This window comes from Pteronotus mesoamericanus, unplaced genomic scaffold (genome assembly GCF_021234165.1).
Source record: "Pteronotus mesoamericanus isolate MK-2021 breed Mesoamerican mustached bat unplaced genomic scaffold, CSHL_Meso_final contig_163, whole genome shotgun sequence".
Taxonomy (NCBI): domain Eukaryota; kingdom Metazoa; phylum Chordata; class Mammalia; order Chiroptera; family Mormoopidae; genus Pteronotus; species Pteronotus mesoamericanus.
This window is the reverse complement of record NW_026555064.1, coordinates 176,148-248,236: the sequence shown is the minus strand read 5'-3', so window position 1 is coordinate 248,236 and position 72,089 is coordinate 176,148.

The following is a 72,089-nucleotide window of genomic DNA, read 5'->3' as shown; positions in this document are numbered from 1 at the left end:
ATCAACAAACAGAATGCATGATCTGAGTAAAAAGGAAATAGAGAGAATAGAGAGAATTTTAAAATATTCTTAATGGTACACTCAGGGATACAAAAGAATGTTTAATCCATTCAAAAAGAAAAGTTTTCTAACAAAAGGAAGACAAGTTCTTGGAAATTAAATATATGATTATTAAAATTTACAAATCTAGTACATGAACTAAATGCTAGAATAGTTGTATCTGTAGAATAGACTAATAACTGGAAGATTATTCCAGAAAATTTTCTGAAACATACAATAAAAGACAAATAATTTGAAGAACTAAAGAACATGGAACACTAATTAATATAAATTCAACACCTATTTAAAGATATTTCAGAAATATAGAACCAAGACAATAAAATAAGGAATAATAAAGAAAATTTCTCTAAGTTGAATAAAGGCAGAGACTCAGACTGAAAGGGCTCATCAAAGGCTGAACAGTAAAATAAATTCTGGTAATGGGAGAAATGAAGGAATAACCTTCAGGTCCACTGGAAGAAATCCAAAAATCTACTGTGCAGCTATAATAAAGCAAATAATGGTGAAAAGCACAAAAGTAGTCCTATTATATAGGAAATCCCACTATCTGAAAGTACTGATTATCTTGAAATTGTTCTACAATTCAATACATTCCAATAAAAAAACCCTAGTAGAAATATGTGCTAAACTTCAAAGGATAGTGATAACATTCATGTGGAAGAATAAAAGACAAAGAATAACTAATTATTAAAGAATTATTAAAGAATAACTCTATATTTATGTATGTTTATAACATTCCGTGAGAAGTTTAGTTATCAAGACAAAAAGACACTGAACTTATTAAAGTGAGTAATGTGTTTTCCAATAGCAAACAAGTCAATTTCTCTAGCACCTGGAAATGTCTCAGCAGGAAATGTCTAATAGTAATTGCTCACACAAATGCTTTAATATGCTCTGAACAAGAATATAGTCTCCTATGATGATTATGAGTAAGCACTTTATATTCCCAGGACCTCCAGGGAGGAAATTCAAGTGGAAAGCCCCATCCAACTGTCCACTCCCAGTTCTCTGAGACTATCTGCTATGCTGAGCAGTAGTGAGTAGAAGAGTAATTCACACACTCTCAGAAAGGATTTAGACATCTTTGGCCCTGTATTTCAATTAATTAATGGAACTATCTATTTAAAAAAATACTCTTCCAGGGACCAGAGGTACGTGTGAAAAAGTAGGAATGGCAGAGGGCAGTGTTTTTCTTTAAACCTTGCTATATATCTCTTCCAATAATAGTAAATGTAATGGAGTCATTATCATCCATAGACATGGAGATACTGAGAACACACAACTGAGGTCCCAAATAATGGTTGAACACCATGGATGGCCTCTGAGACCCCCTAAAGCCAAAGACATCCTAGGATTAGACCTTTAAATGCGCTGCACAGCTCCCATGGGAAAGGAACCCCTTCATTAGCCATCTTTAGAACAGCTCTGCTTTTGCCAGTCAATGAAGGATCACACTGAGTCCCGGAGAAAGCAAAGCATGGAACTCACAAATACACATCTATGGAAGGACATTTGCTGCTGTTCTTTTATGTCAGCTTGGATTTGAAATAATGCTCTGTTCTCTGTATTTGTGCATCCCCCAGTGGGGGTGCTGTGGGGACACGTCACAAAGGCTGGAGAAGGGCAGGAATGGGGTAAAGTGCAGAAAGAGAATTTTCAGAGGCTGGGAGGCACCCCAGGGACGTTCCTGGGCTTCATTCCGGTCAAGATCTCAGCCACCACCATTCCTTTCTAATACTCATCCCAGAAAAGGGCTTGTTTTCCCGTCCACAATCAAGTGTTGCTCCAAAACTTAACTCGGGAATTATTCCTGAGTTAATTATTCATTCACTACAGAAGGAAAGGGTCTCACAACTTTCCCCCAATTCTCTACTAAAAGCAGCGCACAAGCAGCTTTGTTGAGATTTTCCAGCTGTTTTACAATGAAAGAGAGAGAGAAGACTTAGGTATCCCAGTTTCTTTTTCTCCTGTGGTGATCCTATTGAGCAGTAAGTAATTCCTGGTGGTGCAGAACTGACTGGCTACTCCCAATCTCTGAGGGGCTTGCTCAAGTAAGGGTGGATGCCCCCTACCACAAGGGATTCTGATTTGGTAGGTGTGAAGTGGGACCCTGGAATCTAAATTTTTTTTAAAGTGCCACAGGTAATTCTCAGGAAGAGGTACTCTGGGGAACCAACATAGAAAGAAAAGATCAGATCACTGTGAATGCTTAAGGTAGAAGTTTAAGGTACACATAGTACTGAAGATTCACCTATGGTTCAAATAAGTTTATTATAAAATTTTGTCAAGGTCTTCCAAATGAAGGGACTTGAAAAATGATATAGTCTTCACACATTTTTATTTTGACAATCAATATTATATTATAAGCATTGTGTTGGAGCTGGCTTGTACAGCTTTGTGAGGGCCAGTTGTTAAGTTTTCAGGAATTTTGCCATTGAGTTGTTACACTACTGGTAGCTTTAAATCAGCTATGGGGGAAATATTTACACTATGGAAGTCAGGAAATGCTACAAATCAGGGCGTTTGCTCCCCAGGGTACTTGTCACAAATTATCATCCACCCTGCTGATTATAAAGGATGTAAGAAATAGTATGCTATAAATATAAACATTTTATAGGGTTCTATTTTATCACTTTTAAATATAATCAACAAAATCTAACACCAAGAACATTTGATATCCACTAACCATTATTCACTTGAAAAAACACAGAACAATCTCTTATTTAATCCAGCAAAACTTTACATTATCCCATTTTCTTCTTAAATTCACACTTTCTTTCCACATCCAGCAGACAATTTTATTCAAAGATAATATATTTTAAGCTTGAAAGTCTATTTTTGTTCATCGTATCACATTGCTTCATAATAGAATATGTACAGAAATTGAAATCAGAGATTTTTCAATGATCATAAGGCTCTCAGTTTTAAATGATTTTTTTCGGGATTGAGTTATTAGTACTATTATTAGTATTGATACTAGACAGTTGTGTTCAAGAATGAATATTTTCTACTGTCAGAATGAGACGCGCTCCAGCCTATGCTTTATTACTTTTTCTTTATTTAATGGAAACACTGGGGGATTAAAAAAAAACTTGTTACAAATTAGATGGAAATAAAATTAATTCAGTAGTGTTTCTTGATTCTCTTAAGTCCTGCCTCACTTACCGGCCAAAATTACATGGTGATCTAGCTATCAAAAATAATTCTCTCGTGTAACGGAATAATTTGATTAGGTTCTCTTTCAGTTGGTTTGAAAGCAAATACTTGGGAAACTATTAAATTTCAAAGCATTTGCCCATTTCATCGATCATCTTCTTTTTCTCACTACCAACTTCAATATTTCTGTTTTTTTTTCCTTCTGGAGGTTTCTCACTCTGGGGCAATGCAGCATGGTAAGATTATGAATGATCGATGAGATCATTGAATGAGAACTATGACCTCTTTTCCTTTCAGTAGCATGGAAAGGGTGACTTTGAGAAGAGAGGCAAGAAAGAAGACCCTGCTTACGAGGTGAATTCTCAGGACCCATTAGGAATGATCAAATCTGGGAGCGGAAGACTTGGAAATTGATTTCCATGGAAGCATGGATGCTCTCCTGCTCCAGACACAGTCTCCAGGTATGTCCTGGAGTAAATAAATGCGCTCTACCTTGAGGTCTGCCACTCTGCATTTAATCATGCAGCTCCAATTGGCCCAATCTCAGCCACCATGGATGGGCCTGAGACATCCACCTCCCAGATCTCTCTTCAGAGGCATCAAATATTCTCATTTCTCCTTTGACAACTTTGACACTTTTACAGTTAAGTGTTAACAGCTAACCCAGATCTGACTCTATATAAGCCATGGAACTCACTTTCCAATGAACAGATAATTATACACAAGTTTAACTTTATTGTTCACAGGGATAGAGCTTGATTTCCTGTTTAAATTGGGTGATTCCAATATCTAGTGTAATCTTTTACCTTTTTCCATTGTTTTACCAGTTAGTCTTTCCTCCTTTCTCAAATCTCCCTCCTTTGTAATAGAATAAGGAATAGAAAAATGTTGCTATAAGTTCTATGAAGTAGTGGAAAGAGCTCCCTTTATTTTTAAGCAGTAAAACTTTCCAACTATTTAGAGCAATGATACTTAAACTTTTTTCCCTAAAGAATATGATGAAAGAAACATTGGACATTGGACCCCATAAAAATGCATTTTGAAAATACACATAAAGTCAACCTTCAACTGCAGAGAGTGTCATTGATTACACGAAGCCCATCTACATTCTCCAGTAAAGAAATGCTTTTTTTTTTGCAATACATTAGGAATATTAGAGATAGATTATCTTTTAGAGCATATAGTGTACAACATTTTAAATAAGTAAAATAGATAAGCAATGTTTTCACACACAAAAAAAAGTTTTGGTAATTAGTCAAAAATCTGGGGTAGGATTTCTTAAAATGGTCAGTTTCTCTGGCAGGTTTGTAGTATTTCCATGCATAGTGGCCACATGCCGTAGAAGCACAGAACCTGGAGTCAAACACACTGAGGTCCTGAATTTAGTGCCTCATTTGATTGCCTTTACAGCCTTGAACCACTTCTGTAGTTTCTGAGCCTCTCACATTACTTACTTGCTAACCGTAAATAATATCCTCATCTCCTAGGGCTGCTATGGAGGATGAAGTGAAGAAAACGAAAGTCCTAATGCTGTGTCTTGAATGTCAGAGTGCTCAGTAAAGAGTAGCACTCACTTTTTCTCTTTAAATTAACGGTTTCTGGCGCTTTTCCATTTCATGAAGTGAGATGTACAAGCAGGCTAGTCTTATCAAAAGCCTTAGGGACATGCAAGATGTAGGTGATGGAAAGAGGAGGATTTTTGGAATCTTCAAAGAGACCCAGAATTTCCTTGGGAAATGTTTGGCATGCAGGTTGCTTATTTTGGATCTGATGTTCTCCTCATGGAACGTACGCCATTCTGGTGACCTTGGTGAAATGAACGCACCAGGATTTATCCTTACACTCATGCAGCAGGGTGCTTCTGCCAAATTCCTAGAGTCCTTAATGGGAAATAACAATATAAATCTCTTTTCAGATCAATGAGAATAGTAGGCCTCCTGAAAGACGTGGTCCTTAGGCAATAGGGAATAGATCTGTTGTCAATTTAGGGTTATGCAGTCAAGATTATAAACAAGGATTACATTTTAAAATGCTTACACAGCACAATGCAGAGTGGCTTTGTATAAATTTTTAACAAAACTGACCTCCAGATCATTATTCATTCCCTTCACGTGACACAATGACAACATGTTTACAAACTTGATAATCTGAGTCACACAGAAAAGAAATATGAAGTCTAAGTAAATCTTCTTTCTTTTTCCCCCTGAAACTGGTAAAGCTTTATTCACCAAGCCACATTCCTAAAACTTTTGATTTAGATTTTAATAATAAAAGCCAAACATCTCTGATGATGAATTTTAAGCCAGTGAAACATTGAAAAGATCAAACTTCAAAACTCTCAGCAAGAAAGTTTTGAAAGGAAATGCTACCAGACCCACCTCTGGGTGCTTCTACGATAAACAGATGAACCCTCCCAAATGTGCCTTCATTCCAGTTACACCCATTGGCCAGAGCCATTATTGGCCAAATTCTGAGGCAGCAAATGCTAGGCACTGATGAGAAAGGTGCCAGAAATAATAAGCTGGAAGCTTAGGCAAAACCCAAGAGGAAATACTTGATGTCAGATATGAGCTTGCCATTGTTTTGAGGGAACATAGATGGAGGAAAGAGTAAATGCCTGTGTGTTTGAGACTTGATGTATATATGCTGACTCTCAGAAAGAATCTTATTTTCCCTGGCTACTCACAACTGCCATGGGATCATCTTTTTCTGATATTTACTTTAATGGTGACATTCATTTCCAGGCTGCTATCCAGTTATTCTACTGTTAAGAATGTTTTTTAAAATCACAATTATATGAAATAATAAAACATTAGACAGATGTTTATAAACATTAGCCAAGCTCACTTCATATAATTGTGACACTATATCCACTCATGGGGAATGCATTTTGCCAGGGGGGACAAATAACCTCATATGCCTCCCATGCTCCACTCAGTTTTGCCATCCCTGGTGGGTGGTAGGGAGGCAGCAAGGAAAAAATCACAAAATACATGCACACCCATTCTCCATATATGTCCCATGGCTGTTCTGATCAAGGTGTCTCCGAAAAACCATAGCTGAATCCTACAAAGAAGAATAAGATTAGTAGTCCGTTTCAACAACCAAGAGCCATGTAGACTTTGGAAAGCCAGTATATGTTAAACTGACCAAGAATCATGTAGTCTCTGGACTTGGGTTTTCCTATTTATCAAGCCAAAAGACAATTTAATTCACCATTTGTAAGACTTTGTACAGTGGTGCCAACTCCATCTGAACTGTATCATACTATTTACATCCCCATAGTACCAATGGCAACCACAGAACTTTAGAGCCAAGAGGGACCCAAGAAATGGTAAGGGTGGATAGATAGAATTTATTTAATAAGTATTCAAAAGTTATTATTGTATATCTATTATGTGCCTGACCCTGGAACTATAGAAATAAATGTCATTGTTCCCACCCTTAGGGAGCTCACAGCCTAGCGGAAAGATAGATTCATACAGAACAAAATTATACTACATTATGACCATGCTCACCAACAGAGGTACAGGCATAGGAATATGAAGGAGGTAACAATTAACTTTCTAAAGTTAATTACAGTTTTCCAGAGAAGGTAGATTTTTGTCCAGTTGGGAAAAATAAGTTATATGTCATCTAGCAGAAAGATAAAGGAGAAATATACACGGAAAAGACCAGAGGGAAAAGGTATTTAAAGAATAAGAAATAGTAAAAACAAAACAAAGAAAGACGCACTGAGGTATTAATGTACATGTTGCATTTACATAACATGAATAAAATCTGGAGTACATGAAGCATAAGACGGGCAGTAGAGACTGCTGCTTAACTGCTTTACTAAGAAGACAAACTTGATCCCAAGAACCAGAGATGGTTTTTAGCAAAGGAACAGCATACTTATATGTGGGCTTTAAAACATTCACTCTGATGGTAGCATAAAAGATGGTTGAAAAGGGAAAGGTACAGAAGGATCTCTAAATATAACCAAGGAGAATGCAAACTACACAAAAACTACCAATCAGTTCTAAATTGCAGAGTGACTGAAATTAATGAGTGGCAAATGGGATCTTAAGTTCCTTCCATCTTGATCCCATGGTTCTTGTTTTCTCTCCGGTTCAACATACTGATAAAATGTAAGGTGAGAAGTTCCACAGGGTCCAATAAAAGTGCAGTACCATGTTGAAGAGCATAGTTCCCTCATTTTTATCCTGGCACCCCCGTCATCTGCAATGTTTGTGTTCAAACCCTGTGATCAATAGCTATGTGGGGATTTGGAGAAAAGACCATCATTGAAAACCATAGGAAGGTGACACTCAGCAGCTTATGAAAGACTGTTCTCAGCAGAACTGTGCTACTGTGAAAAGTTTGAATAGGAATGCAGTCCTATGAATTTCTGGCCTTAAACAATTCGTTAAATACCCAACGGCCAGCTTGGCTGCTGGACTGAATTGGACTGTGGCTGCCAGGGTTACTTCTGCCCAGCTCTTGCACTTTCTTCTTCCACTTGTACATCCCAACCAGAAATTTTCTTCATGGACTCCAAAGGTTGCTTCATGATTTAGAGACTCTGGGGTGATGGCCTTGTACTTACTCTCTGATGGTTTTGCTCAGACGCCTGCTTTCCTGCCTAACTCCTATATATTCCCGGGATCCTAACCTGACCACACCTAGTCAAGATCCCTGCCTTACCCACATCTGGCTCTCTCGTTTGTAACTTCTTATCTCAGACTTCAAACCTAGAGTTGTTCGTGCTTCTGGTACAAAAATGAAAATGGTTCAGATATATATACACACACATGCACACATAGTGATTTTTTAATGGTATGGCTTGAACTAAAAACCCTTAAAGGTACAAATATACTGGTTTTTAATTGTTTATTCAAGAGTCATACTTAGAATGTTTCCAGCTGTTCTGAAATGTTTTGATAAATATTCACTGTCTCTATTATAAATGATATCAGTCTAGATTTTTCTTTTTTTAGCTTCATAAAATAAATGAAGTAGATTTGTCTGAAGTAAATAACAAATATATGAGTATTAAATAACCTAATAGAATCTTAGAATTGGAAGAGAAGAGCCCATCAAGTATGACCTTTCTCCCAACATATAAATTTCTCCTATGAAGTCACTAACAGACACCTTCTCAGTTTCCACTTGGACACTATTACTGATAACAGTTTACTTCTACTTAAAGAATCCCTTTCCATTTATTACCTCTGATGGGTAGAGGGGCCCAGCTATATAGAGCTTAAACATCTGCCTTTCAACCACTGGTCCTTTTCTACCTGTTAGAGCCAAATAGAATCAGTGGCTCTAACATGTATAGAGAGAAAAGATGTTGGTATAAGAATAGACACAGACATAGACATAGATATAGGTGTAGTATAAATATGCATTTTAAGAAAGTAACAATGATCACCTAAATCTATATTTTTCTGAGTTCAGTATGTCTTATTCCATCACCCATTCTTCATAAACTAAGGCTTGTAAGTTCCCCACCCGCATGGTCACCCCTCCTGTGGAAACATCATTTTGTCAATGTCATTTTTAATATTTCCAGAGTATTGTGAGAACATCTGGAGATGATACTTCTGTTAATGCTATGTCAGATTTATTTTTTTCAACATCTGTGTCACACTACTGACTCATTTTAAGCTTGTGGCCAAATGAAACCCTTGGGTCAATTATTTACCAAACTATCTGCTCTTAAACCATATGCTAAGTATTTCTTCTAATAACAAACTAATGAGAAAGGGGGTGTAAGGACTGGGAAGGAATTAGTCAAGGCAAGACTCAGCAAATTTCAGAGAAATATATTTCCATTTGCAATTTTCTATTTTTAAGGCAATTTACCTTTCTTCCATTTGGCAACATCATAAAGTTGAGTAAGATGGTATTATATAGAGCAGTATGAGTTCTGACTGACATTACAGTGTGCCTCATAAATATAGAACCAATAAAGCCAAAAATCTTTGTTTTGAAAGATCTTTATCAGAAAAGTTAATTGAAAATGGTTACACAAATATTTACTGGATAAAACTGAAACATGTGTGACACATTCTTCCATTCACCAAAATACTGTTTATTTTGTTTAATTCGACATTGTCATTAACAGGACCAGGGCCAAGGCTGGGTGATTTGTTGAATGAATCTGAATATACTTTCTGTCCACTGTGTGTTAAAACCCCCATAGCACATTCTAATTACCATTCACATCTCACCATGCTGGGAGTGTGCTCTTTGTGGGAAAAAAAACACACTTTACTTTAGCTCTGTTCTTTAAATGCCAACGCGCTAACAATATGAATGGGAGAAGAAACTTGTTTCTGTAATTGGGCCAAAATAATCATCTTCTCTACTTTCCATAATCCAAAGAGATTGCATATTACACTTAAAAACCTAAAAGGCAGAAATGAATTCTTCAAGATAGTGCCAGAAAAATGTCAGTTTCCCAATTTAATTTTCTAAAATTGTATTGAGTTCATTATGCATGAGAGAGTTGTAGCTACTGAGTGCTGTGATTTCCGTTATGACAAAGTATCCCATGGTGAAGGACAGCTATTTTCACATACCTGATTCCCATAGCATCTGCTTTTAAAAGATCCGTTAATTAAAGTATTGAAAAAAACCTAAGATTTACTATTTGGCCGCACAATCTTAAGTACTTCGTGAGAACATTTAGCCCATGTTTGAAACAAGGTTTTGCTGAAAAATCGACTTACTTCCTCCAGGAAATTTTTTTTAAAAATCCCTCCCAATATTACTTTCCCTTTTTTAAAAAAAAAAAATTATTTCCTTTGAGAACATGGAATCTCTGATGCTCTCATGCCCCTGGTAAATTCCCTGTCCAATAACCTATCATCGCCCAGCTGTGGTTCACACCCTGAATTTAGATTTAGTGACTAAAAAAATTCACATCCAGAACAGTTCAAATGAAACAGGTCAAAGGGACAGAGCACGGATAATTCTGAGCACACAGATGTTCAACTGAGACAGTTCAGAAATCAGCATGGATATATCATTGCATGTGTAATCTCAGTGCACTGTGGCCATTTACAACAGAGAAGCCATTAAACAAAGCATGTTCACCTGTTTGTTCTGGCCAGCAACATTTATGTTCATGTGTGGTTGTTTTTTTAATTACACTAGAGTTTTACCAAGTCATAACTACTACAGATTGCTTTTTAGACCCTAAAGAATCGGTTTGGAAAGGAATTAGCTGAAGATTTAATAAAAAGAATGTAATAGGGTTTCCTTTCATGGGTCCTAGCGGTCACTACTAGTTTACTGTAACGCTTTATAAAAATATAAATTTAAAAAGAACAGCTCTTTCATCAAAAGTAATTTGTTTGAGAAGTCGAGGTCTCATCACAGTGCTGTGAGTTTTCGAAGAGGAAAATGAACAAAGCAAAAATGGCAAGAGGAGGAAATAGAACAAAGCAGAGGAAATATTCAAACTGGTTACAAAGGAAGGCCGTGTCAAATGAGTGTGAAGTCAGAGTTCACCAGAGCCACTTGTGAACAGAAATCAAAGGCAACCTTTCCAGATTGAGGTCACCCATCGTATCCAAGCTCTGGCCACACAGTGGAGACTCTGGGAGACCAGCAATGGATGGTCACCTTCAGATTGTTAGCCTCCGCAGGAAGACAGAGATTTCATACATCCAGCCATTGAGCGATATGGATTGTGTAACTCACTATGCTAAGTGTTCTGACAGATGCAAAGATCACCCAGGCTTCTGTTCTGCATCCTACACTCAAAGTGTCTAAAAGAGGAGATAAAACAGGTGCATAAATAACAGTAATACTGGGTAGAATCTGAAAGGAACTATGAAAAAGACATCATTTGTTGCAGAAATTGAGAAAAAGAAAAGGACCAATGAAGCAGAGGCAAGAGGGAAAAACATGAGAAGGGTCAGGGATGGCGTCATGGGGAGATGGCATTTTTCACATTTGGCAGTTCACGAGCTGGCCTATTCATAAATATCTTATCCTTCTCCACGTTGTTCTGGAGGTCTCTTCATGGAAAGATGGACAAAAACAGAATATGGATTTCATCAACATGGTGCAATGTTTGCTAGCAGAGTGACCACTTCTTGAAAGAAGTGTGATTAAACAACTAGAAAACACAGAAGTCCTTGCTAATCATCTAGCTGTTCTGTCCTTTATGGTAGCCAACAGTCACAGGTGGCTATTCATATTCAAATTAATTAATATTAAATTAAATTTAATATTCAGTTCTTAAGCACATTTGCTAAATTTCAAGTGCTTAATAGCCTTATATGGCCAATGGCTACCATACTGGACAGGACAGATACAGAACATTTCTGTTTAGCAGGAAATTATACTGAACAGCACTGAAGGAAGACTACCAACAATCCAAAAGTCTGTACTTTTGCCACTGTAATTTTCAGGTGCCTCTGCATGAACAATTATGAAATTTTATAAAATTATATTAAAATTAGTTATAGATACCATTAGGAAGATCATGGAGGCCTAGAAAAATAATTAAAGTCACACTGGATACATTACTTAATATATTTTTAAATGATAAACAAATGAAATCCTTTGAATTTTCAAAAACTTCCATTTACTTTTGATAACATTTTGAGGGAGGAAAATAAATATATCAGTACCCAAGAAGTGAGAAGGACACAGGATAGGGATCAGACATGCGTGGCGGGGAAGCAACGAAAGAAAAAGCAAAATGGGTAAACTGGGTAAGATGAATTAGCAAATAGAAGAAAAGACGCAATAAGAAACACCCTTTCAGAAGTGATTTTTTTTTTTTAACTGGAAATGATCGAAACAGAGAAATACTCTGGGGGGTAGAGAAGAAATATACTGAGCCAATTATCCACATTATCTAATTCTCTGGATAATTTAAATCATCTCCAGGAAGGCTGCTTCCCCTACAAAATTTCTCTTGTACAAAGTACTTGTTATAAACTTGTCTGCTTATTTTTTAATTAACAGAATACCCATATGTAATTTTAATGCTCTATTGAAATGAGTTTCTTAACCTCAGCATTATAAATTACAGTTGCAAAACACCATGGGATTAAAATACTATGTCACAGATCAGTGGAAATTTTCTTAATGATTCATATCAAAATACAATCACCTGAAACTAACCAGAAGTGTTCTTTTGGGAATTCAATAAAAGCATAATAGTTTGCTTTATTTATATCTCTTTCTTAATTAAAACAAACTTCGAAGAACAGTCTGGGATTAATATATATATTTTAAAAAAGCAATATTTCTACTCTATACTCCCGACATTTGTGGAGATGAAGAATGTGTATTTAAGTTTCTTTAGGAAATCAGTGAATTATCTTTCTAAAAGAATGAACTAACTATCCCTCTTACTGAGAATTTAGGTCAAGGAAGAATTATGTGCATTTGGAAAAGGAAAACCAGGGCACAAAAGCTCTAATGACATGCTCCATGCTTTTTAATTAATAAAAGTGAGACTTGTTTAAAACAAGGAGGTCACAATTCTAAGCTGCTTAAATAAGTAAAAACATATTTTGATGTAAGGGTTCATAAGTAATACAGAAAGTTCATGGTTTTAAATATGATTTAAGGTCATTTATTACTTCTTAATGTATGTTCTCTTGTAACAGGATGTTTTCACATTTAAAAGTAACACCATATGAATAATCAATTACAGAAATAGTGTCTTGTGAAAATTGGAGGGTGAAAGACCAAATATTACAACTATTACGTACTTTGTATTAAGCAGGTCTTCCAAGTTTTCAAAGTTTTTAAAAATATATTATTGCTTGCATTTAATCTTTACCACAATAATAATCTGGAAATCATTATTATATCCTTTCTGCAGATGGAGAAACTGGCCTTAAAGAACCATGTAGATTGTGAGTGTTAAGATATCCCTCCCCAAATCAAAGCCAAGGTTTCTGAGTGCAAAGCCCAGTGGACTGAGCTGCCAAGTGGAAAAATTGGGATTCTGCCTCAGGGTTCCAGGTTTTCTTCCCATAGCTCTACTGTGGTGGGTTTCCAGCTTATTTCCTTCAGGACCATGGAAGGTCTGCAAGTCACAGGGCCCTGTACTTTGTTTGACCAATGATACAGGAGCAGAAGGGACATCACATCTTGGCAAAAGCATTTGTTTGCCAAGGCGAGACTCCCCAGCCCTCTTTTCCCCTCCACATGTGGATATACACGTGCCACACTGTCCCGTGGAGGACAGTTGTCCTAGACCCCAAGCAGGAACTAACCTTTCATGGTGCTGAGTCTCTCAGATATCTGAATTGTGTATTACCATAGCCTAACATAGCCCGCTTGGCTGAAGCATTTTTGTGCTATTTAAACCTAACTGGGTTCCAATTCTTTCACACATATAACATCCAGCCTTTTCGTTCAAGTACTATTGAAAATGTTTAATGGATGCTTTGGTTCATTCAAAGCACATATTGAAACCCTAATTCTTTATATTCTTTCTACTTTTTTGTAGAAACTCCATTTACCCCTGTTCAATTTGAAGAGACTTTCTTTGCACCAAACTGCAAGCAGCCATGTTGTCCTTTTCTCCTGGTAGACAATGAATATTTCTGGGTTTTTATTTCTTCCCCCTTAGTATCTCTTCCTTCTTCTCTTTGCTAGAACATAGACTTAGCTGTTCTGCAGCTACCAGCCCCTAACATGGAAAACAAACAAAATATTCTGCCATTAAATTATCTTATAGTGGGAATTTTTCAAATGAAGCAAAACTGCAGTTGAGACCATATGGGTACTTTATTAATTAGGACTCCAACTCAAACTATTGCAGTCTAGGCAAAGGGAGGGATCTCACTAGATCACTGAGATCAAGAAAGAGCTGAAGAATGAAGAGGTGGCGTGGAGCCAGGCATAACATCCTGGCAGCTTCCCCTCCTTCCACCTTATTTCTACTTCTTTCTCAGTTCCAGCTTCATTCTCTATCACTATAGACAATCGTTTTCACAAGACAGTGACAGATCCCAATTTTACGTCTTATACATTTCTCCTCCTGGAAGACACTGATTCGGAAAAGTCCTACAAAACATCACAGGTTGGGGTCGTACATCTGTACCACCCGACTGTGACAGAAAGGAGGGCATCACCTCGTACATGCTTCAGGTCTCCCTCTAGTCATGCGAAGGACATTCGGGGCAGCCCCAGAAGTGGGGGGACAGCGAGCTGCGTAGATAATATCATAGATGCCCACTATAGACCTTCCTTCCTTTTTAAAAACCTTCCTTTTTGTGAATAGCTTAATTTGATTCGAGTCTACATAATTAATAAGTTATAACTTCTTAATTACATAGTACAGCTTAATTACAAGTTAGATTACAATGGGTTAGATTACAATGGGCCGCAGACAGCTACACTTCCACCATAACTGGAAAGCTACCCTTATATGAAGGTACCTATATACATATATACTATATACTGGGTCACAATTGCCATATCTACTTTTAAACTAAAAATAATGCTTCTATTCTATATGGATGAGAAATGTATAGAAAATAATTCAATTGTCCTGCTTTTATACAAAAATAACTTTTTAAAACCTTCCCATGAAACTAATGTATAAAGAATAAAACATAAGTGTAAGAACACAGGAGCTTCTTTGTTATGTTAACTTATGTTATTAATTAGCTCCTAGAACCATGGAAGTTGCTGGGCGAGTTTCTCTGGGGGACGAGAGATGCATCTCAATCGGTGGGAGAAGTTTCAAAAAGCTTACTGCCATGCCTTCTGAAATCCTAACCTATTTTCTGTGTAGTGCTATTTTAAGATATTGCGTCCACCTAAAAATCAGAAGGTACCTATATACGTAAAAATAGGATGACTGTAGCATTTATCATCTATACTTGCATACTTCTGACACTCAAGTGGACACTATTAATAATTATGCCAAGGCAGCACAGTAACCTGAGAAAGTCCTGCCCAAACCAACTCTTAAAACCACCTTAACTAAAAATAACGACTGATAAATTTGCATTTCTATTATGATCTTATTTCTACTGATATTTCAAATGGAAAAAAAAATTCCATCTTGCCTTTTTGCAAAATGGGAAATGCTACAACTGACTTATTTTTTGTGAAACAATCCCATGTAACTGCCACATTTGTAAAGAGAGTCTGATTATTTTTACAGTCTTAAATCATAGAGACACCATTTAAAATCCATACTTAGTTTCTTAACCCAGCTAGGGTTAGTATAGTAAGGTCCTAACTGTTAACATTTGGATTTGGTCAAAAGCAAAACAAGCCGTGGAGCTGCCCAAGGGCACTGAACCGCAACCTCTCCTCTCTCCCACAGCTCATGAGATTTCCGATGGGCAGAGCCGAAGCCGTAAGTCAAACTTTCCTTGGAATCATAGTGAGAGGACTGGGACTGTTAATGGCCTACTTTTATTCTTAACAAAGAGCTTTCTATCCTGAGTAGTTGAGAGACAATAGCTTCAGATTAAAACAGAAAGAAACACATCATCTGAGTGCTACGTGCACTTACTGTGAAAAAAGAGAAGCAAAATCATTTTGAAGTAATCATGTTTGCCAGAATTACTTGTGCTTTGAACCTCCATTTCAACTCACTTTCAGTTTCTCACTCTAGGCTGACTTTACCCAGTTATGATATCAAACAATATAGATATCTATACGTGGTATTAATGGCAACGCAGATTCTGAGTGCTGTGTTTTTGCTCATTAATTCTTGCACTTCCTTTATCCTCAAAAAAAAAATGTGAAGATCAAATATCTCTTAGTATTGATTGTTATTTAAACCCTTTATAGATGTGGGAAAAACTATCCTCTTTACCAGTGAACTTTGCCACATGAATCTCTAAGATTTTCCCATTATCTATTAATATAAATACACATTTCACTTACACAACACACAGCACATTTTTAATGAACTTTGTGGCCTGCAGCTCATAATCCTGAAGCATTCAAATAGAGATGTTTGACTATAGATGCATTTGATTCTCTCCCTGAATAGAAGATAAAAAGAATCAGGTAACATTTTAGAACCATAATTTTTTTAAAAGTCTCTGGATGGTAACTGAATATGAAAATATTGGGTTGGCCAAAAAGTTTGCTTTTTTCCCCCGTAAGATGGTTCTAGTAGCACTTAGTTATCTTTAATTTCATTTGAAAAAATTTTGTTAGATTGTATTGTTACAGTTGTCATATCAGCATGCATTAAAAAAATCTTATCAAAATTGGTGAATTTTTGTGTAGCCATTTTAATATTAAAGATGGAAGAGAACATGCAACATTTTTAGCATATTATGCTTTATTATTTCAAGAAAGGAAAAAGCACAACTGAACTGCAAAAACTATTTGTGCAGTGTATGGTGAAGGTGCTGTGACAATCGAATGTGTCAAAAGTGGCCTGAGAAGTTTCATGCTGGAGATTTCTCATTGGATAATGCTCCACAGTCAGGTAGACCAGCTGAAGTTGATAGCAATCAAATTGAGACATTAATTGAAAACAATCAATGCTATACCACACAGGAGAGAGCAGACATACTTAAAATATCCAAATCAATAAAGTTATTGGGAAAAGGAAAAATGTGTCTTTTATTTTATGGAAAAAACCATATGGGCTTTTTGGCCAACCCAATAGTAAGGTCAATGATGCGATTTCACACTCTTTAAACTCTATGAGTGAATACGGATTAGTTCCTTCTTCTACAGTCACCACAGTGCTAGATGAAGCCACTTAGAAGTAAGCTATGTCACCTTGTGAAGATCAACTTTCCAAGTACTCTCAGTGTCTTTCACAGTGTGATATATTACCTCCAATAACATTTAAATATAGCATGAAGTCATCTAATCATTTTTTCAAGCAAGTTTGTCAGGAAGGTATAAATCATAGCTCAGAGAGGGAGAGGGAAGCCCATCATATCCTGCTCTGTGTCTATTCAGGGTGTGAATCAATCGATCATGCTCAGAATGCATTGAACAGTTATGTGCCCCACACTATTAAAAATAACTTCAGTGGGTGAACCATGTAATTTTCTCACTAGTGTACAATAGCCTTTTTTAAGTTTGTGAGTTATGTTAAATGTTAAAAAGTGACGTGGGCAGACACCTTCATATACATGTGTATATGTTTATATATATATGAGATATATATACATATGTGTGCATATTTGTGTATATGCATATAAGTATGTTTATGTATATAGGTATATAGAGATATATGGAATGAATTTATATAGATATATGGAGTCAATAGATATAGATACAGAAAGAGAATCAATGTATAGAGGTAAATGAATAAATTAATCACAGACAACTACAAAAGGTGTTCAGGGCAAAAACAATTATTTACCAGTGAATTATATGATGTAGTGTTTAGTGGATGAGAACTAAGTAAATGTGCCTTTCTCTCCCAAGGTGTGGATCTCTGCAGTGCTATGTATATGAGCTCAGTTTTCCACAACCGTAAAGACTAAATAGGAGGTGCCCCATTAATCATCATGAGCTCTTAACTTTATGAAATGTAAGGGACTCATAGACACCAGAGATATGCAACCTAAGTCAACTCTTCAACGATGAGTCACTCAGTCTTCATTTTAGTTTTAAAGCCTTAGGATTTTTATGTGTTTAGAAAAACTGTCCAAATGATAATAAAACTGAGAGCAGAGCTGCTTTTCACAGTTTAGATTTCCTTTAAGCATCATGACTGACTGCGTCTAACCTCCCAAATTAATTTAATTTCTCAAAATACAGAACAGAATCATTTTCTTAAAGATGAGCCAGAGTCATATACTCACTGTTCCTGAATGCTGTGAATGCACCTGGGGACATTTAACATTCCATAGTTCAACAGCCCTGGCAAGTGTTTATTCCTGGGGACTAGTAAACTCTCACTTTCTTTCTCAGAATATTTTATATCTGAATACAGTGTATGCCTCAGTTTTTACTTTTTTATCTTACTAACAACTCACTATTAAATAGAAATAGAGAAAAGGGACTTGAGTTTATCATAATAAAAAGGAAAGACAGAGAAACAGATACCAAAAAGGCCTCTTTTCTTATTTTTCCATTTTAAGTACTATGGGTTTTTTCATTCTCATAATACCTTTGCAGAATTTGGCTTGTTGTCTAGATATTCAAAAATGGAAGAGAATTTATGTTCTAAAGCACTATATACCCACACAGCAATGAGACTGGAAAATACTTTCTTACTGCTCTCTGACTCTGAACAATTTACCCTGAGCTACAAAAGCCAGTAAAATAAATTACGAGTAGCAAAAAAGAAGGTAATAAATTTTCCATAATGTAATTATTATAATTAGATTACCTACCTACAGAAAAATGCGAGTTCAAATGCACAATGTTCCAGATGCCGGATTGATAAAAGTCTGGAAATTAGTTTTTAATAAAAACTGGTAGTAATTTAGTCCAAGGTATGGCAGTGAACTGAATGTACATTATTGAAACATGGGAAAATGTTCTCTTAGAAAAGAAAGCCTCAATTTTTCTAAAAAGTATTTTGCAAACATTCCTCTAAATGTTTTATAATTTGACTCATTATAGAATCTTTCAATTCCCCCGAAATTATAGCCAAAGCTCTAAAACTCAACTTAGGTTGCCAATGTTGAAATTACTTTTCCTGTTCCAGCCCCGTTGCTATCTATCTAAGTGGCTCCCTGAGGCAAACGTTTGAATGCTTGCAGGGAGGTTTCCTTTGGATGTGAGATTATATTTGCCCAAAATAAAAACTTAATTTCTCCCCAGAGCCTGTCCTAGGAATCATCTTATTTCTTTACATAATATAGGTAAGCTCACCTATCTCAATGAACCTTTCATCAATTGATTTGGTGGTATCTATTTCTGTAATCACATTATGATATTCTAACTTCTTACCTCCCTGAGGCTCGCAAGTCACCACCTAGAAATTTGAGAATAGCATGTATCCAAACACTGGGTAACAACCAACCCCAGCTGAATCAAGGTTCACTAATGAAATGTATGTTTTGTTAGCCAGTACCATCTATACTTAAACAGTATTTTCTCTCCTCTTCTCTCTCTCTTTCAGTTTGCCACACCATAGAAAACTAGGAGAAAAATATTTCTGAGCCCAAAAAGGGTTTCTAGATCCTTTGGATGCAAAGAGATTTGGCTCCACTATCTAATAATGGTGATCATTATGTATTTAAGACAATTTTTATTACTCAAATTATTTTGTTTCTTGGCAGAAAATGGGGTTAAAAATAACCAAAGGATAAAACCATCACTATTAAAGAGGCATTAAAGAATAGGAATAAACATTTTTCAGCTGTTTTCTGATTTTTACTATTTCTACAAACATATCAAAAGCCGTATATGTATCCCAAAACATATAAATAAGTACATTTTGATTAATGCTTTAAAGAAGAACATGCTATTGCACTCTCCTGTACAACAAAGGGAAAAAAAGTATAAATCTTTCTGCATGAACTTATCAACAGGGCTGGGAAGAACATGTCGATTCGGTTTTAGGACTCCAAGACAAGCAAGGGCCTAAGAATCAAGACGCTTTCAGGTTCTCCACAGGTTGGTTAAACATGCCCCATGGGGTTTAGCACACCTGCAGTCATGTCTTAGCTTTGACATTGAACTCATTATACGGTTTGGGCACAGAAAGGGCACAAAGTTTAAAAGCTGTGTGAACGCTGAGGACTAAAATTGCTCCTGGTGACTAACTGGACCCAAATTAAAAACAAAAACAAAAACAAAAAAAAAAACAAAAACCAACCATTTCTACACAGGGGCCTCTTACACAAACTGCACTTCAGGGAAAAGACTCAAAGCCAAAATGCCTGGCTGCGCCGTGCTCCGGCCACGTGAGCCAGCCCTTATAAAGGAGTTCTTGGAGTCCCATTTCAACCAATGGCACTGAGCCTTTCCTCATCCAATTGCACAGCTCTGACCAATCAGAGCAGCTCTATTCTGACCAATCAGGGACAACAGGTGGGGACCTATGTCTATATAAGTCAGCTCCTGCTTCCTTGGCGACCACACTTTCCACTTTCCCCCAGAAAGTGTCTTTCTCTGGGTGGAGCTGAAACACCAAGACGAGAGTAACAGACGCGTGAGGAGCGTGGAGGAGCAGAGGGGAGTGAACCATAGCAGAGCGGAGCTGCCTTCCTGAGGAGAGGCCTGGCCCCTGGGAGCCTCACGTCCATGCTGCTGTGACAGCTGCACTGTGGCATTATCCCTCTGTGCCATGGCAGTGCCATGTTCGCAGCCACGCTGTATTACCTGCAGTTGAGCTGTTGGCACTAAGTAAAGCTTCCTTCTCCACTGCACCCCAAATTGGGAATTCCTTTTGGCATTGAATTAATGCCAAGGACCAGGGGTTGACTGCAAATAGCAGAATTCCTTACAAAAAAAAAGTACTATCTTTTATAAGCAAATCAACTTGATTGCTGACTTTGGTTGTAAAAAGACAGCTTTCCACACATAGGATGGTTGAAGGTTGAAAAAAATTAACTTTTACTACACAAAAATAAATTTGGGTTTTCAACAGCAGCTCAAGAAGGAGGGAATTAGGGGCAGGAATACAGAGGAGAGTGAGTCCTGTGGATGCAAGAGAGTGGGGAAAAGCCAGACCAGCCAGAGATCAAGGGCATGGCCTCAGATCTAAAGAGAGAGCCTTTAAGCAGTGCCCCCGGGGGAAAGGGATAGCTGATGAATTTTAGAAGCACAGATGTTTAATATTTACTATTAAGATTTTTTTTTAATGTTGGGCTATGCTGTATAACTTAAGCAACTCTAAGGAAGTAACTTTTTGTTTTAGTTCTGAACCTGCTATCTTTGCTTTGAAATTTTATATTTTTTTTCTTTTTATGGGTCTTTTTCTTATTTTTATAGGAAATAAGTCTTCTCAGATGTAGCTCTCCTGACCTGTCAAATGACTTACTTCATCATCAGTAACTTCAACTTCATCAGTTACATACCTCTTGCTCTGTTATGTGAGTGGTGTGGGAGGAAGTAAAAAGTGGCTTCATTCCAATGACAAGGAGAAGCAAAGAGGCCACAGCTGGTAGTGGAAAGACCCAAGAAAAATAAAAACTTCAAGGAAAAAGGAAGTTAGAGGAAAAGGTGACTAGGAGAAATTGTCATCAATTCTGTTGGGGACACATTGGGACTTCAAGCCATTTTTACTTAAATATCAAGGGATCATGCATCCTCCACCAGTAGAGACTTGAGGGGGTCCGGGCAGCTGGCTTCTGGGCTACAGAATAAAGTAATTGGCATCGGGGTTTTGGGTGCAGTTAGCTAGCTTTCAATTAGTCAAAGAAAAGCCACAGAGTGGGCACACGTAACTATCTGCAGCTACTTTATGTTTACCCTAAAAGTAGACCAGTTACATCTTTTCTCCACCCACCTGCAGATGAAAGTACCACTTAAAATAGCAGCAGTCATCTTTGATCCAATAGAAAATAAGTAAACATTCAGAAACTATGAGCAAAATAATTTGTTTTTTGCAAACTCTATCAGAAAGGCAACATCTCTAAAACCCTTTAAGTTACTAGACCAATAATAAACCAGATGTGTAAGTTAATAAATCGACAAATTTCTCAGTTTATCTTTAAAATATATATTATATATATTTAGCTAAAGACATTGGTTTGTATAGCTGCATACCTTCTGCCTACAAAAACTTTAAAATGAAGGAAATAATAGTTTCCTGTGAAAAATAAATGGCAAATTCAATCTGTAATGATTTAAAGGATAAGTGGTGCAAAGTTATTTAATGAGATATATAACATATCTAAAAAATAAAATCTTAGCCGTGGTGCAAAAAAAAAAAAAAGTTTCGAAAACAAAATTTGTGAGTACTTACTGGAACATATGCAGGTGTAATGCTACATTATCCTTAAGGTCTCGACTTTGAATCAACAGATGTTTGGTGCATTAGGCTTCCTTAGTATCTTGAAGCATTCAAATCAAGAACCTAATTCCACAACTACTCACTAAGCAAACTCCTGGGTAGAGTTTGGCTTTGCATATAGCTTCCCTATAAAGAGCTAAAGTATTACTGTAGGTTAATAAATTGGCCATTTTGTTTATACATCAGGGTTTCCAGTTTGTAGTATAAGTCTCTCCCTGAGAGGAAAAACAACTTTCAGAGGGTTGAGAAGCCAGGCTGCTGCATCTAGAAAGCTGAGGGTCAATTTCCGGATCATTACAATTCAACTCAAGTAACAACTACCCTGAGAAGTATCTTGGGAAATATCCAGAGAACCAACTCCAGGTGCTATACTTCCTGTTTAAAGGTCCACCTTGAAATTCAACAGGAAAACAGCTCACTGATAGTCCTTATTCTCTTAATCTATAATGACTCAAGCTACTGCTATCAAATATTTTTGTCTAAAACAAAAAATTAGAAAATAATAAATGAACTGCCACAAGTTATCCAAAACAGTGGAAACTGAGTAGCTAAATTAAAATACGCTAAAAAAAAAAAAAAGCCCAGAAAAACTTAATTCTCTACTTTTATTAGTTTGAAAACTAGTATTTCTTCATCTGTTACTACAGTACAATTTAGCAACTTGTAATAATATAGTAAATTTAGGTTATTGCTTTCTTTAATATGTTATGCTCAAAGATCTAGTTGGCATCTTTGTGATGTTTTTCTATTACTTCCCCAAAAGAGAAAAACTTTATCTGAGAATAACATTATTCTTGGCTTTGACCTCGTGTGGACGATTGTAATTACACATGCAGCTGTCGAAATGTAAATGAGAAATAGGTTAACCACATATGGAAACTACACTTTTTACTCTAGCCCTCTGCTCCTTTCTTTTAGCTTAACAAGCTATACTTAACTTTCGTGTAACATATAACACTAGTAGGTGTAAGCAATTTAGCTTCGTTTCTTTCATTTTATATTAATTACTCTATTTTTATAGGGGCAGAATTTGAAGACTAAGTAACTAAATGGCTAAACTAAAATGTTTCTTCAAAGATAGCAATTAAAAATATCCAAAACACACTGTATTTCCTTATCTGGAGAAGCAGAGGTTTCTCTGGGTAGAATCTGTGTAAAGGGACACACAGTTTATTCACAAGTGCAGCCCATGTCACCCACTGACTGAAAGATTCAAGACACCAGAGACATGGGCTTGAGACCAAAACAAAGATCTGAGCACATCAAAGTGAAATACAACTTACAAAATTTCTTTCAAACTTGAAGGCCTTTATTAATTCACTTATTAATGAAGATTTTCAATGTACCAGGCCTTATTTTGGTGCTGGAGATACAAAAACCCTTTCTACCTGGATCTCACACTCTACTAGGAGAGACAGACCTTTAAAGATAAATTAAAATGTATTGCCTGTTGGATAGTGATAACTGCTAAGGAGGAAAACAAAGCAAGGAAAATGCAAGTGTTTGGGAGAGACGGTTTTTGCTGTTTTAGATAGGATAGCAAGGCAAACTTGACTGAGCAGGAGGCCTTTGAGTAGAAACCTGAAAAAAAGTTGGAAGGAAGCCATGCAAATCTGGGGAAGATGCTTCTAAGCAGAGAAAACAAGTGCAAAGATACTGAGGTGGAAGCATGCTCACCCGTTCCAGGAATGAGAGACCCTGTGGCTGAAGCTGGGTGGGGGAGGGAGGAGTAAGAGGAAACATGCCGGAAGAGGGAACACACCGGGGTGGGGGGAACATCCGTAGCACCTTGGAGGTAACAAAAAGAGCCCTGATTTTCTGCATGAAATGGGAGCATTTGGAAAATGTTGAGCATGGAAGTGCCATGATCTGAATCATCTGTTAAGATTTCTCTGGCTGTTTGACCTCTACCATCCAGGGATCCAACTACTTCCATTGCATTTAGGTTTTTTAATTGGTGTCCCCAGTTTTCACTTAAGGTCTGTCCGACAGAGAAGAGAAATCATGGAGCTCTTCCAAGAGAGTGGGGCTCCCCTCACCAGTTCATGTCTCACAGTCACGGTGAGAAGTAGGCCTTCTGTACCCTCCCAGGGTGCACAAGCATGTCTTCAATGACGAATCCATTCTAACATTCTAATCTCCCTAAATGTGTGAATTTCTTCCCCTCCATGGAACAAAAACAGGTCCAGCATTTTTAACTTACTCACTTTGGTCCATCTCTTGGTCCGAGGAACAGACAACCAACAAAACAAATTGTTGGAGCCTTTTCTAACTCCCTGAGCTGTAACATTAATGTGGAATGTCTGTTTAGCAAACCCATGTCAATAAATCCAGCCTGGCCCAACCTTATGTTCCTTCTACCTTTATCCCACACCCTTAATAATCTTTCCCACACATTATCTGGGGAATAATGTTCCCCAGATTTCGATCTGTGTAAATTAGGAAACTCAAGGGTTTTTTTGGAATGTAGAATACATCCCCGTGTGTCACGCTTTGCACCTCATCTTTAGGGGTCTGCAGGGACTCTTGTCTAGTTATGGGTTGTATAGAGCAAGAGCAGAGCAGAATTTCTGAGCCCCTTTTGACAATCTAATATGGAGTCACTATCAGCCATGACAGTTATGTCAAGCACCAAGTCAAGCCTGAGGTAATGGGGTGTAACCGGAATACCATTAGGAGGGACCCAGAACACCTAAAAACCACAAGTTTGGACACTTGAATAAGGATTCCATCTGGACATTGGTATGAGTGGAACTGCCACCAATTTGTGGGCTACAAGAACTCAGAGCTCTGACCACCCAAGCTCAAGCTTGGCTGTACCACACACAGGCCACACTCAAAGCCTACTTGCACTCCACCGGATGTGTGCCGCCACTCTGGCCACCTGCCTTGAGGCTGACGTCTGCCTCTGCATCGGTGGACACTGCCAGTGCCCAGGACTTTGGGGCAGCTGCTTGCTCTGCTCACTCTATTGCACAAGCTCCCCCTCTCCATGAGTAACCTGCATGTGGCTCCACTGGCTTATTGGGGAGGTCTCCCCTCTTAGACCTGGCATTGTGGAAAGACACAAACGCATAACTCCTTGCAGGGACACTCCCTTGCTCAGGATACAGTCTAGAAGCAAAGGGGAATAGGAGTGGGTGGGGGTGGGTCCTGAGGGAATCACTGTCTTGCAAGGCAATCGAAACTGGGGAGGCATTTACATTTTCCTCAGACAATGCAGGATCAATCCCCTCAGCAGCTCCCAGTGGGAGTGAAGAGGCCTCTTCCACTGGCAAAGATTCTCACATTTCTGGGGTTCCGTGTCCTCAGCCTTATCACCCTGCAAGACTGGGTGTTCAGCTTGCCTTGTAATTCAGCCAGCTGCCAGGTGAGACTCTGGGCTTGGTTCAACTCTCATCCCTGCTGCTGTGGCAGATCACGATTGCCTTCCAGGCACCCAGAGGGACTGTCAGGTCATTCACCCGGCCCGGAGCTGGGGCTTTGGATCCCTGAGCTCATCCTTTGCTTTCACCACTTTGCCCAGGGACCTTTGGAGCAACCGGCCAATCTCATTACATTCATTAGTTTGGCAAAAGTGTTAAAAAGTAGCATAAATACAGTCAGTCACCTGGACCCTTGCTTCTTATCAGCAAATGGTACCGGTATCAAGGTATCAAATGGTGATATCTCTGTTGCCACATCTGCCTTGGACTATCAGTGCCTCATTTACTACTGGAAATCCGGTCATTAGCATCTTTAAATCTAATCAGATTAGAGAGCCAATTCCAAAAACCCCAGAAGAACTCAGAAGACTCATCCTTAACATTCTGTTCCTTTACAACCACTCTCACCAAAAACTGTATTAGGGTTCTTCATAGAAACAGAACTTACAGGATACATATATTATATATAGTATATGAATATATAATATGTATTCTCTATATCTATGTATATGTATATAGATATATGTATATTTAGATACAACATATATATACTATATACACATATATATGGAGAGAGAGATTGATTATAAGGAACTGGCTCACACACTTATGGAGTCTGGTACAAGTCCCAGGACCTACAGGGTGAGCCCTCACACTTCTACTACTCTAAACTAATTCATAATCTGCATATTAACAACTGCATCCAATTTAAAGCAAATACCCACTCTCATGGACATACAGTATTAATCTCAGAGTATGACACTAATATGTGATTCAATAGTATTGAAAAAATGTTTATTGTGCTTTTTCTCCAAATAAGCTATTATCACTAACTCTGAGATGATTTCATAAACTTTTCAGCTGGAATGTATCTTTACATGTTTTTAATATAAGAACTAAATATTTCAACCTACGTTTAGTTTTTTCTCCATTTTGATGAAAATTTTAATTTAATTAATTTTTAATGTTTTCTTTTAATTAATTTTTTAATGTTTTCTTTTAATGGAAATATTCATTTGTCAGAGACCTCACTATGTAATTCTGAAAATTACATGAAATCTTCTGTGGCTTCCTTCTACTATGTGAGAAGTTTTCTTTTTTAAATATATTTTATTGATTATGCTATTATAGTTGTTCTAATATTTCCCCTTTTACCCACCTCCACCCAGCACCCTCTACCCTCCAGCAATTCTTCCCCCACCCCGTGCCTTAGTTCATGTCCATGGGTCATGCATATAAATTATTTGGCTTCTCCATTTCCTATAGTATTCTTAACATTCCTCTATTTTGTATCTACCAATTATGCTTCTTAATCCCTGCACCTTTCCCCCCATCCTCCCCCTGCCCCCTCCCAACTGATAACCCTCCAAATGATCTCCATGTCTGTGAATCTGTTCCTGTTGAGGTTGTTCGCTTAGTCTGGGTTTTTTTTTAGATTCAGTTGTTGATAGGTGTGAATTTGTTGCCATTTTAATGTTCATAGTTTTGATCTTCACTTTTTCTTAAATAAGTCCCTTTAACATTTCATGTAACAAAGACTTGGTAATGAGGAACTCCTTTAGCTTTACCTTGTCTGGGAAGCACTTTATCTGCCCTTCGATTCTAAATGATAGCTTTGCTGGATAGAGTAATCTAGGTTGTAGGTCCTTGCTTTTCATCACTTTGAATACTTCTTGCCAGCCCCTTCTTTCCTGCAAAGTTTCTTTTGAGAAATCAGCTGATAGTCTTATGGGAACTCCTTTGTAGGTAACTCTCTGTTTTTCTCTTGTTGCTTTTAAGATTCTCTCTTTATCTTTAACCTTTGGCATTTTAATTATGATGTGCCTTAGAGTTGTCCTCTTTGGGTCCAACTTGTTTGGGACTCTGTGCTTCATGGCCTTGTATGTCTATTTCCTTCACCAAATTAGGGAAGTTTTCGTTCGTTATTTTTTCAAATAAGTTTTCAATTTCTTGCTCTTCCGCTTCTCCTTCTGGCATCCCTATGATTCAGATGTCGGTATGTTTGGAGATGTCCTCATTTATTTTTTTTATTTTTTCTTCTTGCTGTTCTAGTTGAATGCTTATTTCTTCCTTATGTTCCAAATTGTTGATCTGAATCCTGCCTTCATCCCCTCTACTGTTCGTTCCCTGTAGAATTTTCTTTATTTCACTTAGTATAACCTTTATTTCTTCCTTTATGTTTTTGTCTCACTCAATGAGTCCTTTGAGCCTCCTGATTGATCATCAGTGTTTTGAACTCTGCATCTGATAGGTTGGTTATCTCTGTTTCATTTAGTTCTTTTTTTGGAGTTTTGTCCTGTTCTTTCATTTGAACCATATTTCTTTGTCTCCTCAATTTGCAGACTCCCTGTGTCTGTTTCTGTGTAATAGGTAGAGCTACTTTGACTTCCTGTCTTTGTAGTGTGGCCTATTGTAGAAAAGGCACCTGTAAATTGTGTGGGGTAGAGCCTTAGGTAACCGCCAGGGTGGGGCAGCCTGCTTCTCTGCTTTGTGGCTCTGTGGGGGGAGGGGTCAGAAAAGGGACAGTGCTGCTGCCTGGCTTCTGGAGCTTTGCCTGGTACTTGCCCTGTGTGACTGGCACCCTTCCGGCTGTTGTCCTGGTGCTGAAACCAGAGTGGGTGGTTCTGTGTATATTGTAAGTCCATGCAGGCCCTTTAAGCACAGTCTCCTAAAAATCTAGCAGTTTCTTCTACCTCCCAACCCCTACTGGTTTTTACAGCCAAAGTTATGGGGATTTATCTTCCTGGCATTAGAACCCTGGGCTCTGCCATCAGGCCTGGGGCTGGGATCACTTGCTTCTAAGGTTTACCTCCCAAATGTTATCCACCCCATATAAATGTGGGACTGCCCGTTCTGCCACTGCTGCCTCTCTGTGCCATACTGCCTCTCCACCCATCTCCATGTCTCCGCCCCTCCTACCCATCTGGATGAGTGCGACTTCTTTAAACCCTTGGTTGTCGGACTTCCATACAGCTCAACTTTCTGACAGTTCTGGGTATTATTTGTTTTGAGGTCTAGTTGTAATTCTTTCTGTGGTTACGTGAGGAGTTGAGGAGGCAAAGGGTGTTTACCTACGCCTCCATCTTGACCAGAAGCTTATTTGAGAAAGTTTCATAACTAACAACTTTCTAGGGACTAGGGTCAAATGACCCACTGATCTAATAAAGTCTGATTCTCAAATATTCATGAACATGTCATGTAGTCTAACTTTTGTTTCTTGGATCTCCTTATAAAATCATCATACTCTTAATTTCATTTGTCCCAGCAGCAAAAGATTCTCACTCAGTAAAAAAAAAAAAAAAAAAAAAAAAGGAGTTTTATTTATTCTTAATCATTATAAAACCATTTTAAATTGCCATATTATATTATCACATTATTATTTGACCATTAATTTAATGCTTCAGTAAAATATATTTGAATTATTGATCCATTTTGTGAATTTGGAATATATACAGCACTATGGTTATAACAATAAAAATAGGATTATTAATTTAAAAATAATATACAAATAATATGAATATATTATTTCATAAAATTGGCTAATGCAGAGCTAGCATCTCATACAAAATTTTAAAAATATAATGATTTTTCAAAACATAAAGGCATTTCTGTAAAAAAAAATCATTATTATTGATATATTTCAAAGTTATGTGAGCAAACATTTCATTTTCTTGTCCTAAATCACCTAAACTCCTATGAATCACCTGTAGACCATCAGATGCCAATTTTGTTCCACAGACTGAGCTTTAAGAAACACTGCGCTAGGGGTTCATTGCAGACACTCAGCGAATGCACCAAAAGCGAGAGGAAGGAGTGGCTGGCAGAACCAACATCTCATTTCGACAGGAGGAGTCAGCTTTCATCTAATTTACATATGGGGTTTCTAAGGAAAAAAGCTTACTTCAAGAAGTGTGCCTTCTTAAATAAATCGTTAAGTTTAAAAAGCATAATCAGTAAATTTTCCCAGAAAAGGAAATGTGAAATAATTAAAGATTAATTATTTGAATGATGTCATACTCTTAGCTAGTGGCACAGTGAGAGTAAGAATCTAAATTCTCCTAACTCTCGACTGGTCTTTTCACTGTATCATGTTCTCTTCTTTAGATAAGAAACGGGAAAAGAGGATAAGATCTTTTTAGAACAAAAAGCTGTTAAAACTGTAGAAAGAAGGTCTAAACAGACATGTCTCAGGTAAGTAATACATAACACATCTAATAAAATTTCTGACATGAGCAAGAGAAAGGGAAGAGAAATATATGGAATAGTTGTTATGGTGCTTCATGTTCTGAGAAAAAGAAAATCAAGAAAGTTACTCATGTCATACTGTTTCAGGAGTTTAAATGAAGTCTATTTAAGGATTGCCAAATGGATTAGCAGATTGCGGCACAGGCATACCTCAGAGATACTGCAGGTTTGGTTCCAAACCACCACAATGTAGCAAATATTGCAATAAAGCAAGGCACAGTTTTTTTGGTTTCCCAGTGCATATAAAAGTTATGTTCATACTACACAGCAGTCTACTGAGTGTGCAATAGCATTATGTCTAAAAATGTATGTACCCTAATTAAAGACATCTTATTGCTAAAAACTGTTAACCACCCTCTGAGCCTTCAGCAAGTTGTAATCTCTTTGCTGGTGGAGAGCCTTACCTTCAATTTGTGAAAAACACAATCTCTGTGAAGCACACAATAAAATAAAGTACAATAAAACGAGTTATGCCTGTACAGCAAATTGATTATTTAATAAATGCAATGGATCCACTTTCTTTCCCCTGTTTTTCTGTTCTGATGTTGTTTCTGTGGAAGACTTAGAATTTACTGTCAGCTCCATTCTCTGAACGTACTATTTCCCAGCCAGAGCTGCACTGAAAAACAAGCATCAACTGCTGACCTTTTAAATTCATCACTCTTTGTAATTCCAATCACAGAAGAATACTTAGGAAAATGTGGCTCTTTCATCTCTGTGTGCTAGTGGATACATAGCTCTTCCTACAGAAGCTGGCAACCCCCAGTTCCTTTTCTCACTTGTGAGAAATGCTTTGAAAAAGCCATTTCCAGCCAAAGTTCTCAGCCTTCTATTTCCTTCTTGACTTAAATGAGGAAATGATTTGTAGAAAGGGAAAAAAAACACAATAAAAGGGTTCATTTATTGTCTACTTAGCTGGTCCGAATTATCTCCTAATCTACATCTTTGCTGACTTTGGGAACTCCTCAAGTCCATTCTCAGCACTTGACAGAGGCAGTTATTTTACACATTTTTCTTCTCATAACCAACCTGGGCGTTGGTAAAACATATATGCTGAACTTTCTTCAACATATGCCCGTTGCTTAGGCTAAAAATTACTCCGTAGAAAAGAGCCAAGGAACAGATACAAATCAAAACTTTATGCATGGCATGTGTGTTTAAAAACATACATTCAAGTCTGCAATGCTTCACAGAACTTATTCTTCCAACAAATTACCTTTGCAACTCGGGTTACTTGAGCCAACACTGAAGAGCCTTTGCGTTCATCCCCAAGTCACCACCGATCGGGCAGGGCTCCCGTGGACGGAGCGTCTGCCACACGCCAGTTGCCGTGCTGGGCGTTTCGTGTGTACTGTCTCATTAAATCCTCGCCTCAGCCTGTAAAGTGGACATACTTTTACAAATGCCCAATGTGGGGCTTAAATAAGTTCAATAACCCTGCTGAGGTCGCACAGCTTGCCATTAGAATAGAGCCTGGGTCCAACTTTAGGTCTAACTAGACATCCCATAACTATACTTCCTGCTCCTCATAATAGGTAAGGATGCTACAAGGATATTACTCATTAAATTGCCATTTCTTTTTTATAAAGACTCATGGGTACAACGACTGTCAGTCTCAGCACCAAGAATGATTGAGCTTCTCTAGAGTGAAAGATTATTTTTATCCTTATATCGCCTACTAAAAATTGTACAGCCAAATTCATAGCCCCCTTGAAACAAAGAAAATAATCTTAAAGCATTTACCCCATAACATCACTCTTACATCCTCATTTTGTTCCTAGTCACATTTTCCTTTGGGCCCATTTTCTTTATTTCTGTAATTTGTATTTTATTTTTATCTTGTTTTATATTTTGTGGCACACAATAAGCATTTTAAAAGTTTTCTGAGACAACAAGGAGATGAATGTATAAACACATCAACAAAAGTTGAAGGTCTAGAGTCTAGAAATGTGAAAGATCTTACTATAGAAAAGACATCACCCAATAACATAAAAAAAAATTATTTCAGAGAATGTGGACAGTGGATAACTCACCATGTCGAAAAGAGAATTTTTGTGAAAGACTAATATGTTGCTGGAGAAATTCTTTTTCAGGTGGTAGAACTTCAACTTTTTTCAAAAAAGCTTTGACATCTTGACAACAGATTGAACATTTCGATCCCAGCTGTCCATCTGGGGTTGTCTGGAAGTGTGCAAATGGAGGGTGGTGGTGAGGCTGAGGGAAAGCCGAGGAGCAGTCATCTGGCTGCTAATAACTTCTGAGTTTTTCCTTCAGTGCAGAAAACAGACAAACTATTTTTTTCTCTAAAACTTCATAGTAGAGTATACTTCTAAGCATATCATAGAAGTGAATACTTGCATTACTCTTCTTTTAAAAAAAATAAAATAGAATTGCTAAAAACCCCAGAACAAAGATGCCCTACTCTTCCTACTTCCTTGGCAGTCAGTCCCCAACAAACAAAAACAAGGCCCTACTTCTCTTGTATAAAATGACTCAATTTACTGGCCAATTCAATAATGATAGCATTCATAATCATTTGATATTTAGAAATCATCAGTAATATAAAATTACAAGAATTACTGTAATTGTCAATATTGTTCATATTACACAAAGACCACACAAATTATCAACAATCAAACACTTTATTTTAATATAGTTTATAGTACTATTTAAATCATTAAAGGAAAGTGTATCTATATGGACCAGTACAGAAATAAGCTCCAAATATACATCCCTATACTTTTTAATAAAGGCATAATTTTAAAATCTTAATATCCTATCTGTAATTTAAATTTACAAAAAATTGCATTTTTAACATATTGTTGAACAATATATTGTGTTGATCAGACTATATCCCCACAAAATAACTCACTCTGTCAATGTTAAAGAATGTGTAAGTCTTTATATTTTAAAACATTAGAAATTTCCTGATAGAATTATAATATATGCAGAGAAAAAGATCATAATTGAGTCCACTTAAAAGAATAATAACAGTTCAGAGGTCAGATATTGGCCTTTCATCCAATATAGTACTTGTCTTAGGTGGTTTTCACCTAGATTCTAACCTTACTTCTGTACAATTAAATTGTTCAACTGAGAACATTTTCAGTAAAATGTAAAAATATAGAAGATGTATCAGAGGATTCCCTGACCATTTCGTCATCCAACTTCTCCCAAATGCTTGGACTGAAAGTCAGTGAATTGCCTGTGACCCTCTCATCATTCACATTTTCTACTAACACTAATTGATCCCAAGATTCTTGTAAAAAAGTACAAGCACACACAGTGCAAACTAAATTGACCCACGGGAAGACATACCAAACCACCATCCTAAAATTCAGCCTGTTAAAACAAATACATAAATCCCAACAAAACTCACCTGGGCTTCTTTCATTTCTAAACTCATCTATCTTGCTTAAAGATCAATTAATTTTATTATTATCAGTATCATCACCATCCTCATTATTTTACTGAGGCTCTTAGATCAGGAACTTCCCTGAAAAGAAGTCAAGCCTGAACAATATGTCTGGCATGGACCTATAGAGAGATCACTTCACTGACCACTGAAACAAACACCACCTGTGGACTAGCACACGGCAGTTTAATTAAGCACAGCATCACACACAGAGCAATTTCTGATGAGAAATGGACATCCCACTTGAAACTGCTAGGGGCATGAGACAAGCAAAATGTAATTATCTGACCGGAAATCCAGCTGACATCTCCGACAACGAATACCAGAGGATCTTCAAGGATCACATGTTCCGTTCGCGGTCAGCGCCTCTGGCTCCAGCATCCTCCCCTCCCCACAGTGGACAGAACACCTTCCGCTGAGTCCCAGCATCGCTTTATTTGGCTGCCAAGTCTTGCTAGCACAGAGGAGGCCAAGTTTATACTAACAGAGTAACTGTGAGAAGCTCCCAAATATTTTAAGCTAAATGAATTTGATTTTTTTCAAATTAAAAGGATTATAATTATAGAAGCCTACAACTCTGCCTTGCCCTGGTTCCTATTCCATACAAAACCATTCCCCTTGCCTTTTAAAGAAATCGGGTATTTCAGAGTGGTCTTTCTATGGCACCCAATGAAGACATTCATTTAAATTATATCTTTGTAAGTTAGTCTATTAAGAAAGAATTCTTGGGCCTTTTAGCCATAGACTCTGCCTTCTTCAGGGAGGAAAAACTGAACAGATTTAAACAAGGATATGATCTAAGCTGAGCCAATGTTTGATGTCAGGATTTTCAGTACTTCAAGTAAGACTAGTTACCACAGTGACTAAGATAGGCCCTTTGCCAAGGAAGAAGGGAAGGGAGGGAGGGAGGGAGGGAAGGGAGGAAGCAAAAAAGAAACTTTGGAACTTCTCAAGAACATTAAGAATTAGAGGTAGAAAGATGTCTTAGTTCAATTATCTTTTCATGGTGAAGGCATATTTCTTATGGTAGAAATATCATACCTGTTCTCCATTTGAATTTTCAGTATTTCATCTCACATTGGCTGAAATACCTTCCCCTGAGAGTATCTTTTATAATCAGTCTTGAATGTTAAAAATTTTTCCTTGGTACTTAGCTCAAATGTTCCTCTATTTAGGTTCATGCTATTAATTTTAACTATATCCCATTGGGTTTCTCTAAACAATTTTATCTACCCCAAATTTGTCATAGAAAAAACAATGTTTACTTGCCATACGAATTTATCATCGTCCCTTTCATCACTCTGTTTACCTTGAATCCTTTCCCCACAGCCCCTTTAAAGACAATGATCGTTGGTTCTGTTTGGGGCCTGTTACCCCAGCATAATTAACTGGTTTGAATGATGAATAATATAGTTGCCTTAATTTTAAAGCACTGATTGGACTGGTATCTCCCTTTCAGAGAAAAATTACACCAGCAGTGCACTTGAGGAAACCACTCTCCCAATCGTGTACAAAAGGCTAGGAAATGAAGCATAACAGTCACTCTTTTTATGTTCTTCTTCATCGCATACATCACAATGCTAATGAACTTAGTATTAATTATGTAACTGTTTAATACCTGCCTCCTACTTTAGACTGAAGCTTCGTGACGTCAGGGCCTCTTCCCACTATCCTCAATTTAGGTGATTAACAAATATTTGTTGCACATAAATAAATGAAGTTGGATCTCAGAAATCCGCGGAGCCTAGGGTAGCCTACAATGTCTTTATGTTTTCCATATCACCCCAGTCCTCTCAAACAACCCCACCTTTCAGTTTGGTTTTATAAAATTATTTGTCCTATGACTCGTCTTTGTGGTATTATAGCTAACTGTCAAGGAACTTCATTCCTATCTTCCTGAGTTCCTAAAATTAAACTCAAAGGAATTTGTTGTTTTGGATTAATATTTGTCAGCTATTCAAAAGCATGAACACATCTAGAAAACCTAGGTCCTATTAGCAAAATTAACCTTATTTAAAATCCTATAATCCACCTGTTCACAGCACAGAATCCTAGCTTTTATTCTTCTTCAGCTTCCAAAAGACACTGTCCTGCATGTATCCATCTCCCACGGCCCTTTTATCTATGCCCTTTTATGACCCTCTGTTGACTCCATCCTGACCTGAGAAGTGTATTTGCTTATTTCTACTGCCTTCTTTAAGTACTGTGCAGTTTCTCTCTTTCTTTCATTGCCTAGTTCCTTGAATAAATGGCCTAATTTTTCATTGGACATTTCCACTGAAATACGCTACCGCTGGCTCACCCCAGCATACACAACGCGGATGTTCATTATCTCCCCGCTGCCCTCTAGCTTCCTCCTCTGCCAGTGGGGCCACAGCAGAGTTCTCCAAGCAAAACTCAAGACTTAAGGATGCTCTTTGGGTCAGCTCTCTCCTTCATCCTCTAGGTTCGATTTAACAAGCCTTACTCTCTTTTGCTGAACAGTTTCAGATCCATCGCTTTCTCTTTGTTCCCACTGATGACATCCCAGTGCTGACTCTCATCTTCTGACGTCTAGACACTATTGCACAAGAGTTCCCTAGAGAAGGCTCCTAGGTTTTAGTCCACCTCACTTTTTTAAGCATTACCTTCATCTTGTACAAAGCATCATTCCCGATTTCTGTTCCTATCCTTTTTCTTTCTCAGCTTCCCCAAGCTGCCTCTGTGAACTGATCTCCTCATACTGCCAGCACACTGCTTCACACCAGCTGCACTGGCAAAACCCTACCTCAGTCCTTACTCCTCCCTCTGCCCAGAATGCACTACTCCCTAATCTTCTCTAGCCTGACTCTAAATTTTCAGGGTCCTCCCCACTGTGTCCAATAGGCCTCTGTCTCCCCTCTGTCACTCTCCATCCCCTGACAGTGCACTGATCGCCTGCCTGTGACGTATTAATGTATTTATGTATTTACTGCTTCAGCATTCCACTCACTAGACTGTAAACTCTGAAACAGGGATTTCCTTTCTTTTTTGATTCTTTCTTTTCTGAATTACCTCCAGAAATTACAACAGAACTGAAGCTCAATAAATATTTGTTGAATGAATACATAAGTGATGTGTTACTTTTATACCTTATATATAAAAATAAAGTTTAGTATTCTCATGTGTCCCATATTTTCGGGTCACCAGTTCCTTTCCTTCACTGTAGCATAAATGTGAGTACCTGCTGAATGTTTTTACAAAAATCCAGAAAATTAAAGTATTGGAGGAGGGAGAAGTTACTTCATTTCTTTCATTTTGTTTTCCTTTTTTGTACCAAATTCTCACCCCAGGTTTCTTTCAATAACCTCTGGCTATCTTATAAGCCATACCCCTCACTCATTCTCACTCTCTCAAATCTACTTCCTTAGAAAATGTGCACTAGCTTCTCAGATTTCCATTGCATGAATGAAGGAAAATATAATGGAGCCCCCAAATAAGGAAATGAATCTGCTACCATCCCTTTATATTCTTAATGTCTGACATTGTTCCTTCCTGATAGAGTAAGTGATTAAATACTGGTAACTCACAATAGTGACTAAATCAATTATTTACTAATTTCCCAACACACATTCAGTCCTCACAACAATTCAATGATGTAGGTACTATTATTAAAATTCCCATCAACAGATGAAGAAAATTAGGCTTAAAAATTTAACTAGCATAATGTCATGAAACAAGTTTGTGAAAGAGTCAGGAATCAAAGCCAGGTCTGCCTGACTTTAAAGTCTACCACCCTATACCACCACGTTCACCATAAAGTGCATTAAATCTCTTTTGGAACCAGGTAGGGAAGTGCATAAATGAATAAACAAATGATCAATTGCATTGATTTTCCATCTAATTCATGGCATTTAATAACCTATGTTCGAGTGAAATCAATGGAAGGGCTGCTTTTCACCCCGGGAGAGCACCCTAGGAATAGTGCCCAGTAAGCAGACAGAGCCTGAGGGACCTTTGCCAAAGCCTTAGCAGAGAATATTTCTGAACTACGTGGGAGACCTAACTCCATAACCTCTAAGTTCCCTTCAAGATCAAGTAATGCATTCTATGATTCCAAGAGATTCTTATAAAATGGAAAACTTAGAATTATGAATGACTGGATATAATCTATTTAAAAGGAAGTAAAATTAATCTAACTTGGTCTTTCTTTTATGCTCTTCTGAAAAAGAAGAAATCATTTTCCAATCAACCCAGGAGATGACAATCAGAATATCAACATTTTGAACTCTATCAGCTTTAATTCATGTTTTCCTTTAAGTTGGCACTTTTGTAGCACTGCATTTTCTCTAGAGTCAGAGAAAATAACAATGGTAAATAATGAGCACTTCGTGTTCCTGGAACAAACTACCCAGAGCTACAAACGCCGGCTTCAGCATGTGCTGAGAAAGCAACCAGATGTTAGCCAGCTGAAACAATATATCCCAGTGCATCTAAATAAAAAATTTATCTTCACTTAAAAATTGGAAATCAAAATGGAGTTCAGGATTCCCAGTGAGAGTCAAAAAATCAAGTTCTCATTTACCAGTGGTATTCATGTCTTTCCTGGAACACTAAGGATGGAAATGTAAAGAAAATGGTAGATAACCATAGCTCACTTTCTGATCTCTAGGCATTGAGCTAATAATATTATAGTAAAGACACCTTGTAATTATCTGGTTAACTATTTGTGATTTTTCCCACACCAAATCCTTCCTCGGAAGAATGAGACCACGGCCTCCAGCACGGGGAGGAGGGGGGAGGAGGGGAGATGACGGAGGGAGGGGCGGTGCGTTCCTCTGGGAGAGCTGCCTACAGCGAGCGGGTCCTCCAACCTACTCCCCTCCTCAACCCCCTGAAAGGGAAAATTAATAAAACTGTCAAGCAAACAGAACAAAGTGCCGAGGAGCCTTGAAACCTGAGAATTAAGCATTGGTTCTCAGAATAACTAAAAAATATATATATACACACACATATGTGTGTGTGTGTGTGTGTGTGTGTGTGTGTGTGTGTGTGTATGGGCTACATGTCATAGAAATTAGTTAGAGCAAAAACAAAATTTGAATAATAAATTGAGACAGAAAGCATGGATACCTCGGTTTTTCACCAGAACTTGCTGCCATCAGATGAGCCAAGATGGACAAACTAGAGTCTGTGTTCCAAAGTGGAGCCCGTAGATACTAGCATTAGAATTATAGGGGAGGGAGTTGAGAAAAAGTATATAAATAAATGCCAACTTCTGAGCCTCATATCAGACCCAGCAAATAAATATTCTTGAAGGTGAGACTCAAACAACCTGCACTGTGTAATACTACACCAACAATTCTTTTTACACTCTAGTTTGAAAATCTTTGGGACTTCAATAATATTTTTAGGTAATTAATATGTTTTTAGAAAAAACTAAAGCACAAGGTCATGATTAGTTTTAAGTACAAGAATGAAAAAATCAGCTTAGCTTTAAGAAAATAGAAAGCAATTTCAACAAAAATAAATAATTAAAAAGACCCACAACTTTGTTGGAAAGAAAGAAGAGAGCTAGAACCAAGTTTCTCTTTTGTTATTTCCCTTTCTTTGTTCTTTGAACAAAAAGGAGAGGCATTACAGTAAAAGAAGTCAGCTATTTTTACAGAACATTAACGTGTCTTTAAAAGGCCTTTTTTTCGATTACCATGCTTCTTCTACAACCAAGGTCACTTTCCTTATCTGTCCCTTCATCTTTGCATGTTGGGATATGTGTAAAATTGCCAGTAATCTAAAGGTAATCTTAAGAAAAAAAATATATATGTGAAGTAGGAAGTGTTTTCCTAAGTAAGTAATTGAGAGGTAACATTAGTTTCCTGTGGCTGTCATAACAAATTGCCACAAAGTGAGTAGCTTAAGACAGCCAAGGTCTACTCTTTTACTGTTCTGGAGGCCAGAAGTTGAAAATCAAGGTGTTGACAGGGCAGTGCCCTCTGCCAAGGCTCTGGAGAAGAGTGTGTTCCATGCTTTTCTCCAGCAATTCTTGGTGTTCTTGGCTTGGGGATACATCACTCCAATCTCCACCTCCATCCTCATATGCCCTCCTCCCCATGTGCCTCTGTCTTCACATGGCGTTCTCATCAGTGTCTGTGTCCAAGTTTTCCACTTATAAGACACCAGTCATTAGATTAGGACCCACCCTAATCTAGTGCACCTCTTCTTAACTTGATTACATCTGCAAAGATCCTATATCCAAATAAGGTCACATTCACAGGTTCTGAGGATTAGGACTTGGGCATATACTTTTGAGGGACACCAATTAACCCACTTCAGAGGTGATGGAATTTAAAAACAGAGAAGATTTGACACCTGGTGGTAATGGTTTGCATGTAGTCTTGCCTGAAGTGTAGTAGATTAAATTACTCTACAAGGCCATTCTAATTAATTTAACTCTATAATTTTAAACTTTTTTTCATCCTCAACTGAGGACAAGCTTATTGATCTTAGAAAGAAGGGAAGGGAAGGAGAGAGAGAGGGACAGAACATCCATGTGAGAGAGAAACATTGATTGATTGCCTTTCACATGCACAATGTAGGCATGTGCCCTGACCAGGAATCAAACCTACAACCCCTCAGACTATGGAAAACGCTCCAAACAACTGAGCCACACCATCTAGGCCAACTCTCTAATTTTACAATCGAATCAGAGTTTGGGTTCCCAAGATCTTAGTATAAGAGAAGAAAGAAAAATTCTAAGCAAATCTACAATGAATAAGTAAATAACACACACTCTATTTTGAACAGGTTTAAATTCACAAAAATGTCTTATTCTTAAGGACAAAACACTTTAATACTCAACTTCTGAACAATAAAAATGTTCAGAAATTTATGAAATTGTATAAATCTCAAAGATGGACAATTTATAGCCTGAATTGACATTTATTAAGCATTGATCTTCTCAAATCAAGGGATTTATTATACAGGTCAGACCTGGACAGTTAGAAATTTGAAAGACATAATAGGTGCTGAAACTAAGTCTGGGAGTGGATATTTCATCCCTTCTGTGTCTGTGCCAACTCCTGTCCTTACCCCCCAACACGAAGTTTGATAAACTTCTACATGTTCTGAAAGACCTATTCTAGTGAAGCCCTTGATTTAACCAAACTGGAAATGGTTTCATTACTCTTTTTCTTTCTTATAAAAAGCACAGATCTTTTAATTTTATAGCTTTCAGATATCTGAATTTTATATGATATAAATTACATAATACATGTCATATCCATTTTGATATGGGTATAAATTATGTGAAAGGCTTTGGAATATTTCTTTTGAGTCATTGTAGGCTCATTTTGGTCCACATGCTCAAGAAGGAAATAATTCAATTGAATAATATTTACATAATAGCTTCTAATATGTCATATCTCTAATATCTTCTAACAACATCAACAACAAAATCATACTCCAAACATTTAGTAGTTTAGAAAGTATAGAGATAGGAAAAAAGTAAAACTAATGAATACAAGTTCAGGAGTTTCTTCAGCCTTCATAAAAAGTCAGTATTTACTAGGTTTACATATAGGACATCCTGCATTTTAAATATTGCAGTCTACACAGGAGCTACTGGATTCCATGTGTGATCTAAATTCTCTTTCCTTCTTGACATTTGTGATTCAGGAGAGAAGCATGTGTATAACCTAGACACTTGTTCTAAGAATTGACCGATGACTTTTATGAGCAGGAACTGCTTTTTACTTTTTTAAAACTCATTAAAGTAACTATCCTCAGCAGTAATGTCAAGACAAGTCGATGTATCATGGTTATCTCCTAGGAGTGCCACATTTTTATTTCTAACAGTGGTTCAAATCTAGAAGTTGGAGAAACAATCTGTTTTCTGCCTGTCACTATCCCCCTTCACTCTATTAGTGCAAAAATCCTTCTTTTCTCATAAATTACTTCCTGCTTTTCTTGGGTCTGCTGTTCATAAAAATATTTGCTCTCCCCTCTCACAAGGGTGGGCACATGACTCAAGCAGTTCAGAGCACTCCAAATGCTTACACATATTAATTAGTCCCGGAACGGACAATTGGCCAAACAAGGTCAATAGGAGTCATTTGCAACATTGAAATAAATGGTAGGGGGAGAAAAAAGATTTCTTTTTCTTCCAGAATCATTGTTGCTAAGGACTTTTATAAACCTGGTGCTACCGGAGCCATTTTTTGCCACCATGGGGAAGAATCTGTTTGAGAGTACATCAACCCAGATAAAACCGAGCTGAGAGGGGGAGGAAAAGAGAGTGTCCAGTTTCACCCTTGGACTTTTCTATTACATAGGGGCAATCAGGTCCAATGTAAGGTTCGGTCTCTGTCAATTGCAACTGAAAAAGTCCTGTTAACACAGGGGATGATATAATGGCATATATTCAGGTTATTATTATATCACTCCTACTTTCTAGATGTATTTTCTTCTAGAGAAAAGTAGAAATTTTTACCACTTTTTTAAATTTTTAAATTGTGGGAGAAAGTAGATCTCCAAATAGCCTGAAATTAGTCTCATTGCTGTGGTTACATTCATTGAGTGTGTCAGACATGTCACCATTACACATCTCTTAATACACACACACACACCCACAAATGTCTCAGAGTATTGCCCTCGTGTACCTTAACATGGAGTACTCTGTAAAGTTGTTTATCTAACAAGCATAACTGACTGACCAACAACATAATGCCTGCATTTCCTCCAATAATACCTACTACCTATTAGGTAACTTGTTTTTTTTTTATTTTGCCATTATTTTATTTTCTCCATTTATAACTTTTTATTGTCCAATATGGCATTTTCTAGGCCAAGCACTATTAAAAAGCAATGAATCCAAATTTTCACAATATCTTGTGACTTGACAGCTTCTACATGCTGAAACCCACAGTATGGAAATTATTATTGATTGAAAAAAATCAAACATTTGTTCAAGTTCTTAGTCAGTTTGAAATATTTTGCTGAGTCAACTAAATAAGCACTTTTCTTTGAAGAAAGCCAGCAAATGAGTTCATTTTCAGATTGTCTATTACCGGTACTTCTTAAAGAATAGGGTCTAAGGAGCCTTTCTTTAAAAGTAAAATAGATGGAGCAAAATCTCAGATCTTTCTCAGTAGTAAAAGCTGGGTCTTCTATTAACCTCTTTCTCTCTGCTATGATGTATTATTAAAAATGGAAAGACACGGTTGATGGCATGTATTGTATCAATAGCATTGTGGGATGCCATTTATTTTACTTTAAGGAGAGTTTATTTCATCTTGGGCCAACTTGGAAAGCTTTTCAGAGGCCATCAGCACATTGGCTTTCTTCATATTAGATAAAAGCAAGGGCACTGTGTGTACACATTGATCTAGAGTTGTTCAAAGACTGGTTTGGGAAGACAGAATTTCCTTCCTTTGTACAGAGAAACTTTCATTTCATATCAATACATCCAAAACCTTCAAAGCCCTTTTTAAATTGAGAATGTCAGTAGGAGAAATTCATGTTTTTTGAGGTATAAACTGGAAATGTGGAGATGAAGTTTTATTGGGACAAAAAAATAAATAAAAATAAAATGTAATGTCCACTTTAAATGCCAAAATATTCTAAAGTGCAGATAGTAAAAAAAAAAAAAAACTGAATTTAGACTCTACAAATTACTTGAGTATATCATACTTGTTTGTAATTCATAGGTTTTAGGTTAATATATACTGTTTCCTTAGAGAGTGCTAAGCATATGGCTCCCAAGGGATACTTTCCTGGCTGACTTTTGATTTAAATAACAAGATAATAAATATTTCAGTCTCTGTGAGGGCATCCAGTCTCTCCAAAACACTGCCGTGTTGCACAAGAGCACCCTGAGATGATACCCAAACAAATTCATGTTTCCAAAACACTTTATTTACAAAAATCAGGTGGTGGACCATATTTGGCCCACATTTTGTAGTCTGCCACTCCTGCTCTATGCTAAACTCTAACTTATGTAAGCTGCTAAGAGTAAAATGCTTAATACATTTAATGAATAGGAAATTTTCCTTAAAAATGAGTTCTCTTTCTAAATGTATCAATAATATGCCTTAATCTATTCTTTCTAAAATTTGTTCCCCTAAGGCCTAGGTTTCTTAGGTGAAGAAGGAAAGAGTATATTGTTGAAGAAAGTAGCATGACTGGTCATGCTCTGATTTGAAGCAGACCAACTTTGCTTTTGTTTCATTTATATATTTGAGTTGTGTAAAACTTTCATATAAAAAAGATTCCACTTGGAAAGACTGGGAATACACTGTGCTAAATTATCAGTATAAACATCTAGTTCTATTTGCCACTTAAGATCATGTATATATCTTAAAATCACAGGGACAGATGTCAGTACACTGATTCTTGTGTATAGGAGATAATTATTTGAAATGAAATGAAGACCAATACAGTTGTCCAATGTCTTAAAAGAGAACCCCGGAGAGCCGAGAAATGACAACAGGAGACAGATGCTAGCAGTGTCAAAACAAGGACACAGTCACCCTAGTACTTGCAGTCACTGACTTGTGGGGAGTAGGCAACCTTGAGATTGTCAGAAGCCGCTCCCCACTGACACAGATTTTAATAGGCATCATGGAGCAAAGGGCAGCTTTTCATCGGCGCTCAGATTGCATGTGACAGCCGTAGTTGAGGAAGCAGAGCCAGTGCAGGGAAGAGGGCAAAGGGCTATGCCAACAGAGGGCGAGCGGAGCAAGCACTTAGAGGTGATTCTCACTGAGGATGATGTGAAACTGGTAGGTGGATATTGAGTTTCAAACATCCTTCTGATCCAGAGACTGAAGCTACTCTTATCATTTTGACAGGGGAAAATGATGGCCTTTATCCAAAGGCCATAATACATCAAGAACTAGAATTAAGGATGCAAATTCTCTTTTGCAGAGATTTGATATATCAAAGGAACTGATGTAGATGATAGAATCAGGGGCAAACAGGATACTTTAATTGGGTTGCCTGTGAAATTTTTCATTCACTGTCCAGTACTGAGACTCAGGAACTTTGAAAAAGATTTATAAAACTGATACCCTGAGTAAACACAATTTTATGATCTCCCTAACCTTCACTTTCAGGCTCTCTGCTTATTTGGGTTCTAGTATCTCACTCTATACCCTAACCCTTGTTTACCTCTGAGAGGGAATAAAACATGAGGTCTCAAAGTAGAGCAGTCCCTAAATGTACTCCCTGAAAAGAGAGAATTCTACTCAGCTGGACAAGTTTAAGCCTCTTTTAAGTGAAAGAGAAAATCAAAGGAATGTAGACAAGGTCTCACTTCTGAGCCATAATAGTGCGAAATGCTCTACAATTTTCATCCAAAGCACTAGATGTGTGCTTGGTTAAGCTTCCACCAAGCGAGTGGTAATGCTTAGTCTAAGTTTTTGTAACTAAATGGAATGACTATCTATAAATACAATTTAGGGATTCAAGGAGAATATAGTCTAAGACCCTAAATTAACAATAATGTTTCTGTAAAACTATATATTAGAATAAATATATAAATATTAAGTACCACTAACATAATATGTTTGCATAACATATATTGCATATATATTTTATGTATAGTATTGTGTGGGGGGAGAGAGAGAGAATGAAAGCAAAGACTCCCAAACTTTCTCTATTCATGGCATCCTTAGTGTTTCAGTAATTTTTTTCATGACAGCTTTAGATCAAAATAAGTGCCTAATAATTCCATTTTTCTATTTTTTAACTGTAGAAATCACAAAAAACCCATGAGGATATGACATCAGAAAAAGATATGACACCAACAAAAGGAATGTAGCATGATCTAATATTGAAACTACGAACTATCGTGGTAAGTTTCATTGGTGATCAGCTGGTATCGAGCTTTGCTGTCTTTCTCTTGAAAATTTAAAATATCCCATGATATTCTTGTGAGTTTGGTGCAGCACTCTGGGGTAGCTTGGCACATATTTAGAAACCACAAATTTCGAGCAACTCTAGGAATTATTTTGTATCTCATATCCCATCCCAATTTAGTCATACAACATTAAAAGCTAGCACTTTGTCTCAATCTCTGTTCAATCTTAAAGTAATCATTCTTTCTTGTTAAAGAAAAATATAAACTTGAAATTTACTTTACTTTGAGGCTTCAAAGAGAGCCCATGTTTCTCTTTGATACTATCTATTTAATCCTCTTTGTTCTTGGAAAGTCTCAACTGACTGCACAGATCACGTTCACGAAAAAGCTCCATTTGTCCTTCTAAGATCACAATCGAACGTTATTTTCCCCCAGAGCAAAGCTGAGGAAATAGACACAGTCTATTTTCTCTATTCTGAAGATATTCCTTCATTGAAAAATCTTGTGACCATCTTGAGTTGATCAATAAATTTCTGAATTAATAAGCCTCACTACACAAGTAGCTTACCATTCACATGTGGTTTCATCACATTTTAACACAGTTAAGATTTCAACAACCCTGATTAGAAAACAGAAATAACAGATTCCCCTAGATTTGTGTTCTTCATCAGGTTAGATTTTGCAAAATATTTTAAATAGCATATTTTTAAATGATAATGATTCTTCACAAAACATAAAGAAAACCATCAAATAACATTATTTAACTAGAAAGGAATCCTGTACACCTACAGAGAAAAGCTGAGAGAATGTGTATGTGTTTGCGTTTGTGCATGGCTGTACACATTCATGCATGAGAGAAAATGGAAAGAAAGAGGAAAGATATTCATATTCCTTACAGGTATGTGATGTGAATTTGTGACAACGTGAGGGGAAGGAGTAGGGGTCGCCGCACCAAGGGTGGGCCAAACAACTGCAGCAGGCCCAAGGGTTTTCCCAGATCACTAGCAGTTTTCAGAAAGATCTAAAATGATTCTATCAAAACATGTTAAATACCAGTGATAAGGAAGGGCAAACTGCAGCATTCCAAAGCACTCTGAATGAAACTTCACTATCCTTCCTCCACACATTCCTGGGAGGCTTATCACAGGAGCAACTTCGCACATTGTAAACAGTATCGCCCCTCAAATGGGCAGTTGGCCTCTTCCCATGCGGCAATGTGATTTGAGACCATCCTCGGTTCCAACCGTTGGTAAAAAGCTCTGCATTAACTTTTGCACTGAAATCCTCTGAAGGCAAAGAAAGGATCCAATTGCATTCACAATTAGCAGAAGTGCCAAAGGCAACAACTTTGACAAAGACCTTAGCCCGGTAGGCTGGTACTGGTCGTTTCTCTTTCAAGGCAGCTGAGAGTGCACATGGAACCTATCAGTGCGCAAAGACCAACGAATCACACAGCGTCAACGAGTTTCTACAGAATTGAGGTTTTTGAAACACTAACTTTAAAATCTGAAAGACGCTTGGTAAAATTCTTAAATATGGCACTTAGTATACCTAGAAAGATTTTTAAAATTGATGCAAAACTGTGAATAAATTTAAATTTAATCTTTTAAAACATTTAAAAGTCCACGATAATTATTGGATGTATGTGATAGCCTTAAATCAAATGAGATTACTATTGTACCATGCAATGAGTAAATGCTAATATGATATTATGCACTTAAGAAATGCTAATTAGTTGTCAAAAGCAATTTTTCTGAACGTTCTCAGAGTGTAGTAAGATATGTGTAACATATATTACATAAAGCGACTGATGGTGGGGTCTGGAAGATGTAACAAGCAAAAATTAAGCCAGATGTCAGTGAAATGCTCCCAGTATGAGCTGTCTGTCTCCTTCCTGTTATTTCCCTATTACTACACTGTGGAGCGCCACATGGCAGAGAACCACTGTTATCCTTTGGCAGTAGGAACATCCCAAAAGAAGCAGATTTCTAAATTTTTATTCTAATCCATTTGGAACTTCCTAGAAATAGTAGCAGCAGTATTATAATACATCACAGAAGTTTTAACACGTGAGCATTCATGGTAATCCCCTTATTCTTCGAGTGAATCTAAAAACTGTCATGAAGTCTGATGACACTACGAAGAACCAATTTTGTTTCCAAAGAATTTTCTGACCAGAGAATTCCAGGCTTTAAAAGAGCCATTATTGATAAATATTCCTTTATTAATTTCTCTGTTTCAATCTCTTTCTCTGTAAAATAGGGATAGAAATAGTGCCAACTTCAAAAGGTTATATGAAGATTAAGCAAGTCAGTGCACAAGTGCAAATTCTCATCAACAGCTGTAAGTCAGCAAGTAGTTATTTTTCTTTTAGAGAGATCACATAATCCACGTACCATGTGCATGTAACGCTGCAATCAAACAGTATTTCTGCAGAGTCTATAGTATGTACCCCATCTGGGGTAAATAAAGTTTACAAACTAAAAACTGTCTACTCAGGACAGTTCTTGCCATCAGGGAACTCGGGCCAGGCATGGCCTTACTGCTAACTGAGTTTTTTAAAAACTTTGAATTTTAGAGTCATAGACAAGAAATTACAGTCCCATATGTGTAGGACACTTAGCACACTGGCATATAGTAAGCAATAAGCACATGTTTTTCAATTATTATATTTATTATTATTATTTAATTTGGAACTCAAGAAGAAAACGACTTCCTTCTTTCCTTTTTTTCTTTCTAGCTTATTTTTTTTTCAACAAGTAAATATCCAGGGCATTTTACTTATAAAGAACAATTCTACATCATGGGGTAATTTGCCAAGGGTAGCACTTACATAACATGAATTTCCTTTCCCAGGACCGAGGACTAGTGAGAGTCCTAAAAATATTTATTGTTCTGATCGCTGCATAAATTGTGTACCACCAAAACCAAAAATCATAGCCTTTCCACAGCCATACTCTGCAGCTATCACTATACATTTAAAAGTCAATAACTGAATTAAATTGGCAGATAAATAGCAGCCATTCTAATTGTGTTACAGTCATTGTTCCCATAATTCTGATTACCAAGTTTTTCTCTAATCACCACTTACAACAGGAAAAATGAAAAACCTCGGGAGAGTCTTCATAGTTAAACTATTTGTCAAATGATTAACTAAACAATATTTATTTATGCCTCACTTTGAATTATTTTTCAAGTAATTCCTCTCCTCCCCAAAATGAGATTTCCAAACTTATTTCTAATTGAATAACAGGAATGATTTAAAAAAAAAAAAAAAAAAACTAGAATACCTTATACTTATCCAAAAGTATTGGTCAAACCAAAACATTATTAAATAACATTTTAAAAGTTTAAAAATACAAACCCCCATCTATAAATATGTTATGATGAGATAATGCACAGCATGGAGATATGAGATAGTTAATATTATTACATTATATATTTGAAAGTTGCTAAGAGAGCAGATCTTAACAGTTTTCATCATAAGAAAAAAATTGGCACTGTGTTAACTAGATTTATTATGGTGATCATTTCACAATATGCACAAATATCAAATTATTATGTTGTATGCCCGAAACTAATATAACATGTCAATTATATCTAAATTTTCAAAAACCCAAATCCTTATTAAATAATATTTTACACTCAAGATATGAAAATCTTCAAAGCATTCCCCATAAATTCCATAAGAGAGTTACTCATGTTTGGTCTAAATCTGTACAAAAGAACTCTTGGGGCCTTTGAACATAATAACAATCAATTATACCCCAGGCTCTCTCTAAATCCAGTTCTAACTTCTAAATGGGACAGGCCCTTCTACTGAAAGTGTTTTTACCATTTTCCCATTTGTTCAACTGTAATACTAACATAAAAGACTAACATGGGGCTTTTTTAGCATTTATAACTAATTTTGCCTATTTTAAATACAGTACGCTATATAAAATAGGACTAACTCTTACCTCTTAGAGTTACTGTGTGAGTCCACTTCAATGTCAACAAATATTTAATATCAACTCACTATTACTTGCCTAATAAAGATGTGCAAAGAGTTACATAACCCATTAAACAACATGAAATGGCAACATCAATTGTCTTAATCAATCTCAAATAAAGAGAGAAAGCAAAAAGCTGATTGTAGAGAATCACATTTACACATTTCCATTAGTTAGTGAACTATAGCTGACTCATCTTAAATTTCTTTAATTAAATATCCATAATTGCCCCTTATTAGTCACTTTATAAACAGCCAGATACAGGCTCTTTTACATGCAGTATCTTATTTTATTCCCAGAGAAACCCCTGAACAGAAAGTTCTTCAAGGGGGTTACAAACATTGTCTTTACTATTTATAAATAACTACAAAGTTACTGATAAATCGAATCATTCCTCATTAATGGTCCAGATATCAGGATACTCTATGACTTTCCTAGGTTGTTCCTACTTGAAGCAATGAGCCTCCCTAAAGAAGAGACCAAAATTCCCCTAAGGTCCCTAGGTGCCTCTGGAACAAGCAGCTGGACTGAGTTCATCATAGGAGTTGAATCAGATTTTCTCTTCAGGTACAAGAATAATGACCCACTCCAGTTAGTTTTGTAATTGCACAATTACTGTGGCACATTCATACAACGGCATAATCTGAATGGAAAGGCAATAGAAATGAACAAAACAAAGCAGCATGATATGGCACATGTAATAAATTCAACAAAAAATGCAGGATAAAATGGCAAGTTGCAGAATGTACACAGTATATTACGTGCATGCCACTTTAAATATGCTGAACAATCTTTTATATGGATATGTACATATATAGTAAATGTGTAAATCTATAAATAAGAAAGTTTGAGAACAAATTCAGCATGGCTGCATCTCAGAAAGGGGCACAGAGGGCTTTAGCCAACTCTAAGATACTTTATTTCTTTAAAATAACGCTCTGATATAATATAACAAAATGTAAAATTTGTTCACCTGAGGTGAAAGTGATCATATGCATATATTTGTTTTATTAACTGTTCTACTTTTATGTTTAAATATTCCATAATTTTAATTTTAAAAATGAATGTATATGTGCATAATGGAGGGAGGAGACAAAGAGAGAAACACATGCTACCTAAAGCATTTTCTCTTGGAAACTAGCAATTTATTTCACGTCACTGTGATTTTCTAGAAATCTCTTTATCCCCAAAACAATACCAGATCTTTCTGAAGACTGAAAAAAAAAAATGTATAATAGTAAACACATAGTATGACTCCATTCTAAACTTTATGTTTTCATTTAATTGTTCCAAAAATTTTGTGATGTAGTTATCCACGTCCCCATTTGTCAGGAAAGGAAATTCAGATGCAAAATAATTTGCTCAAGGCCATACAGCTACTTTGGCAGAGCTGAGATTCAAACCAATGCAAGTATGGACCCAAAGTCCGTTCTCTTTTGTCAGCACTACCCTGGGAAACCGTAACAAATCAGAGGAGGAAGGAAGCAACTCAAGCAGGCAGATTAGAATGGGAAGAACTGGAGATATCACTGGAGTCAGTTCGAAGCCAACTTAGGAGGAGAAAAGATGAGATCTGAGTCATGCTTTAAATAAGATCTTGTTACTGACTTAGGAGTATAAAATGGAACAGAGGTGGTGAAAGTTAAAAAGGGAATGTGAACTCATGGGAGAAAAGGTTCACTTCCTCAGAGCAAGAATGGACAGTGAGATTTATACAAAAAAGAAAAAAGGCAAAAGAGAGAATAAGTCTAACGGAAATTGAATGAGAAGAGATCCAAATCAGAAAAAAAAGAATTTAAATGATAGAAAACATATGAAGACTATTAAGATATAAAAATAAGGAAGATTGAAGAATCAAGCATTAGCTTCTGAAATCTGAATCAAGCCAGACTTTTGAGGCAGAAAGGAGAGCTGAAGCATCTCATTTCAAAGGTAGGAAAATTGGAACAAATGATTATATATTAAGAAAAAAACAGGGAGCAGAATTGTGGTTTGTTTTTTTTTGGAGGTTAACTGGAATACTCTCTTGAAACATGTATTAAAAGCATCTGATTCCACATAAGAAACTTTGAAAAGTAGAACAGGGAAAAGAATTCTGCTTCTGTTTCCCTGGGCCTTCTGTAAGTATTTAGGTGGGTATGTTTGGGTGAAAAACATGAGTTTGGGGGGTTTTTTTAACAACAACAACAACAACAAATACTCCTCTGATCCTCCCCCACCACAACCAGAAATCCTAAAGCTGTGTTTATGACAACAACACAATCATTTCTACAGTAACACAAAGCTGTCGACAAAAGAGGATTATTACTTAAGTTGAGAAATAAGCAACTATTAAAAAAACTCTTTAACCACAAAGAACAGGTTCCCATGCCAATATTCAAAGTGACAAAGCCAAAGAAACGCAGATACGGAAAATGTTATGTGCTGGGCAGCCCCAACTGACCTTCTAGTGACTGGTTTCCAAGCTTCATGGAAAGATTTCTCCCATTTAACCCGACATAGTCAGACTTTAATATATTTTGCTGATTCCTCAGACACAAATTTATCAATGGGTATTGAAATTTCAATTGAAGGCATCTGGGCTCTCTGTAATACAAATTATGAATTTCTTATAAAAGGTTGGAGGTAGTCCCAACTCCATCAAAAAATAAACTCTTTTTTCAATGAACATTGCCTAGGAGTTCTACAGAAAACCATGATGTACTACTGTTTTAAGAAAGCTACCAGACCATCTGCCAACAGAGTGATAGAAAAGCCACCACATGGTTTTCTGCAGTGAGCTCACTTTCCTTCTCTTTGCTAATTCAGTTACAGAGTGCTTCCCCCTTCTCTTTTCTCCATTTGCTGCTACCAATAGGGGAGAGTTTTAATATTATTTACAATAAATTATGTATGTGCTCAATAAGTTATAGATTAAGAAAAAGTAATCCTCTTAGCAAGTATGCTAGCTCATGAAAAAGAAAAGAGTAATTGGAAAAGAAATGATTCTCTACCTTAACTAAATATTTATTCTAAATAAAAAAAAGCTTTGAACTGCCCACCTTACATTTTTTAGTCATGAAAACATGTCTTAGACCCTGTGTTTCCATCTGCCAGAGGGCAAGCAATAAATTGATAGGGGACATATTGACATCGTGAAAGGCAAGTTATTTTAGTAACAGTAACTATGCTACTAGAAAATTAAAATCTTCAAGGAATTTTTTTCAAGAATTTTTATGGATCATTTATGTAAGTATTAAAAAATTAGGGTTTTTCCAATGCTGAATAAATGCAAATATAATGTAGCACAAAGTGTTAGAATTTTCTGTTCCTCAGATTTTGGCAGTTTAAGGAGCTGGATTGACACTGTGGAACCGCTACTGTGCATGCCACGTCAGAGAAGCTCACGAGTTATCTTAGGGAGTTAAGGGGCTTCAGTGAATGATTCCAGCAAAAGTAGCTGCAGACGTTACTTGCAATCGTGAAGATATGAAAGTAGCCCAAGTGTCCATCAGCAGATGAGTGGATAAAACAACTATGGGACATTTATGCAAGAGAATATTGGCTGTAAAAAAGAAGAAAATTTTACCCTTTGCAACAGCATGGATGGACCTGGAGAACATTATGCTAAGTGAAATAAGCCAGTCAGAGAAAGACAAATACCATATGATTTCACTCATATGTGGAATCTAATGAACAAATTGAAATAACAAGCAAAATGGAGACCAACTCATAGATGGAGAGCAGATAACCGCTAGTGCAGAGAGAGATTGGGGACGGAGGGATTGAGCAAAAAGGAAAAAGGACTCATGGACATGCACAACAGTGTGGTGACTGCTGGGAGGAGGGGGTTAGAAGGGGACTAAATGGTAATGGAAAAAATACAATAAAAATTAAATTTAAAAAAAGCCACAACTGACCTTCTAGTGACTGGTTTCCAAGCTTCATGGAAACATTTATATTAGAAAAAATATATTTTTTCTATAAGCCTATATTATAAAAAATAAACAAAAGAAAAAAAAAACAAAAGTAGCTGCAGAAAAAGGTATTTTTGACTTTTTAAGAATGTGGAATTAAAGTCAGATTTAGAATCTATTTTAACCCTGTTTTCCCCAACCAGCCAAGTGATCTGGGTTAAATCAATCAGTACGGTTTCTTCATCAGTAAATCAATATTTACCAAACATACTTCTCTCACAGGATTGTGAGAATCAAGTCAAAAAAGTCTGTGTTTAGACACATCCATGTGCTTATACTCCTTGCCTTGAGAGGATTTTATGTGGGCGGGGAAAATAAATGAAGAAATTGGGACAAAATGAGAGTACCAAAGTGAGAAAAAGCCAGCCCAGCTTGTGGAAATACACGCCCAAATATATGCAGAAAAGTGGCTAGAAGGGGGCTGGATGGCTGGTGAACAGGTAGTGATATTCCAGGACACCAAAGCCAAGACAGAGAAACAAGAGAAACTGCAGGATTCATGGTATCTATGAAAACAAGTCAGTTACTGGGTGAGAACAAATCTTTATGATACTGAAATATCAGAAAAATTTCTCTAATGGGACTTCAGAAAAAGTATGCACTGGATAAATAAAAATCACCAATGTCCTAGTGGTCTTCCAACTACATCACTGGACCCATGAAATGATGAATTTCATAGGACAGTTTATTGTCATAAATCTTAGCACAGGCCAAGTATATATATGGCTTATAATGTAAAATCACAGTTTAAGTTTTTGCTATATCAACAGAGTATGGTGCAGGTACCCAGCTTTTAACTGCTTGGTGTGAGCACATTATAAATGTACTTAGAGCAGTAGTTCTCAGGATCCTTTTACATTGTTGAGTACTTGTCAAATATTATTTGGTTATATATGTGTGTGTTTATTTCTGGGCTCTCTATTCTATTCCACTGATCTATGTGTCTCTTTTTTTGTGCCAGTGCCATACTACTTTGATTACTACAGCTTTGTAATATACTTTGAAATCAGGACGTATGATCGCTCCATATTTGTTTTTTCTCAAGATTGCTTTGGCTATTTGGAGTCTTTTTTGTTCTATACAAATCTTAGGACTTTTTTTTTTCTATTTCTGTAAGAACTGCCATAGGAATTTTAATAGGGATTACATCAAATCTATAGATGGTTTTGGGTAGTATGGACTTTTTAACAATATTAATTTTTCTGATCCATGAACACAGAATGTCTTTCCATTTATTTGTGTCTTCAGTATCTTTCTAGAGTCACCTCTGGTCAGGGGTGTTTTGCAGGCTGTTTTCCCTGGCAGGGCAGTGCTACTGGTTGGACTCCACAACTAGACAGGGCTGTGGCTGGGCTTTCAATTGCTCCTGGTTGGGTGGGACCTTAGGCTGTGTTCCCAGCCAGATGATGTCTCTGGCTGCACTCCACATTCAGGCAAGAAGAGCCAGGACTTCATATTTGAGCCTCAGGTTTTGCTCTGGAATCAGATGGGCCACAGGCTGTGCTCCAGAGTTGGGCAGAACTGCAGGCTGAGCTCCATGATCAGTAGGCTGCAGGATGTCTCCATGGTTGCTGAGTGTCTGTGGCCACACTTCCCAGAGGGCAGGACCAGATATTATGTTCACGAGTAGGGTGTGGTTTTGAATTTGCTTCCCTGCCTGAGCAAGGCCATAGAGTGGATTCTGTGGTGATTTTGGCCCATTCGCTGGGGACCAAATCACTCAATCCTGCCAGCTGAGCTCTCTGACCAGATAGGGTCACCTGATCGGTTCTCCAGATGGCATGAGCTGCTGGCTGGAAGCAGGAAGGTGGTCTGCCAGGATCTGAGTGGTGGTTGCTATACACCCCTCTTCTCCATCTCTATCTGATCCCCAGTGGTTGAGCCCCACAGATTCCCACAGTGATCCCCTTGAGGCAAGACTCAAGAAAGTTTCCCAGAAGGCATCTCCCAAGGCTGAAGAAGCCAGATGTCCACCTTGGGCTCTCTTTTCCTACTGAAGAAATGTAGACCCAGGGCCAACCTTCCATGTAGTGCCATGCCAGCCTAAGGAAGAGATAACACAGTCAAAGTGAAATTGCTCCTCTTACCCTCCTAATGAGGTACTGTCAGTTCTGTGCTCCAGGAGGGCACATCAGCTTTACTGCCAGGTTCAGGGATTTTCACAATGGTGCCTTGTGTATGGATAGCTGCCACTTGGTCTTCTTGTAAGCGGGACTGAAATTGGAAATGACGTATGTTGCCATCTTAATGACATCGTCCAGTTTCTTTATTTTTGCAGTGGGATTTCATACTGTCTGCTCTTCTGATACTGCACACATGCGGGGTGTAGATAGCATCACATGTCTTACTGCCTTACCCACAGCGGACCTTCTTAGGAGCTCATTCTCCTGACTTGGCAGGAGATGCCCAAAGACTCACTCTTATCAACCATTGAATTAGCTAAGTGCAAGAGTTAATTCACTTCTAAATAGGACTCTTTTATAAAATAAATATTCATTGATTGTAGAAAGTAAAAAAAAAAATAGAAAAGTATAAAAAAATGTAATAAAAACTAAGAGTTAATCCATAACATTTGGTATATATCCTTGTAAACTATAATAGATGTGTTTGTAAAAAGAAATAACTATATACATAGAAACTAGAATAAGATAGTAATAGATATGTATTCATATGTAATGAGCTTCATGCTCTATTTAGAGTTGTATATTCATTTTTAATTAAAATTCTGTAAGAAACATTTTAGTCAATAAACATTCTTTAGAATCAATTTTGAAATGGATACACCATAACTTTAATTTACTGTTAGCCACTTGAGTTCTTTGAGAATGCTTTGGGAACTCTAGATCACTTACAAAGTGTATAAATAGACATTGCCAAGATTACCACGGTAACAGTCCCAGGAAGATTACAGTGCAACTGGAGTACTATTACCCTTTGCTCTGAAAAGATGGCCATATTACATTAATATATGAGTAAATTATCTTAGTGGAGAGAACAATTTATTTGAAAATAAATGCCTAAACAAGTCGGTTTTCTTAAAAGCCTGCCACAGAATAGCAGAATTACCATGGAATAACTACCACTTGTTTTCTTACTCAGTGTTATTTCCTAATGAATTTTTCTCTGGGGTTTGTACTGTCTCATTTTGTCAGTCTCATAAGAACCCATGCTTCAACTTTCTCACCGCTGTAGGCAGCAATTCCTGTGAACATGTCAAATGCATGAGCGAATGGACAAATTGGCAAAGCGGGAGAGCACACACAAAAGTGAGACGCTGGCTCACCAAGTTCCCTAATTACTGGAGTTTTAATGAGATGGTAAAGCGCTTGCTAAGGATTTCCTAAGCTTTACCAGAAGTCAATACTCCCTTTCTATTTGCAAAATAAGGGCCGCCCAAAAGGACCCTCAGAAGGGCAGCAATCATACTCAGTTTACCATCAGCAGTGGCTGTTAGTGCCAAATGACGCAATCACGCACAGGGCTGCTGAACATGTGAACAGGGCAAAGCAAAGCAAAGCAAAGCAAAAAATTGTAAAATGGGGAAGTGATCTCACATGGTAAGCATGACAAGACAGTGAGTGTACCAATAAATTTAGCTAATTTTACTCCTTTATTGGTAAAGAACTAGAAAAGGTTATAAAGAGACAGAAGCCAGACATAAGGAAAGCTGAGTTTAGGATTTCTTCTTCCTGCTACATTTCTTTTAATTCATATCCCTTCAATTATTAGTGAGGTTAGATCTTCTCCCATATGTGTATTGGCCATTATTATTGGTATGTGTGTGTGCTATCAGGAAGTCCTTTTTGGCCCCCAACCAAAAGCGATTTAATCATATTTAGAAGTTATTCAGGATTTTATTTGCACCTCTTTTGCACTTTTCATGCTCTACTTAGTATTTAAAATATTTTTGTATTTGTCTTAGGTTCAAAGTATAAATTCTTTGAGGACTGAAATTATTTCTGATCTGCATCACCTTTTTTTACATAGCTCAGCATGTTGAATGTGCTAGGAGCTTAGTTAAGTTTTCTGAAATTATGCTGACTCACGAGTGACAGGGATCTGACTTCAGCCTGATCTAGCCTTTTCCAAGACTTTAGGTATTTTTGTTTTACTCTGTTCCATGAGTCCAGCAATAGTTTGTGTCCTGTGACAGTGCATAGATCACAGGAAAAACTGTCACATCATTTCAAATTTTCTTAATGTCACTTACACCCAAGTTTATTTCAATGTAACATATTCTTCTGATTTCGGATTATCTCTGCCTATATACCTTTTCCCTTCTAGTCACTACTTTTATCTCTGGATTTGCATTTGCCCTTTGTTCACACACTGATGGGTTATTGCTAGGCCTTGTCTTCAACAATTCAACCTTCTCCTGAATTTGTACAAAGCCCCAAGGAACCATTTAAAGACACAACTATGTTAAATAAAGTCATCATATTATTTTAAAAACATAATAATATTAACATCCAATATACAAACTTAAAATAAATCAAGTTGCTTACGCTGGCATTATTCTAACAATATAAAAATAAATGTTGTAATTAAGGGAACCTGTTACTAAATAAAACTAAGCCACTATGTTGTTAGGAATGGTATGGTTAGAATTTGTTTCTTTCTTTATGGCTTAACATCATGATGCCTAGAGACTTGAGCTTTATTTGGTGGTCATTACTACTTAGGATCCTCTGATAATAGTAAAACAGGGTAGAACAGTATACTTGAATAGACAAAAACTATTCCCATACATTCGTGGGTTTGAAATAACTGAACCTTCTCAGGCTACAGGAAGACAATATTAACTGCGTTCTGTGAGTCCAGAAGTCTGTGCATAGCTGGTGGCCACAATGGCAGCTAGAACAAAAGCCAAAGACTATGGAGACAGAGGAGGTCAAAGGATGCCAAGTGGTGCAAAGGAGGTGGCTGATACAGATCCCTTTCCAGTGCTGAATTCTCCCTGATGGTAAGAATCTGGAGTCTGGTGTCAGAGATTAGGCAACCAAATCTTTTGCACAGAGAATGCAATTTGAACAAGGGCTCTTTCTACTTCCTTTCTACAAGATAGCCCATCTTTAAGAAATAGTTAGCTATCCCCTCACAGGTGAGCAATCCATCTCTTGTAAAACAACATAGGGTCTCGTGATGAGTTGAATAATGTTCCTCCCAAAATTTTTGTGCATCCAGAACCTCAAACTATGGCCTTATTTGGAAATGGGATCTTTGCAGATGGAATTAGTTAAGGATCTAAATGAAATCATACTAAATTAGGGCTGACCATAAATCCAAGGAGAATGTTTTTTCAAGAGTCAGAAAAGGACACAGACTGGCAGAGGGAAGAAGGCCATGGGAAGACAGAGGCATAGATTAGAGCTAACACTGCCACAAGCCAAGGAACGCCAGGAGCCACCAAGAACCAGAAGAGGAAAGGAAGGATTCTTCCCTAGAACCTTCATGGGGAGTGTGTCTCTGCTAATACCTTGATTTCGGACTTCTGGCCCCTAGAACTGAGAGAATTAATTCTTGTTATGTGCGTGGCAATTTGTTAGAGCTGTGACAAGAAACAAGTACAATGGACACGATCTACTCTGTTGCCTAAGGGGTTCATCAATCTAAGTTTAACTTTTAGGCAGGCAAATTTATTTCCTTTACTATTGGATCTCAATTTAACACATGGCTGAATTGATTGTAAATAACATTAGTTACAATGTCGCTAAAAAAATTAATTCTTCTAATAAGGTCCTTAATTTGTGGAAAATTTTGGTTCAATAATGATAGACAGATTTCTTCATCCACTTTTTTTCTTCTTATGTTCTCCCTTTTAAATACTTTTAAAGTTAAAATTAATTTTTAAAGTAATCTGAAAGTTCAGTTAATTTGTCTAAATTGCAGACTTTATAAATTAACTTTTTAAAATATTATGTTTATCTCAATTTATAAGATATGATTATCCAATTGCTTTTTTAAAAAATATACATAAGTGTGGAGTTTTTTACCTTCTCTTGAAAACTGTTAGAGAATAAAGAGCAAATTCAACCCTACACTTGCCATAGACAAGGTGATCTTTACAGGTTACACCTGAGAGTGACTTTATATATTCCTCCCTAATACTCACTGTTGTGTATGAAATGACTCATTTGGCCTTTGCCATTCCTGCATTCTTTTCCTGCCCAAAGATCAGTAGAGCCTGACTCCATCTGAGCTTCCTCAGGGTCTCCTGCTCAGTCGGACTGTCAAGGACAGCGGGGTTCTAGTATCACTTACGCTTTACAGGCTATTGTTCCGACCAACTGTATTGTTGTTTAAGGTTGTCATGTAAAGGGCATGTAAAGTTTATAGCTAATTTAACAATCAGTAGCAGGAACCTCTTAAGAGACTATCATATCCTTTTAAGGAAATTATAAAGCTAGTCATAATTTGCTGCCTACAAAACCTACCAGACTAGACTACAAATCCGGCAAAAATTAAAACCAAAGTGATACTGGCTACCAATCATTTGAGATTGATAGAAACAAACGAGATATACATGGCTTAGAATACTGGAAGTCATAGAAATATATTTGTCCTTTAAAACAGAAACATGCCAAAGTTTTTAGAAGGTAGTCATGTTGTTCCTCCCATAAAAAAGTCTAAAACACAGGACAAATTTTCAGTGGTAATTTCTTCCATCAGATGAGGACAGGGAGAGTTGTCATCCTCTAGGGAATAGGTGTTTTTTGCAGATGTAATTAGTTAAGGATTTAGATGAACTGTTGAATGATGATGGGTAAGTCCAAATGGATGTGTTGGCAGGGCCAAGGCCAAGAGAACCCTTAAGGTAAATAGTGCCCTACCTTGAGTTTCAAGAATATGCAGTACAGAACAAAAATGAGAGGACAGGATACTATGCAGAATAAGTGACCATGGTCGCGCCACAGTCCCATCTCTCTAGCGTCTAAGGGACCATTTCACGGTCCTGTTCCTCAAAAGGTCAAAGTCTATGCCTGAACAGACGAAATGCCGGTAGAAATAAATGGTGCCCCTTGGGTTCCTGATATCTGGCATAAAATGTATTTTTGATCAGTTGACTTTGTTTTTTTCTTCCATGACTTGCTAGCAAAGTAAATTACTACTATGTTTTAGGATGTCTATGCGATCTGCTTTACACTGAGTAGATGATTGGACTACAATCAAACTTCTTAGTGTTTTTAAGATCCTTCATCATTTGACCCCTTCATATGACTGAAGTTATTCCGCCCCTTGACACTAAGCTCCATAAAACTGTGAAGCACTTTTAGGTTAGGAAATACTGTACTGGGTGTTAGGTTACAGTCCTTCCTGTCTTCAAGGAAATCAGCGAGTTATAATAAGTACCATTAAAGCTACATATACACAAGCACAGGACACCTAACCCAGTCTTGGGGTCATAGAACGCTCTCTGGGGAAAGTGTCTAGAGTAACATCTGAAATGTAACTAAGGATTAGGCAATTAAGGTAGTGTGGGCAAGTATTCTTTACAGAAGAAATAGCCTGTGCAGATGTTTGGTGGTTAGAAGTTCCTTACAAACATTACAAACGTTACAAACATTCTTTAGCTTATCCATAGTTTCAATCTGTGTATGGTCTCTAAGTGCCAATTATTGAGGGTGAATTTGAGATGAGTTCTAAATATGAGTTTTCCCCTTAGATTCTTGTAAGTCTCACAAATTTACCATGCCCAAACCAGTTACAAGAAAACAAGGGGAAAAGCCTACAAAATTAAGAGTGGAATGATATATGTATCATTTTGTGAATTGCCATCCCCTAAGTACAGTATTCTTCCCTAAACTATAATGCCTGGCCCCATGGGGTTCTGTTAATTGTTTTATTTCACTCACTGTTCAAATTTGTTCTCGCTCTTCACTAGATTGAGAGCCTGTGGTCTTCAAGAAAGACAAGTCTTGAAAAAGCAAACTTGGCCTTGAGCAGCTGTTTCTCTTCTATAACCTTTTATATATCATACGATTCAGGTTCATTGGTCTCCCTGACAAAATTCTCCTTCAAAAACACAAAAGTGAAGCAGGAACAATGTTATCAACCATGTGTGCTAAAAGCATGACATATCCCGCCTCCACGTTGGCCTGACCCCTCTCATTTATCATCTCTTGGCCTTATTCCCAAGTTCTTCTAGTCATTCCCTATGCTACTAGAAAAATATGTTGGATGAGAACTTGACAAAATATGATCCTCCTTTAGCTAAATATACATGTGTAATAAACATGTGTTCAGAAAAGAAGTAGGCAGAACTAATTTCACATTTACCGCAGTGGCACCACATCTGGTCTCCATAAACGTCAGTTAGGAAGAGAATTAGCTTGATGTTGGCCTACAGGCGAGAAGCTCTTGTGTGTTCAATTTCTGGCACTTTCTTTGGACTTACAATGTGATGCTTCATGGATATTTTACCTTTTTGGCACTCAATTTTCCTCTTCTATTAAGTACCAATAATGTCTACTGGTCTTCATTCTCCCACTGTGTGTACTTCCTAATTTCTGTATATAGTTTATACTGATTTCAATAAGTGTTCAGTTTAAAGGAAGAAAGGAAATACATAGGCATGAAAAAATAGCATTCTTTCTGGTTTGCAAAACTACTTGATTAAAGTCAGGACATGAGTTACACAGATACTATCCATGTAAGTCTACTTTGAATGCCAAGTTCTGATGCTCAACTATACCCACATTTTTACCTATCACTCATGGCACTTATGTTCTACTCCAAAGACAAAATACAATGTCATTATTCTAGAAGTTTTGCTAGAAAACATCAATATCCTTCCATTTAATTTTTTTAAATATATTTCCTTTTTTTAAGGCTCCAAGTACAAAAATATAGATCAGTCCATTTTTTCAGTTCCAACAGTAAATAAATTCTGATTCTGATTATTTTTATGTACTGCCTGACTTTTAAAAAATTAAAGTAAAAATTTTAATAGGAATAATAATAAAAATATGTGGTAATTCTTCTTGTAGAAGAGTTCAAAGAAATCTGTAAATGTTCTTTCAACTATTTCTGGTTTCCTAATTTAAAATGATGCATCACACCAAAGTTACAAACAATTGTTTCTTATAAAATTATTAGTTCCCATACAGAGTTTAGTATCAGCTCTTGTAAGTCATTTCCTACAATGTGTGAATCATTTGGAGAGTAGTTATGCATCGGTGTGTAGGTGAATGACCTAAATTAACTTCTGATTCATCACGCCCCATCCTATTTTTGTATTTAGCTGTTTTTTCTCCCCAAATTTGAATGTCAACGTGTAGCAAGGTCATGCATAAATAGTTTCCAACCTATAGCTTTATTGTTTGCTTCCCCAAAGAGATTGTTTGCATTTTGTCTCCTAAATTTATCTTTAGTTCTAAGCCACATGGTTTTGCCTGGTGGCAAAAGAATCTTGAAGCTGGAAAGAGATCTCAAGGTTGACTTGCTTTAACATCATCATCATCATCATAATATCATCTTAAACTCCCTGGCATGTAATTCAGACTCTGAACAGTTCCAGGACAGAGAGCCCACTAAATCACAAAGAAGCCAGTTTCCTGGATTCCCAAATTAAGGCTTCATTTGTTCTTCCCAGTGACCAAGAGCACAACATTCCTCCAGGCCTTTGCATGACTTGCTCCCTAAATACACTCAGGGGTCTGCTTTAATGTCACCTTCTCAGAGAGAGACTTGCCAGTCATTCTATTCCCTTAACCATTTTTACTTTTCTTCAAAATACTTATTGTTACCAGACATTACACTATTTGTGATTATCTGATGCAACACAGAATATAAGCTCCAAAAAAGCAGGGACTATATGTAATAATATATACTGTATCCATTGTCCCTAGAGCATTGCCTGGCATATAATGGGCGCCAGAAATAGTTGCTGATTGATTTAATATTAAGTTTAAATGAACATCCCTAGAGCTTTCTCCCACTGATCCAAATTCTGCTTTTTGGAACTGAATAAGAGCAAACATTCTTCTACATAGCCAACATTCAGATACTTGAAAACAACAACTTTCAAACTTTTTCCTTTTAGAACTATAGTATATCAGGCAGAAGAGAGTGTTTTCAAGAGCATGATTTTGAAATGTAATTTTATCATCTCAAAACAATCTACCAGAAAAGTTAATTTGGGGAATAAGACTTGAAACTTACAGATACTAGAGATAATACTGTGATTTGGGATTAGGAGATGGAACTGGGAAACAGGAAAGAAATCCACACTATTGTCACTTCTCTATTTAAGGAGTATTACAGAAAATGAAATACTAAGTCAGTACAAGGCTATTTTGCTGGTGTTCTATAAATTCTGTATCACAGTAACAACCACAATATTAATTTTTTTTTCTCAAAAAAAGGTTCTCATTTTACCTAGAGAATTCACCTCTAACCCTGAGTTTCTTTGTCTGTAAATTGAGGAGGTGGGCAAGATCATCCTCAAAGTTTCTGGAGGATTGGAAGTCCTTATAAACAGCTTTCATCTAGTTAATAAGTAATGCCTGTAAGGAACAAAAAGTCTTTTGCTGAGACTAGGGATGAGGAGATGGGGCTGAGGACCTGAAACACAGAAAGTTTTGGAATAGCCTTTCTCAGAACCAGCTAGGGAAATTTAACGTTAATAAAAAAGAGGACAATGTGCATCCATGAAGAACCCATTCAGAGATGTGGAATTAGAGCCAGCTAACATCTCACAGATTGGGGTCTCTCTCTACTAAGGTTATATAAATCAGGAGAAGGACAGCAGGGAGCTATTGTGTGAGTGACCCAGGCCTGAGGCTGGGTGAAGCAGAGGCCATACAATTTTAATGTAATCAGCCCTGGCTGGTGTGGCTCAGTTGGTTAGAGCATTGTCTCGAAACCAAAGGATTGTGGGTTCAATCCCCAGTGCAGGTATGTAAGATCCCCCACCCAGGCATGTATGGGAGGCAACGGATCAATGCTTTCTCTCTTCCTTCATCTCTCTTTAAAAAGCTATGAAGAAAGGTCCTCAGAGAGGATAAAAAATAATAATAAATAAAATGTTAATGCAATCATGACACTGGTGTTCCAGTCATCTTGAGAAGGAAGGAAGTACTGTCAAAAAAGAACTAATGCATTGGTCAAGCTGAGAGAAATGAGACAGATAATAAATTTGTTCAACAACTAAATACATTTTAGGAGGTTGGATTATACCCCATAATTCTTCTCCTTGATTACTGCACATTATATATATTCTTTATTCATTTCCTTTATTATTTATCAGTCTTGGCTTTCAGAGTATCTTAAATACTTGTTCTAGCTTGAAATTATTTCTAAACTCTTACTCTTCTTGGGGCATCTTAACTTTTTATCCTACTTTTCAATAATTCTGTATTTGGAAAATTCTCTTTATTTCTTATTCTTAAAATGTCATCAGAATGACAAAAGTTGGGTACTGCATATTATCCTGTATATTTGGTGTATATACCCAATCTGTTTCCAGTTTTTCTACATATCATTTTTACTAAAGGAAGCACAGCCAATTCCCAATAATTGATGATAACAGAGAATGATACTAACATGAATGAATTTTATCCACAAACCTCGTTTTAGACAATCATTTTATCCTCTTCAACAAATCTTTTATGAGTTCCTAATGCTAGCCAAATTATTTGGCATCTGCTTACCAAAAAGGCCAGCAGCCAAGAATCGATGAGTGAGAAGTATGGAGAGCCAGCCACACAGCTATCTTCAGGGCTCACCTGTGCCCTGATTTCTCGCTGCCCATAAAAGCTTCACCCACTTTCTTGTTCTTCAGAAAGTCAGCTGGCTGTATTAATTAAGCAGCCTTCAACACACTGCCCAAATTCTTCTCATTCACCTTCTTAATTTTCTCCCTAGATTACCTTCACTCTCTCTTTGGAAAACAGGTCCAGCACTGGAGTCTCAAACTTGAATTATCACAGCACCTTTTTTCCATGTTGCTAGTCCTCTTTGCAGATGTCCATTTATCATTATCACTTTCCTTTTCTAAAACAATGAGTACGTCTCTAAATTAGACTGTGGCCCAGGCTTCTTCACCTTTCCTTCCTTACAAATATCCACATAAGGACACTGCCACCAAAATATTTACTGATTGCAGCAATTCCTTCCTCAAGTTCCCAATGGGCCTTCTTCCCTTCTACCAACACTATCTTCTACCAGATAAAGACATTGTTACCTGGAGGAAACCAGTTTCCTGTCTGCAGTTTGCTGACTCACATCTTGCCATTACTCTACTATGATCACCCAGCTCTTTTTTCCTATTTGCACCATATTCTACATATAGTATGTCTCCTCATTCAGCTCGTCATGGTTTCCTCAGCCAAAATACTGAGTTTAACTTTTGCATCATAGGTGTTTCCTTCAACTTCCCACTGGTCATCTATCAGATCGATCTTCTTTTCCCACCAACTCAGGCGCTCACTCCATTTCTATTTTTCCTAGTATCTCTGGAGCAACATAAGTAAACATGATCATCCCACACTTCACAGTTAAGAAAACTGAAGCCTTGACAAGAGAAATTACCTAAGATTGTAGATGAGACAAGCATTAGTATACACCTAGGTGGTGGTGACTCACTGCAGTCATGAAAATAACACTGATGTTCTGAAAACAAAAAGTGTTGGATAACACCTTGTGAATGGATTTTGCCGAGAACCTAGGTAAACACTTGCCTCGTCCTCCACTGGTCCCCTCCCCATCTGAGCACAGGTGCTTACACAGCTTTAGCCCCATCCCAATGAGCCTAGGCCAGTGCAGGATGAAAGCCCAAGGATGCATTTACCTGGTTCCCCCTCAGGCCTCCTTCCCCAGGACTCGAGCTCTCAGTCTGTCCCAGGTCCTGGGGAACAAGAATCATCATCTTCCTTAGAGTTGCTTGGTGGACTCATCTGTTCCATAATTTTATCCTCAGTGTATGAGGTCTTCCTCTTAATCTCCACTTTTCTCTTTCCAATTAAAATTAATTTATAGCAAAGTCAGAAATAAAACCTAGTATTTCACATAGAGACCTCTCAAATAAATGGGGACTGTCGGTGCCCTGCTTTGCAAAATGCTGAGCTATGGTTATATTGCTCTGCTTTAAATATTCAACTTCCTACTTCCTTAGATAAAATGATGAGTACCATTCAATAACATTTTTCTTAAGTAAGATTTAGCCTACGATAGTCTATCTGACAGTGTACTGCAAAGTCCATATATATAGGATCCAGGAAAGAACATTCCTAGGTAAGAATATTTTGCATTAGTTTTCCATTGCTGCATAACAAATTATCACAAACCTAGCATCTTAAAACAAGACAAATGTAGTACCTCATGGTTTCCAAGGGTCAGGACTCCAGCACGTGCTTATTGGGTCCTCTGCTTACAGCCTCATAAAACTATAAAGTGGCGGTCTGGGCTGTGATTTCGTGTGAGACCTAGGGTTTTCTTCTAGGCTCATTGGTTGTTGGCAGAATTCGGCTCCTTGTGGTTACAGGACTGAGATACCATCTTTCTTCCTGGGTGATGCCTGAGGCCTATTCTCAGCTCCTGGAAGCCACCCATGCTTTTCTGTCACTTGGCTCTCTCTACAACGTGGCATATTGCTTCTTCCAGGCCAATAAAACAGCACTGATCTTGCTTTGAACCTCCCCTCCTGGCTACGAAGACAAAGCTTTACATAACATAATACAATTACGGGAGTGACTGACCCATCCTATTCACAGTTCCCACCCACAATCAAGCAGAGTTGATTGTACACCTGTCAGTGGGGTGGCAGGGGAAGATGTGTTAGTATTTGGGAGCCATCTTAGAATTCTACCTACAAAAGTGGTTCAGACAAGAGTTGCTTCCAGCAGAGACATGAGCCACCCATTTTTTTCTGAGATTATCACAGAGACGGTTAACTGCATTAGGCAAACCACAAATGCAGCGATTGCTATTGTCAATGGGCGTTTTCCCAATCTGTAAGCATAGCAGGATCCTCAGCTGACTGCGAGAGGCCTATAGAAACAGTTGTTCATAAGTGTAACGTTATTTTGGAAGTCTACAAGAGATAGAAAATTCAATAACTTACAAATAGGCACTAAGTATGTTCATTTTAAAGCTTTTGAGAGTGGAGTATTTCTTGGGCTGGTAATTCTAGCTAAACTTTAGAGAGAAAATTCAGATGACAAACCTCCCAATAGTCTAGTACTCTGAAGGCTATCTGGGGCATGAATTATCAATAGCCTACCATAAATCCTTCTCCACTAAAATTTTAGGTTTAACATGAGAAATTATGACGTTTGAAAGAAAGCAAAATAATAATATTCTTCGTTAGTATTCTAAAAATGCAGGCTAGAAAAACCTCACAATTGCTCTAGTCTGTGATTGCATGCATAGAAATAGATTAACAAAAATGTGCTAGGGAAACAGATTCAGTTTGCAAGCTAACTTTACATTAAGTAAAATGTAGCATTAGTCTTGTTTAATTTTTTTATTTAATGGATAAAACTTCCCACAAATCCTACTAGATTATAAGATATTTTCTTTCCACAGTATCCATTGTTTTAAGCTTAAGATATGCCTGATTTTGATAGTGCCAGCTAAGTCAACTACAGCAGCAAGCTAATGCTGTCTCCCTAGATTGTGACCTTCTGTACTATAAATTGGCAAATTGGTAAATTGGATACGAACCTTAATTCTCATTCTGCCTACTGTCAATCCATGGCTACCATTACATGCACAGCAAATTGGCAGGAGAAAGCCAATTTAGCACGAATATAAGAAATAACTCAATACATCTATTTAGTAGATACCAGAGCAGTTGTTTCATCTTTCAAAATGAAGGCATCACATTTATATTTGAACCTCACATCAAATGCTGCAGGTTTCTTCTCATTGGTCTGTTCTAGTTTGTACAAATTTGTGCCAAATCAGTTAGAACTAAGGACTCTAGCAGTTTGCTCCCCCTCGGCTTAGGTTTCAGAGGCTATGTCTGACCCCTAGGTTCTATCCCTGTCAAGCACTCCATTCCAGTTAAGGTCTGTGGGGACTCAAGAGGCAGAGGTGATACTGGTTCTGAGAAGAGCCTGGCTTATTGACTTCGCTCTTGGCTCTCGGCTCTTCAGGAACTTCTGCACACTGTCCAGCCTTCTGCAGCAGCATCCAAGCCTCTCCAGACCTCCTGAGGGCTCTCGCAGACGGTCTCACTGCTCCTGCTCTGTTCTCAGCATCTTTTAATGTCTGGGACTCTTTCAGTGATGGCAGATCCAAAAAACGCCTTCAGATTGCTCTTATTAAGTGTTTGGTTCTATGCTAACCCTGAATATAGGTCTCTTATCTCACACGTATACAAATCACATATTCTGAATCTTTGCCTTTGAGAATGTGCTATCCATATCCATATCTGATTTTTTTTTTTTTTTTTTTAGTGTCTGTGGAAGTTGGGGGAAATTTCAGGGGGCAGTTTTTGGTTCATGTTTAGAATTTCAAAGGGATAAGTCAGAGGGCATAGAAAATAGCATAAGCATATTTTATATACATAAAAATATTCTAGCCCTGGCTGGTGTGGCTCAGTGGACCAAGCACTGGACTATTAACCAAAAGGTTGCTGGTTTGATTCCCAGTTAGGGCACATGCCTGGACTGCAGGCCAGGTCCCCAATAAGGAGTGCTCGAGAGACAACCACACATTGATCTTTCTCTCCCTCTCTTTCTCCCTCCCTTCCCCTCTCTAAAAATAAATAAATAAATAAAATCTTTTTTTTTTTTTTAAAGAATATTCTGGGAGGATATACAAGAAACTATCAATGGTGATTGCCTTTGGAGAAGAAGACCAGAAAACAAAAGAGATTATTTATTATATATACTCTTACGCTATTTGAATGTATTCTATTCATTCATTTTAAATATTTTTGCATTTAATTTTTTTCAGTTAAAAATGAAAATTAAGGTAAAAAAATAAATAAATACCTAAAAGAAGCCCAGTGCTGGTTTGATTTAAGGGAATAGGCAAGTTCATTGATGTGACCAACACTGATGAGAGCTAAAGTGACAGGCCACCTCCACTTCTGCAAGAAAGGAGCCAAGCCAGTCTTCTTCATTCGAACAAAACCTTGCCAATCACTATTCTGAGTGCTATAAGGACTCACATAAAACACCTCACATTGTTTTTGTCCCCTAGGAAGCAGAGATGTGACAGAAACATGAACCGAAAAGTTAAAGCAGTTAATGATTAAATGTCAGACTCCTTTTTGGCACTAAATGCACAATAGTTGGAAGCATACTGTTGAATTGTGTCCCTTGTTAAAAAAGGTATTTTGGAGTCCTAACCTCCAGAACCTCAAATGTGTGACCTTATTAGGAGACTGGGTCTTTAGAGAGTAATTAAGCTAAAATGAGATCATTAGGGTAGGCCCCAATCCAGTGTGACTAGCGTTCTTATGAAAAGGGGAAATTGGGACACAAAAAGAAATTATCTGAAGACATTGGGAGAGTCTCATCTATGAGCCAAGGACACCTAAGGCCACCAGAAGCTAGGAGACACCCTGGAACAGATTCTCCCTCACAGCCCTCAGAAGGAACCAACTCTACCAACACCTTGATTTCAGTCTTCTGGCTTCTACAACTGTGACAAAATAAATTTCTCTTGTTTAAGCCACTCAATTTCTGGCACTTTGTTACAGCAACCCTACAAAACTCATATATGGGATGTTTTACTTTCATTTTAACTAATAACTAATTAACTAATAGTTAAAATGAAAGTAAGCCCATCCTCCCAACCCAACCACAAACTAAAAATAGAAAGAACAGAAAGCTATGTAGATAAAATTCATGCTCACTGTGGCCTCCTTTCTCATCAGTGGCTTTCAACCAAAGGAGCTATGCCATCCAGGAGACATTTGGCAACATCTGGAGAAATTTGGTTGTCACAACAGGGGAGTTACCGCTGGCATCTGGCGGCTCGAGGGGCCAAGAATGCTGCTGAACACACGGCAGCACGCAGCACAGCCCTTCAGAACGAAGACTCATCTGGCCCAAAGGGTCAAAACTATTGGTGGATAAATATTAGACCAATTTTTTCTATGTATAATATATCCTTTTCATTCAACAAATAGTGGAATGCCAACTGTATGTCATGTGCATGTTAAAAGAGATTTATTAAAATATATATTTGTTTAGTATCATAAACAGCCAGCACAATGTGGCATACCATACGCGACTGAACGTGACTCTTCTCTGAGGGTCATGCCCCTTGTCTGCTTACTGCCACCCTGATTATGTAGCTAATGTGAGCTTCACTGTTCTGTCTGAGTTTTGTAATCTGGCTAAGTAATGCAGCACTCCTTCCATGTCATGCCTTCTAAGTCATCTCTAATAAAGTAGCATGTCTGAAGAGAGCCACTGCTCAGAAGCTGGTTTTAGATTCCCTGTTATTGTAAAGCTGATGGGAGGTGACCCAGGCTAAGAGAAAAGAAATCAACAGACAAGCTGCTGCTACATTCTGATCTGAGGGGCCTGAGACCACGTATTCTGTGGTTTCCCTCCTGGTCTTCTATGCAGCTTTCCCAGTATAGCACGTCTGTCCTCCTAATCCACAAAGCGATTAAAACCTTTCTTTTCCTATTTGAAATATGTCTAAATCCTTTTATTCAACTGCCAAAAAAAAAGTAAAGCACTGATTTTTTTCTTTAAAGAATGTATAATGTGTTAATGGGCTTTTTTCCCCCTTTGATGAATCTGGATTCAAATCCCAAATTGAGATGGTTAGTGAAAAGATGTCTTGTAGTTTCATATAAGTGCCTGGTGGTCTTTTATCCACATTAACCAATGCATATTCGAACTTGATGGACAATTTTTCTTAAAGAGAAAAAAAGAACAGGTTCTAAGTTACCCAAAAGATTAGAATGAAATGCTCTGGCAGCTTTATTCCACACATATTAGCGTTTGCTCATTTATTCATTTATTCACCATACTTTAGAATAGTTTCCTATAGCATTTGACTAGGAAGGAATCTGATAAAAGGGGACTATTTTTTTCCTCAAAAACATTTTTAAACCATTGATCTGATTCACAATAACTCTAAATTGATGGGTTTAAATATAAAACTTCACAATTAATGGTTTGTTGAAGACTGAAGAAATTGTGTGCATTTAAAAACGTAATCGAGAAACAAGCATACCTATGTTAAGCATACAGTAAAATGGTGTATAAACTTAAACTACAACCTTATGTCATGTTTTTCCTTGGATATTATACCATTGAGTGGTATAAGCCACATGAAGCGCTAAAGGGGAATAAAGAAAGCTTGCAACCCCCAGGAGTGGTATATATATTTATGATGGTTTTGCTGAAACCTTGGAATGCTGCACATAAAGGAAAAGAAGAAATTTAAAACACCACTGAAAAACAAGTTTATGTGTGCCTGTAGTTTGTTTACTTGTTTGCTAGTTTCCTGGGAGCAAGAGACCGTTGAGGTCTTCTGTCAAATACCAATCTTGCTTCAAAAAAAAGAAAAGAAAACAACCCAGGATTTCCTTAGGGAAAAGAAGTAAATCCTTTCACCAGTGACGAGTCAGAAATAAACTGCAGGATGACAGGGATGTGTGGAGTGTGTAAGCTTCCATACGAATGCTGTCAGCATAAATTAAGTGTGGTTGGTAATAGAGAAATAGCAGTAGCACCAGAAAGACAGTTATTTGCAGGCTTAGAACTGAAAAGCGGAGGAGAAAATACAAAGACAACAGTGTGCAGTATAAAACTCAGGGAGGGCCGCCTGTGGGGAAAAGAAATGTGCAGAGACTTCATTGCAGTTCAGGACACAGAGCATGAAGGTACAGTAAGAAAGGGAGACTTCCAGGGAAAAAAGTCAAACAGGAATAAAAAGTACAGGACAAAGCGATCCTGAATGTATGAGGAGTCACAGCAAAGACTTGTTAAAGGAACTGAAATTGAATAGAAATTGAACAAACTTCAAAAGGAGCCTAGAAGCATCCTCCAACACAGAAAAGGCAACAATAATAAAGACACACAGGCAAAAAAGCAACTTCGAAACATTGGCTTAGCCATTAGGGTTTGTTCCATTAATAACAGGAGCCAGAGAACTACTATAAATTCCCTGATAAGAAGGGATTAATGATTTAAAACTAAACTGACACTTCTATAATATGCTTCTAT